This window comes from Amphiura filiformis, chromosome 2, assembly GCF_039555335.1.
Source record: "Amphiura filiformis chromosome 2, Afil_fr2py, whole genome shotgun sequence".
Lineage (NCBI taxonomy): Eukaryota > Metazoa > Echinodermata > Ophiuroidea > Amphilepidida > Amphiuridae > Amphiura > Amphiura filiformis.
The window spans coordinates 72,887,498-72,959,586 of NC_092629.1; the positions used below are offsets into that span (position 1 = coordinate 72,887,498).

The 72,089-nt window shown below is 37.5% G+C and overlaps 3 protein-coding genes across 3 annotated transcripts; 1 reads left to right on the forward strand and 2 right to left on the reverse strand.

The window, feature by feature from the left end:
- Positions 1-1,174: 1,174 nt before the first annotated feature.
- Positions 1,175-20,544, reverse strand: LOC140146588 (dihydroorotate dehydrogenase (quinone), mitochondrial-like). Its single transcript, XM_072168458.1, has 9 exons — positions 20,396-20,544; positions 12,529-12,738; positions 7,503-7,702; positions 6,416-6,516; positions 5,035-5,216; positions 3,896-4,015; positions 3,232-3,385; positions 2,426-2,585; positions 1,175-1,573 (listed from the first exon to the last, which is right to left on the reverse strand). Exons 1-9 carry the CDS (start codon positions 20,405-20,407, stop codon positions 1,510-1,512), a joined length of 1,203 nt encoding a protein of 400 aa, XP_072024559.1. The 5' UTR covers positions 20,408-20,544; the 3' UTR covers positions 1,175-1,509.
- A 3,198-nt stretch (positions 20,545-23,742) lies between these two features.
- LOC140146589 (ATP-dependent RNA helicase DDX1-like) lies at positions 23,743-57,309 on the forward strand. Its single transcript, XM_072168459.1, has 29 exons — positions 23,743-23,817; positions 31,458-31,509; positions 31,901-31,994; positions 32,979-33,066; positions 34,031-34,084; positions 35,284-35,370; positions 36,006-36,089; positions 38,442-38,518; positions 39,135-39,284; positions 40,375-40,428; positions 41,047-41,107; positions 41,938-41,999; positions 42,470-42,546; positions 42,990-43,050; positions 43,431-43,502; positions 44,201-44,227; positions 44,530-44,619; positions 46,048-46,098; positions 46,843-46,917; positions 48,333-48,392; positions 49,312-49,363; positions 50,291-50,437; positions 52,151-52,245; positions 52,662-52,734; positions 53,639-53,711; positions 54,103-54,145; positions 54,560-54,655; positions 55,372-55,492; positions 55,975-57,309. The coding sequence occupies exons 1-29, from the start codon at positions 23,802-23,804 to the stop codon at positions 56,100-56,102; spliced, it is 2,220 nt and encodes a 739-aa protein (XP_072024560.1). The 5' UTR covers positions 23,743-23,801; the 3' UTR covers positions 56,103-57,309.
- Positions 57,310-65,068: 7,759 nt separating this feature from the next.
- LOC140146592 (ADP,ATP carrier protein-like) lies at positions 65,069-72,067 on the reverse strand. Its single transcript, XM_072168460.1, is given in 3 exon segments — positions 65,069-65,650; positions 66,503-66,938; positions 71,903-72,067. Coding segments are annotated over 3 exon segments (909 nt in total). The 5' UTR covers positions 72,023-72,067; the 3' UTR covers positions 65,069-65,297.
- Positions 72,068-72,089: the final 22 nt, after the last annotated feature.

Below are 72,089 nucleotides of genomic sequence, written 5' to 3' on the forward strand. Positions count from 1 at the left end.
ATTACAGAAAACCTGACTGCTATGGGCTCAGGTGCAACTTTTAAAACGGCCTCTTTTCTTACATAATTAACCATTGTGACTGAACGCAATGATGCGTGACGCTATAAATTGGTCCACAGGGATCAAACAAACAAAGCTATACATATCTTTTATATTTTTACATTTCGTAAAATAATTTTCGACTTATTTTAAAAAGTATTAGGGGGGAACTTAGAAGTTGTGTTACCTGTATGTCACAACAGCCGTGTGAAATCAAGACAAACTTGAAAATCAAACTAGGCAAAAACAAAGTACATCTTAGAGCTGTGGCGAACGTTCAATTCATGGTGTGCATTTGGCTCAGAGATATTAGCCAAGTTATTTTTCCACATTGTTTATACAAAAATATAGGTAAAAAAATATGCTTTCAAAGGATTTGTTGCTGCAAAAAATGTGTTAAATTAGTGAAAATATTTCATTATGTGTATAACAATGTCAGTTTTAAAAGTTTTGAGCATCTCAAACTTACTTTGACTAAGTTGGGGAGGAGAGTGATAAAAACCACATTTTGCACTGATTTTAAGAATCACAATTATTCACTCTATAAAATTATGCTACAATCAGCAAAACCAACATAATAGTATGTGTAAAAAATAATTGGGCAACTCCAATTGAAATTCACTATGGATGACACAGCTTTAATCTTCCACACAGGGAGTGTGAATTTCAAATGGGGATATGGATGACTCCATTTGAAATCTACACTCCCTATGTGAGATGTTAAGGTCATGTCTTCTATAGGTGGTGTATGAATTTCAAATCGAATAGCCCATTTAGAGGTTGTCATTCCTTATGCCTTGGTGCTCATGTCTGCAGTCCGACTATTCAAAATCAGGTCACAGGTGAGCGTTATTTTGTCATGTTTTAAGTCAAGCATATCTAGGCATTTAAAAATATTTTTGTGTGTTAACATGTTACGTCAGCTGAAAGATACCCCTGACGAAACATCGGCCTGGCACAGGTGATCACCTGGTGAAGGGGTTGCCGTAGAGAGCAAGTTGGGGCATTTTTACAGGACAGGCAAGTGTAGCCAACAATTGGGTACATTAAACAATCAAGGTTTAAGCTGAAAATAGGCAGCAATAACTCATTCAACAAATCTTCCTATACTGGTTTGTAACCATGATTGGTAAAAGCACTGCAAAAGCTGAGTGGGGTAATGCTACATATACAGATAAAACAAGCTACTCCAGTTAAAATCTACATACCCCCATACGGAAAACATGACCTCAATCTCCCACACATGGGGTGTAGATTTCAAATGAAGTCACCCATTCAGGCAATCCAATTTGAAATTCACACTCCCTCGGAGGTTAAGGCCATCTCTTCGATAGGGGTGTATGAATTTCATCTGGAATAGCCCCATGTGACTGTCACAGCCCTGATATTAATCTTCATGATTTTTCATTGCATCTACTTTTTTGTACACTATAAATAATATTCGTTTTCCCTATATCCGCTGCACTGGTATCAGCTTGCATCACTTCTGTGGTCAGCACCAACAGCTTCTGACACAGACTTATAGCCATCAGCCCTGTTAAAAAGATTGAAATGAAAACTTATTAAAGGGAATACTTTTCATAGAATTCTACATAATTTTCATTTCAAATTACTAAGATGTTATGCCTCAGTTTTGTATTTTGACCACTGTATAACCTTAAACCTTGGAGTGCTTTAATTACCTAAGGGTGACAGTTTGATGTGACTTAATTTCTTCACTTTATGTCCACTTATTGACAAAAAGGTAGAAATCCAAACATGAAAAAACTGTTACTGATTTTTCCTTTAAACATGTCAATAATGAACACAGCACATAGGCTCTTTGGCATCATGCAGCAGCGAGCCCCCAAATTGCTTGGTGCACTTTCTCTCTCACCCAATTCACAGCAAAATTGACCTCTAACATGGGCCAAATTAGTGAAAAAATTACAAAATCCCAAATGTTCGCACCGTTGACGCATGCCTTTTATTTGAAGCAAAAAGATTTTATAGGCTCTCTAAAAAATATGCGGTACACGTATGTGCCACCAACGGATAATAGTGGGCCAAAATTATGCACACTGGGAACATTTTCATCTTTGCCTGCCCCTTACCAAAACCAAAAGAACTATCCCCCCTCCCAACGCCCCTGCTCTTTGTGCATCTTCTAATGTACATTGTACAGGCATGAAAAGTGTCAATATATTTTTTTAATGCTGAGAGCACCAAGCCCTTGCTCACAGCAATGGATACTTATGGGAACTTGTCCGGGAATAAGCTTGGGCAAAGGTTAAAAAGGTATCACCCCCAATAAAATATGCTGAAATACATCAATTCTGGATTTTTATTTTAAAAACATTTCTAGAATTCTTTTATGACAATTTTTATGTCTGAATGTAACGCTCACCTTAAAATTTCATCAAGTTCTCTCTTGATTCTTGTAACTAATGGTGACCCTTCATATGCTAATGAGGTGTATAACTGAACCAATGAGGCACCAGCTTTGATTTTATCATATGCACTCTGCCCAGAATTCACTCCGCCTACACCTATGATTGGCAGTTGACCTGAAAAATAAAAATTTTGTAGCTTAGTCATATGGTAATGATCAAACCCTTATCAGTCCTCTTAAACTAGTTTTGTGCTGGTGTCAATCAATAATTGGCCATGTGACTGCTAAATTTGTGTATAACCTAATCATCTTTTAGGTTAGCTAGGTAATAGTATTGACCACTAATCTGGTTTACCAGTCCATCACCACTATAGTTTCACAATGTCCCATTGTAGACCATATTATTCCACACGTTTTCTGCATCACATAACTTCCGTTGGCACATAGTCATGGTTTAATGGCGGGAACGCAGACATTTGTCATGCTGTGTTCATTTACCAGCCTTTCTGAGTATAATCTATATTATGTGACACGATCTGGTCCATGGAGGCCAATGGAGGCATTTTTGAAAATTACTTTAATTACAGTGGAAACTCGTTAACAAGCTCTGATAATACAAAAAACCTGATAAGACAAGCTTGATTTTCAGATCCCTGGCACTGAATCCATATGTAATATGTGATGGATAAGACAAAACTTTTGTGGCCCCACAAATTTCGTATCAAAGAGTTTCCACTGTATTACCTTATATGCAAGGTCTAGCATACTTGGTTCTAAAGTTAGGACGTTTTATGATGTCCATACACCTTTTTCGTACTTACCTTGAGTTAATCTATACATATCTCTAACTGTTTCTGTTGACATTTGTTGTAATGGTTGACCACTTAAACCACCTATCTCTGATTTGTGTTTGCTATTTAGACTGTCTGGCCTGGAAACAGTTGTATTGCTTATAATTAAACCATCTATAGAACTCTGCAATCAAAAAGAAATACAAAAATAAATAAAGTTATATGGGACCTAACTTAATCATGAAGGAAATATAAGATTTATCACCTGTGATTTTTCATCTCATGAGTTGTAAAGGTGCTGTTGTGGAATACAAATAAAAGTAGTTACAATTCAAGAGATTACAGTTAAAGAGACTGCCTCATAACAGCAGTGGCTATTAAATGCTTTGATTACTGTCATATTGTATTGTCATGGATGGGACCTAAATACTGTCCCTCTGGCATTTATCAGCAAAAGCCCGAAATTGAACAATAATTAGCATTAGCGCCTTTATGTTTTGAGAGCTTATACATGTTGTGTCTAGCTACAGTGTATATCATCAGCACAACAAATTACAAGCACACATTAAAAATCCAAGTTTATCAGGAGCTTGGCAAAATAATCTGGAGATACACTATCCATAGTGACCCCCTCTCCCTAACTAAAGGACTTTCACTTATAGGACATCATTGAACTTTTGGTTTGTTTCCTTACCTGTTTTCTTAGTACAACTGCTGCTATATCTTCTTTATCTTTCTCTGTTAGATCTGGAGCTATTTTAACTACTAATGGTGGCTTAGGTGTACATGGTAATGAGTCCCTGGCCTCTATAACCTGCAGAATAAACAAAAGGAAGTGATTTGTGTTCTTAATGATTAGATTCTTTCTTTTAAATCTGGTGGCATAGGTGTATTGTGTACATTCCAACCTCCCATATCCAGACCTCTTGTATATGAATCTCTCAGTTAATCACGACAAAGAACCTAAAAAGGGAAACCTGTTTCTTATGACAGCTTATGCTCCAAAATATTGGAAGGATAACTCTTTGCAGTGTATCGCAGTGCATCATTTTCAAATGTAATCTTTTCAGGTTGCTAGCCCATATACATATAGACTGGGAGTCCAGAGAGAATATTCAGCTGGCAGCCCAGAGAGAATATTCAGCTGAAAAGGTGCAAGAGGTTTGATGATCTGGTTATGTTAGTATAGGGCCAAGATTCCATATTGTTACCGGGTCACATCCTGTAGATTAAAAAAAAACATACCAATGTATTCCTCTAGTCTATAAACTATACATTTTCTGAATCCTTTTTTCTGAATAAGAGAAATACATTGATATGTGTTTAGCACAATTTGAGCAATTTGAAATTTGACCCTGTGCAAGTTTGATGACCTTTTCCAAGCTGAATGTACAGGATGTGACCTGGCAGCGATATGGAATATTGAACCTTGACCCTATGTGATGCAATCAAGCAAAATGAGTCAGATGATGGGATATTGATTTTGAGATATAACCAATAATAGTATTCAACTTCCTTTGTATTTTATTGTTCTGAGCAACACTAAAATGACCATAACTCTGGAACCATAAGTCTAATTATGATGGGAGTTTTCAGCAAAATAAAGCTCAGAGAATAGCTCATGTAGTGAGATTGAAAACTGAATTTTGATTTTGATCGACATCAGATTCATTTTGCTTGATCGCATCACATATTAACATAACCAGACCACCAAACCTTTTATTTCTTTTCAGCTGAATAAACCATTTCTAAGTCTAATAATTACACAAAATTGAAATATCCAGATTTTTCACTTATCTGGCCAATACTTATCCAGCCAATATTTTGATTTACCTTATCAATTAGTTGTGCTAGCTGTTCTCTGCCTTGCATCTCCCTCAATCCAGGTGTGTTTGGACTAGAAACATTGATGACCAAATAATCACCTAGACAGCCTAGACAATGGACGCCTTTCACATAATCACCCATTGGGTCTGGTGACGTCTTGTTTTTACCCAGGTTGATTCCTACAATACCTGTATAGAAATTGTGCATAATATACTTGCATTTTAATAACATATTGACAGCAATGTCACTACATTAATACAGTCCAGTTGACTTCCTTGAGAGAGTGACATCAGTACATTGATGCCTTATTCCATGCGTCTACATATGTACCGCCTTTTATCACATGTGTAAATGTGCCAGTTCTTTGAGTCAACACACACTATTTAATACTACACACATTGGAGCACGCATTGTCTTGAGGAAGCCAAATGAACTTTGGCTAAAAATTACAATCCACAAGTAGAAAGTACTAGTAGGTTAAAGTAAAGCCATGATTTCTCCATGTTACAAAATTTAAAATCCGTGTTCAATTACAAATTGGACGATTTCCATGATTTTCCGTTTTCCACTATAAAGTGCTGAAAAGTTAAAACAAACATGCTTTAAAGGCGTATTTTGGCTTACCTTTTAAACTGTAGTATGGCCAGATTCTTGCATCGTAGGCCTAGAATTAATGCTAGAATGGATTGTTTAATGGTTGATTACTGCTAAATAATCATTTTTCTTTGTTTTATTTTGCAAATCAACACAAAAGTTAAATATTTTACACAGTTTTTCACTATTTTGTGGTATTTTCAAATTTCCGTGAGCAAACCCCAAATTCTGTGAATTTTTCCGTATCACAGAGAAATCATGGCTTTAGGTTAAAGGTCATGTCAGAGCAATGCAAAGGTCAAAGCATCCATCTCTTTTCCTTGCTGGTGTCTTGCCCTGATTCCTCACTACACATTCAATGTTGCTGTTGATTTGAGGTTTTTCACTGATACCAATTGCAAAATATCTAGAGATCCCAGTCCATATCAGTGGCAGTACTACAGCACTAGGATTTTGTTTTTCGAGGGGTTAGAGAAACTTTTAGGGGGTGGGGAAGAATCTGAAAATTTGTCTAACATGTGGACATTCTCCTGCTTGTTTATTTTGACTGGGGCAAGGGGAGCAATACCCAATATTGGGAAGGGAGATATTCCCCAAGGTGCCACCGCTGGTCCATATTAACAACACTATAGATACTTCAAAAAGTGGAGCAAAGAAAATTTAGCTGAAGTGGGATTCGAACCTGAGACCTCTGGTTTGTAAGACCAGTGCCCTACCATCTGAGCTATCCAGCCCTATAATGGACAGCAATCCCAGCAACCAATATCTTTGCTTGAGTGCTTTAAGTACTTACCATTGCTGGAAGACTCCTTCTGTTCCTTTGATTTGAGCTTATCTGCCCTTTGTTTTAATCTTTGGTAAGCACACTCATGCCCTTCACTGTTAAACCCATATCTGAAGAGAGATCAAAATTAATATTTTATCAAATATTGTTAGGGTCATCACAAAGTGATGTATCATATAATTAAAGGTAAAATGTAAAGTGCATAAGAGCTTATGATTTGAACTGCTTTTTGATATGATAACCAAAAATGTGCATTTGAAGGCATAATAGAAGAAGCAGCTGTTCCAGTTGAAATCCATACACCCCCTATGGAAGATATGACCTTAATGTTCCACACAAGGAGTGTGACTTCAAATGGGATTACATGAATAGGCAAGTCCATTTGAAATCTGCCCCCCCCCTCTTGTGTTGGAAATTAATTACAGCTTGAAGCCTTGCATTTTTTAATAAAAAAAAGAATCCGAAAAAAAAAACTCTGACAGAAATACATTAAACAGAAAACTTACACCCCTCTTTAAAATGCAAACAAAACTGAACCCTATTATTTCACATTCATATACCGTACACTCTTAGATAGCGAGAACCAATCAGAGCAAATGTTAAAAAAATCCAAACCATGCATTGATTGTGTACAATGTGCACTCCGCGTACTACGCGCAGTGCTTCCGTACGCATTCGCGTCGCGTAGGCTTGATTCATTTTTTGGGTGGGTTGATGCATTTATATTTGGTTCAATTTTCCAATATTTTTAGTGATAATTTTGTTATAAAAACAGCAAAAATCATGTCTTTTTTCTTCTCGTGTATGAAATAGGTTAATGAACGCGTATTACTTGTTGCTCGAGAAATTAAACAAAATAATGCACTTGCGCTGATGTTGATGCGTGTAATGCACTCCCCCCTTCGGGGCTCATGCATTAGACGCATCAACATTAGCGCGCGTGCATTCTTTTTGTCTAATTTCTCTCACAACAAGTAATACGCATTCATTAACCTATAAATGTCAAAGAGGAATATGTGGACATTCCACTGATACCAAGAAGTGGGGATGAGGTTGGTTGATCAAACACCCTCCATTACAGTCACTTTACCCTTACCTATTAATGATGGCCTTATCTTCTTTCAACCTGAACACTCTTGGTTTGGGGTTCCCATCCTGTGGCTCTGGGGTGATGCTACCGACCTCCACAAAACCAAATCCCATCCTCAGCATCCCATCCATTGCTTCTGCATGCTTATCGAATCCTGCAGCAAGTCCTATAGGGTTGGAGAAATCACGGTTCCATACTTTGGTATGCTGAGGGGTGCAAATCAAACAAAGCTAACCAAAATTATATGAGGCCCATTCCTTGAAGTCAAACTACTTTTACAAGGTGTGATTTATAAGCTTGTGGCCTAAAGTATGGGTTATACTGTTTTAACTGATATTCTATATGCACTCAAGTTTGAAATAATTTTCTTTTCTTGCTTTTCTGTTTGAGATAAACAAGTTTTGACAGGCAGCTGTTCCTGAGAATTAAAATAACCAGGTATTTCTACACCAGTCTATTCCAGTTGAAATCCATACCCCCTCCTATGGAAGACATGACCTTAACCTTCCATACAGAGAGTGTAGATTTCAAATGGAGTCACCCAATCAGGTAACCCCATTTGAAATTTACACCCCATGTGTGGAAGGTTAAGGTCAAGTCTTTCATATATAGGGGTGCATGGATTTTAAGTGGGATAGCTCATTGAATAAAAATTGATTGTTCCAGGATACATGAATATAGGGCCAGAGCCAAAAATGGTCATCACTCAACCTAAAATTTAGAAATTGTCACAAGAGTGAATTTCTCCTCTGGTTTAATAGACTACTAACCAAAGATTATGAATCGGCAAAAAAACGTAAAATTGCCCGTCAATTTCGGACTGCAAGCATTTAAATACACATGTAGCGTCCTCTTGGTGTGGCGGGACGGAATTGCTAAATTTGATGTTACTACATATTTCAAAAAGATGGGATTTTTTGGTTTATGGTATTATAAAGGTCTTCTGTATAGACAATTTCAGCACTAAAAAAAATGTCAGTAGACTTTGCAAAAATAAAGAAATAAATTAAAATATGTGTAAAATTCCGTCCCGCCACATTTTGAGGTGATTTTTTAAGTTCGGAAGAAGGGACGAAAAAAAAATTTTAGTCAAAACTTTCCAAAATATCAACTATTATGGTAATAAACATTCCTGAGTACACAACAATTGAATTCATCAACTTTGCTAGACTCAGAGCCATTTTAACTTCTTCTTTTTCAGACCTTTTGTGGTAGGATGCCAGCAATAAGGCTATTTTCAGGGTCTGTGGTGTAAAACATGACCCTGCCACATTTTGAGATGATTTTTTTAAGTTCAGGAAGGGATGAAAATTTTCTTTCTCAGTTTATATTTTGCAATAATTTTTCATTGGAAGTGAAATAAAAGACAATTTTGTCAGTTTTTAAAGTGAATCAATTGCTTTTTTTCTTGATTTTGACATGGTGGACAAAATTCTGTCCAGCCACATTCCGTCCCGCCACAATGACATAATTTTTAACAAGGCGGTTCTCGAACCACGAGTCTCGCCTGCTTTTGCGACCGCCTGCATTTGCAATTACTTTTGGTAGAGGTAAATGAATTTGGCGATTATCGGCTGGGCACGATTATCTGGCTGATGGTGACTGTACCCACCAAGAGTCATGCTCATGCAACAGTTTTTACTAATTTGACCTCTGATGACCCCTGGTGACCCTGAAATGACCTTCCAAAAATTTGGCTCTAAATGTTGACTGTACCCACCAAGTTTCATGCCTATCCGACAGTTTTTACTAATTTGACCTCAGATGACCCCTGGTGGCCTCGAAATGACCTTCCGAAAATTTGGCTTTAAATGTTGACTGCAGGCACCAAGTTTCATGCCCATTTGGCAGTTTGTACTAATTTGACCTGAGATGACCCCTGGTGACCCCGAAATGACCTTCCAAGAATTTGGCTTCAAATGTTGACGGTACCCACCAAGTTTCATGCCCACCCGACAGTTGTTACTCATTTGACCTCAGATGACCCCTGGTGACCTCGAAATGACCTTCCAAAAATTTGGCTTAAAATGGTGACTGTACCCACCAAGTTTCCTGCCCATATGACTGTTTTTACTAATTTGACCTCAAATGACCCCTGGTGACCTCGAAATGACCTTGCAAAAATTTGGCTTTAAATGTTGACTGTACTCACCAAGTTTCATGCCCAACCGACAGTTTATACTAATTTGACCTCAGATGACCCCTGGAGACCTTGAACTGACCTTACAAAAATTTGGCTTTAAATGTTGTCTGTACCCACCACGTTTCATGCCCATCCAACAGTTTTTACTAATTTGACCTCAGATGACCCCTGGTGACCTTGAAATGACCTTCCAAAATTTGGCTTGAAATGTTGACTGGACCCACCAAGTTTCATGGCCATACGACAGTTTTTACTAATTTGACCTCAGATGACCCCTAGATGACCTCAGTGACCTTGACCCACTAACCAATACAAACCGGTTCTGTCTCGGGTCAAGATGCACCTACCCACCAAGTTTGAGGAACGTGCGACTCATAGTCTCCGAGAAAATAGGCGGAAAGCAAACTTTAACCAAAACTTTAACCAAATTTGTCACATACACACACACACACACACACACCCCCACATACGCACGGAAAAGTGATTATATAGTCTCCTGCCTTATCAGGCGAGACAAAAATTAATGAGCGTACTATAAAGAGGGGGTGAATTTTATAATTCCTTCCATAACAAAAGAAGGTAAGTTGAAGTTTTAACTAAAATATTAAAATACTAATGTTAGAAACAAATGTTTTATCCCAGTACTTTTGATAAAAATTAAACAAATGTACTGTGTTCACAAATACATGAAGTTTATCATTCCGTCCCGCCACATCGACGAATTTGTGTTACCGTGGCAACATGTTGATTCTTTGGACTATTTTTCTTGCGTGTGAATGAAGTCTGTAACTTACTTGTTTATATTAAGAACATGAAGAATCCATAAAATAAACAGTCACAGAGCTACAATTTAAAAGGTCTATCAAAATTCCGTCCTGCCACAAACAGGAATTTTGGCTCTGGCCCTATAGGGTAATAGCAATTTGCGTAGCTTAAGGGATCTAAAATGAGCGTTTATTGCGTTTCGACAGTATTGTTTGTGGGACATGAGAGCACCTCAGACCTATCGAATTGCATTCTGAATACGAAGCATGTCTTTCTGATATCAAATAATTTTCATTTTTTGAAAATCACAATATTTTTCAAATTTTTGATATATAAGAGTCCTCAAAGTAAATTATATAAATCTATTGATATATTCTTAAAGTGTATGTTGCAGGGAGGAAAAGCCGACGGTCAATTGAAAATTTTGACCTTTTATATTGAAGATATGGATTTTTTTTAAAAAAAAAAGACCTAATTTTTTTTTGAGTTTTGGGAAAAAAATCCATATCTTCAATACGAAAGGTCAAAATTTTAAATTGATCGTCGGCTTTTCATCCCACCTACATACACTTTAAGTATAAATATTCAGATTTATAAAGTTTACTTCAAGTACTGTTAAATATCAAAAATATCAATTTTTAATGATTTGCCATAAAATGTGTATTAAGGGGGTACTACACCCCTGCCCAATTTTGTGTACATTTTTGCATTTTTCTCAAAAATTATAGCACATTGGTGACAAGTAAGATATGTATATTATTGGGGCAAAGACTACGACTGCTGCACTGAAAATTCAGCAACTCAAGGCAAGTAGTTATTGATTTATTGATCAAATATTGGTTTTCCCTCATTTTTGACTGTAACTCCACAACTGTTGTCTGTGCTGAAATAAAATCTCCAGTGCAGTAGTTGTAGTCCTTGCCCCTATAATATACATATCTTACTTGTCACAAATGCGCTTATAATTTTGAGAAAAATGCAAAAATAGGCATTAAAATTGGGCAGGGGTGTAGTACTCTCTTAAATTGCGTAATTTCAAAAATCAAAATTATTTGATATCAGAATGACATTCTTCGTATTCAGAATGCAATTTGATATGTCTGATGTGCTCTAATGTCCCAAAATAAATACTGTCCAAACGCTCATACCCCACCCCTTAAGGTCATGCGCCATGAGTTGGGATACCTAATATGGCGGTGGAGTAACACTTTTCCACCTTAAGTGATGTTTATGATGTCATATTTTCCATAATACTTGTCATGATACAATAATAAATTTGGTGTCATTTTAAAGAGTAATCTATAGAGGCCGTCAGCCTTTCGCCATCTTGTGGGTACAAATGATGTGTGTGTTCAAGGCCGGACACTACTGCAGGGCTTATAGCTTGCCACGCAGCTGTTATCGCGCGATTAACGCGGTGATTTTGCTGTTCACGCATGGAGATCGAACGACCAACACAGCGTGTACCCACAAGATGGCGGCATATGACGTCACGCTGACGGCCTCTATACTCTTTCCATAGCAATAAATAAAATTGGTTCATATTGTTTCAGTTTTAATTAGGATTAAATAATTAATGAATTGGGGATTGCGGTGGTGGCTAGGGAGCCCGTGGCTAGGGAGCCATTTTCACACTTTTAAAAGTTAATTTTAAAGAAACGGGATGGTCCATGTGTCATGAAAACACAATTTCTGGATTAACAGACCCCAAATACATAAAAAGAAATGAAATGAAATAAAAAGCTTTAAAATAAGAAATTAACATCATTTTATTAAAAATATATATTTTTTTAGACCCCCCCCCCTAACTGAAAATGGTATTTTGGCCAGCACCAGCTCATTTCTTGGCCGATTTTCATTAAAAAGGTGTCAAAATGCTCAGGAAAACAAGCCTCATTAAGTAAGATGTTACTTAGCTGCAAGATGAAAGCCATTGTAATTTTCAAAATTTCCATGTGTTACTGAAAGGGGTCCCAACTCACGGCGCAAGACCTTAACTGTCTGCTGAACCTGGTACTGTATGGCAATACCTTTCTGTACGTTTGAATAAAAATGCAACAAAAGAGAATTTTGGAAAATTTAGTCTTGAGCAATAGCAAGAATTGCCTTTAAATTTCAACATACCAAAGTGGGTGGATCGTTAAATCGTTTCCTTGGTACTAATCCCCATGCAGCCATCTTGACGCCCAACACATGCGCCTTCTCTGCGCTCAGCATCTGCATTGGTGGCATGACAAACTGACGATGGAATTTCTCATTGCCTGATAAGAGATTGTAAGCAGCAAAGGCAGCTGTCCCACCAGTTACTATGATAGTGAATGAACGAAGTTTTACCTGAGTCATGAAAAATCAATTAAATAAAACTGTAAATCACAATGCCATCGACAATAGTACACAACTGACGAAATTGTAAACTTTGAACAATATTTTCATTAAATTGACACCAATTTTCACCAACTTACAACTCACTCATGCAATACCGGCAATCGCCGAATAGGGGGCTTTGTAAAATTGTATTCCCGACCCTGTTGCTCAACACATTAACATACATGTACGGACGCACACAAATTTTGTGGGACGCACATTTCCCGACCGATCGGACGCAGAGTTTTTGAAGGCTAGCGGGAGCCTTGGAATAAACGATAGGAATTTTTATTTTAACTATCCTCTACCTACGATGTATTGATAATGATACTTGATATAGACGACAGCGACAGGCAGGTCCAATTATAATTTATTAGGCAAAATAAAAAAATAAACATGTTTCACGTCCCCTCCCGCTTCCTTTTTTGAGGTTTCTTCAATTTTATTTTTATTTTTTGAAATTCAGTTATAACCTTTCACAAAATATGTCTAAGAAGTAGAGATGCTTTCTATAGCCTTGCTAATATACAAGAAACACTTTTATAAGGTTTTGTAATAGTAGAGGGGGCCCATCTCTCAGAACAACAAATAAAAAGAGGCCTCCTCCTTTTTCCTAGACCCTCCCTCGGGTCCGTGGAGAACGACTGGTAATGTAGATTACATAGCATTAAAAATCAACCCAATACACGGACCCTCCCAGTCTGTAGGCAATTTGACTTCCAGCTCCCACAAACTGCTGGAAGTTCACTTTTACGGATTTGGAGTCACGCAATCTTTCTATATGGTCATTTTCACGGTAAAGGGTGTAACTTTGGATTTTTAACATTTTAATCCGTAGTGTTCTAATAAAGCCACAGAATTCCATAATTTTTGGCCACATAAGTCATCTAGTTAGCAGCTACCTTGGGTAGCATAATCAGCTTTGGGAGTTACTGCGTTCAGTTTTAGCAGGCTTAAATGTACTTAATATTGCCATTTTGAAAAACTATAAAAAACAGTAACATTTTTGTAAAACCCTGTGTTTTCTTCAGTTAGTTCATGGATAATTTTTCTTATCCTGAAAGTACAGTCATATGTTCAGTAAACACTGCCACATTAGATTTAATTGTGAACGGCCCTGTATTTTTGAGAACCGGACTTGATATTTATCGTTTCGAGGCTTCATTTTCCGTTAACAATTGTTAACAAACTTTGTGGGTGTAGCTTTGGTTCATAATTCTTGGTTATTTCTTCACTTCTTCTTGATTCATAACAGTTGTTATCTTAACTTGAAATGGGTAACAAAAATTAGCCGATTTGCAAGCTTTTAAAATTTTTATAAAATCTTGACTTCAAATAGCTGTTTTTCCGTTAACTTTTTTGAAGCCTCCGAAACAAACTGTTCAGCAAGCTTGTGCAAATATAAATAAAAGAGCTCATCCAATCTATTTATTAAAATGTAGCAAACTAGATCCTCAAGTCACATGTTTTTAAATCGTGGAGATATATATCACCGTTTGAAAATGGGACCCAATACAAACTTTCCGTTAACAATTGAAGCCTCCGAAACAAATGAAGCCTCCGAAACAACAGTAAACTTAATTATCATCTATGCATATCTAAATTGGTGTGTTTCATACTGATATCTGCATTGTAATTATTACTTGATATGTGCAGAATGTCATAAATTAAAAAAAAAAATTGACATTATGGTTAATGTTTGAAAAATATACTGATACCTTAAAAAGCCTGTTTCGGAGGCTTCACATGCAAAAAACACCATACTTAACAAATGGGTGAAAAAATTAATGTGTGATAAATCTACAATATCTGCCGCATAGAATCATTGATTCAATACACACAAGAAAATAACAGCTTAGATGATCCCAACACTGTTGTTTTCAAAAAAACTACTTCTGCAATGTTTAACAATTGTTAACATGAAGCCTCCGAAACAAAAAAATGACTTGCTGTGATAATTTAATTTTGTCACAACTGAAATTCAATACTTAGAAGCAAAGCATGAAAATTGGTAATTGTGATATTTTTTACCTATTTTTTATGTCAACTTGTAGTAGTTAGCTAAATATTTTACTTTTATGATCACCTGTGTTGTTAACTGAAGCCTCCGAAACACAAATCGCTTGAATTGCCAATTCTAAAAAATAACTCCAATTTCTGTGAAACTTGGCTGGGAGGTTCCTTTCATCAAGTAGTATTTGTACATGAAGTTAGACATTCAAATTATTTTAGGAACCCAATTAAAACTTAAGAAATATGTTTAAGGTTTGGAAATTTCCATTGTAAATGACACTTGATGTTAAAATTTTCAAAACTGCAATTACAACATAGCAAAACATGGTATAAAATTTAACTTATATCTGTTGACTTACTTTGGAATGGAATTTCACATGTATTCCAGCTTTCATGTCAAAATTTTCTGAGGTTATGTAAAATACATTTTTCTTAGATTTTAACCAAAATGTTATGCAAATGTCAAATTTTTATTAGAAATCAAAAGGTTTAAGCCTTGAAACATTATTTTACTTGAAATTAAGTTGCTTCTATGCATGATTTCAGTAAACAGAAACATATTTAAGTGGTTTGAAATTTTGACCCTAAAAATCAAAAGTTACACCCTTTACCGTGAAAATGACCATATACCACGTCCATGTTTTCACTACATTAACGTTTGTGTAAGCGACTAAACAACGATATTGTATCCGACCAATCAACGCAGCTTGGCAGCAGCGGGGATATTTGAAAAGGCTTCCCTAGCTAAATAATGTGCAAACATTTGCAAACCGCACGCGATAATGTATGCAATATGGACAATAGGCCTAAGTCCGAGTCGAGTGGTTGCCTTTTATTATTGCGCGTACCATGGGTCTATCAGACGCGTGCCACTTGAGCTCAATACCTCTCAGTTGTTGACAAGTGTCCCATCCGATCTTAAGCGTCACATCCGCGGCATAGCTTTGTGCTACCATATTTGAATTGAAACTGGGGCGGGGCTTTCGTAATTGACATCGGAATCACCGTGCTTCGTTGAACGAATATTTGGAAGTGAAATCTCTAACAGATTGGACCAGTCTCGGAATCAGCGCTCAATGGACTTTCGCGTTCACTTATAATACTGAGTATATTTCTATATTGCTGCATGGTTGACTGTGGTGGGTGTAATTAGTGGCGTCGATTTGTGGATGAAGAGGAATGGGTTTTTGGCATTGAAGAAAATAAGGGGGGGGGGGGAGTTGGCATTTTTTTTCATAGGGCATTACGTAATTATTTATTGTTACATTATCCAGAGATGGAACCGAACCGAGACTGGGGGCCAGTCTACCTTTTTCCAGGCATTATTGTATGCTAAAACAGCTCTAATTATTACACTGATTTTGCGATAAAAATAAAAAATAAAAAGCCCCCTCTTCCTCCTTTTTTTCAAAAACCCGGACGTGAAACATGTTTTTTATTTTACTTGGCCTTATTTATATAATTTTTATCATTTTCATAGACGTAGACGTAGTAGTAGTGGATACAGGCTGCACCGGCACACAAGCAAACTTCTGTACAAATTCAACTTATGCAAATGAATCAACCACAGCTCATTATATCCCAATGACATCACCAGCTCAAATTACATCCCATTGAAATACATGTAACTGATGTAAGTGGAACCAACATTACTCAAATTTCAAGGCCTTTTTGTAAAAAATTACAAGTTTTTCAGAGATTTTCAAAGTTTTTCTACGGAAGTTTAAGGTTTATTCAAGGTCATGTGTCTTATGGTGGAACCCCAAAATACCTGGTGGCGTTACATTTTTCTCTCCTCTCTCTGATTTAACTTGTTGTCATAAAGCTATTCTTGGTCCAATTGCATCAAGTTTGGGCTCATTATACAGCTTGATTATTCTAATTTTCAAATATGTTTCACAATTTGGAATTCAAATTTGTTTAATTAGTGAAAAAAATTAAAATGTTAAGGATGATAAACCTGGTGGATAAGTGGTAGAGGATAAGTGGTAGAGGAGTATGTACAATCTCAATGGCAAATGCTTTGAAGACATGACATCTATTTGAATTTTAAATTATATCACTGTCAAATTGTGTGATATACATGTATGTACATACATGCAAATCATACAGTCTCAAATGATAGCTTGTTCATTCATTATTCATATTCAGGTATTAATTTTATCTAATTGTGTTTACAAGTATTCACTGAGAACCGCAAGTCACAAGAACCGCAATTTTTTCCTATTCACTTACACACAAATGCCAAAATTTTCAGTCACAACATGCGTTTTGGCTTTCAATTGTTGTATCTTGAGAACTATACACCCTAAGATAGGAAAAGTATACATTTTTGGAATGCTTTTTACCCCAGGAATCCAAATATGCAGTTAAAATAAATGTAGGATACACTCTAAAGAAAATATTTTCGAAAATGTAATCAACATTTGGTGCATGAAGTTACGTATATTTTCGCACCCTGTATCACTACTTTGGTCAATCATAAATAGCAAAAGTATACATTTTATTAAAGCTCATAGTGTGGCCTGTCACAAAATTAAGATTTCATTTGAGGTATTCCATATCAGTAGCAAATGCAATAAATTATGAATTTTCTAGCAAAATTAAAAATTTTCATGATATCACCCTATATATTTCCTTACACACCCTGTATACCAACTTCAATTTTGCATAGTTGGATTCCTTGAAACTTAAGCTTTCCAAAAATGTATAGTTTGGCTAGTGTGAGATGTATAGTTTTAGATATAAATCAATTTTAAGTGAAAAGGAAGACAAATGATCAAAATTAGTGCTTGTAACGCAAATGTGCCCCACCATATGACACACGACCTCAAGCTACTTGTGTAGGAAGTACAAGTGGAGAGAGTCAAATGTTGATGGACAAACATAATATAGGTATCCCAGGCAAACCTTAGTTAACACATTTGCTAGTCAGCGAAATTCGCCGAGACCGGGGCCCAAACACAATGCATATTTACATAGAAATTTGAATTTTTTTCGAGAATAGGTCGGTGAAGGAAACCTACATAAATATGTTTTCTATACTTCACTTGACCCAAATATATGATTTTTTATGGTGATAATCATGCAAGTCGCACATGGAATTATAGAGGGATTTTGATAGTCCTGCCAGCAAGACTTCAGTCTTTATCATTTAACATAATGACATCTACTGACCTGAAGTCTTGCAGCGGTACATACGGATGCACTGTACGTTTAAGAAATCCAAACTTCAAGCATCAAGAAATATACCTTGTATTTGTCAGTTTTACCTCAGAGATGCTGTAGACCCTCTCTACACAGTGTAGAAACATCACAAGTAGAATGCTGCTCAATATGATAAATCCAAATCATGAAAATCAAGACATTTTGCAGAGCAATATTTTGACCACTTTTGCACTAAGTAAATTACTCCCATGAAGATTGCAGGTTTTGCCAACCCTGGGAATTTTGAACCCACCCAAAAGATGAGATCAATGTTGATCAATTACCTCAACTTTGGGAGTATAGACTAGTACAGTGGGATTAAAATCATCCAAGCACGCCCAAACCCTGGTACAATGGGATTAAAATCGTCAGTGCATGCCCAAACTGTCCTTGAGAGAGTTCCTCAGCTGCATCCTTAGAGCCCAAAATGAGCCCACATATTGTGATGTTTCTTATTTGTGGAAAAGATAATAATAGAGTGAACTGTACATGTAACTCTAGGTACGACGAGTTACAGTTACTGGAACTAGGATTTTGATAGCAGTTCCATTAAAAAAAGCTGCTATCGCCATGAGACTAAGATCTAGAAACACCCCGAAATGCCGTTTTGGGGAATTTTGCTAGCTGAATCTTTTTGATGAAAGTCAGTCTTTGACAAGATGTAACTTTGCCACGGAAAGTGCTATGAAAAAAAGGTTTTCAGTTTTGGCTTTGTTTACTCAAGGGCTTTAATTTGATATATAAAATGATGCAGTTTGATGGGAAATTTGAATTCATCTAGCATACCTACATAATATTCATGAGCATTTTTCATAGTCCAGAACAAATTTTCTTGAAAATCCATGCACCTGATTGGTCAGTTCAGTGCATGGGGTTGTAATGTGAGCAGCTGTGTGTGTACTGTTGGTTGGTGGTTTCCCAACTGTGCAATTGATCATCATGGTGGTGTAGTACGAGGAACCCATACCGTACTTAGCTCTGCTAGTACGGTATGGGTTGATCTGTATGCAGAAAGCGAGTGCAACGTAATTTCAATGGAGCAATTAATAAACAGTACAAGGCTCCAGAAGCTTAAATATCTGCATGTTTGTCATAATATTAATTACGGTACACGGGTTGTTGTACTTCTTACCTAAACATTCATGTTTGAAATTGTAATTAATACGTCCATTATGAATCCAGAAAAAAATAAGTTTCCAGAGCACACAATTCCAATGCAAGTTAAACTTTTATTCCCGTAAATATGAAATATCACATGATCAGGTGTCACGTGGTACATGTCAGCGCCACGTCATTGGCTCTGACTGGCAAAGCGATGGCGTCACTCTGTTTACGCTGTTTTTATGACTTTGATTTTAGGGCCGTAAGCTTGCACGTGCGAATTTTTTAGATGCGTTTTCATCTTTTTTGGTGATTGTACATGCAATGCAGCATATGGTTCTTTTCATAAGGAACACAGGATTAGTTTGATGAACAATTTAGAGTGAGTATATGTGTAATTTACTGACAATCGATGCACTCAAACTGGGATGCCTCTTCTGTGCAAACTTAAAATAGGGCAGCACCAATAACGAAAATGTCATACCGATAAATGACACGTCTGTTTTGCCCGGTTTTTTTAAGTTTGCCTTGCGAACTACATGGTGTAGGTAACCTAGGCAAACCTTAGTTAACACATTTACTAGTCAGCGAATTCGCCGAGACCGGGGCCCCAACACAATGCATATTTACATAGAAATTTGAATTTTTTTCGAGAATAGGTGGGTGAAGGAAACCTACATAAATATGTTTTCTATACTTCACTTGACCCAAATATATGATTTTTATGGTGATAATCAAGTCGCTTATGGAATTTTAGAGGATTTTGATAGCAGTTCCATTAAAAAAGCTGCTATCGCCATGAGACTAAGATCTAGAAACACCCCGAAATGCCGTTTTAGGGAATTTTGCTAGCTGAATCTTTTTGATGAAAGTCAATCTTTGACAAGATGTAACTTTGCTACGGAAAGTGCTATGAAAAAAAGGTTTTCAGTTTTGGCTTAGTTTACTCAAGGGCTTTAATTTGATATATAAAACGATGCAATTTGATGTCAAATTTGAATTCACCTAGTATACCTACATGGTGGTGGTACCTGGTGTGTTCTCTTAATTATTTGTACAGTGCCAATGGTGCAAGTTTGATTGTGCGGCATCCACTACTCAAAATATTGGACCTGCCTGTCGTCTATCGCACGGTAGAGGATGGTCAAAATAAAAATTCCTATCGTTTATTCTCTAAATATTCACACCGGGGTACCAAATTCGTCACCCCTAAACATCTGAAAGGTGCAAAATTCGTCACCCTAAACATGTGAAAGCTGGTCGCAACTTATGTACTATACCATCTCATGCGGGATTCTGGACTCACCCTGTTAGACATACTGTTAGATAAACTTGAGATAATCTTTCGTCTCTTTCAAAATTACGTCAGGAAATCTTTTATTTTATTAATCAACTAAAACATGAACCCAAAACTGGTGTCATTTCACGTTTGTTTTCTTTTCGCCGATCGCGGGATTGATGGGTTGCCAGTCTACTGTCATATACATAACAATTATGTCCCTATATTGAGCTTGATAAATCCCTAAATTTCAGATTAAGTTGTGCTCCACAAGTTTTCTGTAGGCAGGTAGTACTGCGGGCAGTGGGTAGCCAAGGGGGCAAAGGGGGAAGCTGCCTCACCCCTTCCGTGAGAAGTCTCACCATTTTAGCTTTTTTTGTACTTTTAAGCCCATTTTTGACTATTTTTGTCAAAGTTTTCCCCATTTTAGTTTGCTTGCCCCCATTTGCCCCTCTTTCTCCAAGAAGAAGAAGAAGAAGAAGAAGAAGAAGAAGAAGAAGAAGAAGAAGAAGAAGAAGGAGGAGGAGGAGGAGGTAATAGAAGAAGAAGGGGAAAAACTGAACTACTTCGTCGCGAAAAACATTCATTTCTACTTTCAAAATAATCTGGTGAAAATATGAAACAATCTTCCTACTTTTTGACAACTTTGTAATGAAGAAAGTACCGGTAGATTTATAGATGGTAAAACCAAATATTTATTTGTTTGTTTGTTTATTGGTTGATTGATTGATTTATTGATTGATTGATTGATTGATTGATTGATTGATTGATTGATTGATTGATTTGTAATGTATTTAGGCCAAAATATCACAATTGATATTGATTTGAATATGTTATCTTCATATTACATGCAAAAAAAATTAAAACTATTGAAAAACAGACACAGGTACCTGATGTAATTTCAACCAAGCATTTCACTGTTTCGTATAGTGAATGTGGACGTGGATGACGGGTCGACGGTGTGCTGCCATTCATACTACAGTTCATTCATAAACATATCTAACTCACTCCATAGTACCGAGGCAGGCTCAGCCAAATTTATACAAAATCCCGCTTTTTTCCTATAAGTACCTTGAAATATTCATAAATATTGGTCCAAAAAAACATTTGCCCCCCCCCCCTCCGCCTTTTTTTGTCTTTATCATAATGCGAGCGCAGCGACAGACATTTTGCTGACAAATTTACACGTGTTTCTAACCCCAGCAAAACACAAATATTTTATATAACAATATGTTAGAATAGTAACTTAAATAACGATATGTTACAATATTTGCAGTATTAAAGTTATCAAAAAAATACCCTAGTTATAAAATTTAAACGTTTTCTGGCAATTCCTAACTTTTTGCGAATGATGTCGAAAACATTATGTGTTTGCTGAGACGTTTTCCTATATACAGCTTTTTAACAGTGCCTAAAACATCTGTGCCAAACACATGCCAAAATTGCTTGCCCTGCCCCCACCAGGGGGTCAAAGTGCCTACCTGACAACAAGAAAAACGTGCCCCTCTGACAAAAAATGAAAGAGAAAATCTCAGGGCAAAGGAAAAGGAAATGGGCAAGGAGCCCGTTTCACCAAAATTCACTCCGATAATGGGCCAAAATAGTGTAAAATAAAAAAATTGTCACAATAATGCCCTTTTCATCCCGATCATGGGCGAAAAGTACACAATTAATTGGTGCGCGCTACAGGCGCACATCTTTCCAATTAGCCTTTTTGGAAGCTCGATGAAAACATTGTAGGCCTACAATTTCTCTAAAAAACAAAACCGCTATCATATATTAACGGTTCCACAAAAGTATAGTGTTATCCAAAAACGGCTCGATCAATTTTCTTGTTTTAAAGTTTTGAACAAAGACTGATTAGTTATGCGTCAAGTGAACGGGTTTGTGTTGCTACTTTTTATCATCTTCATTGCAAAATGCAGCTATTTATGAAAAATTTCGGCCAAAAAAAGTTGCATTTTTCTACATGGCTTTTTATGCTTCAATTTGTGCTTGGCAATTTTTCCCCTTTAAGTGAGTGATTTAATAAAAAAAAAAGAAGCATAATTTAATTTAATTAAATTTACGCTTTTCCTGATTTAGGTGTCACACATTCAAAAACAGTTTTTATGGATCAGTGAATAAATTAAAATGAATGCTGCAGCTTGTCTTTCAATAATGAATAGGCCTTCCTTCATGTGAGATGGCTTCCAAGCGTTCTTCTCTGCTGTTGGTCAAACTGGTTCCCCGCATGCTGCGTCCTTTGAGGTGGTGTTGTCCCTCACTTGTTGTAACAAATTGAGTCTTGATAACGGCCACCCATATAAATGTTTTTTGAACCATTCAAGGAATGACAAATGGAACAAGTGTATAGGAATCCAGCATAAAAGATCTAACCAGGAATCTGTTGGTCCATTGGCCGGGTCCATTGGATAATGAACACAAGATTTATCATTGAAGTTACAGTTGTTCCTTCCTAATAAATCTAATTAGAATGAACGCATTTTAATGCATTTAGAAAAGTGCAACTTTTGTTGATGAATAAAATTTCATAAATGGCTATATGATTACTCACTGAACCATGAAACATGTTTGAAATGTGTAAAAATTAATTCATGAACATCTTAACGTAAGTTATTTTAATTAAAAAAATATATAGAAGCATTTCTTTTTGATTAATTTTCTTCAAGTGAAAGCGGTCTGAAACCAAAGGTCATGCATAAAAAGCCTATGTAAAAAAGTGCAACCTTTTTTGGGCCATTTTTTTAATGGCTGTATTTCTCAGTGAAGATGATAAAAGATAACAACAAACCCCCGTTCACTTGATGCATAACTAATCAGCCCTAGATGTTCCAAACTTTAAACAAGAGAATTGATCAAGCCGTTTTTGGATGATACCAAAAATTCTTATGATGGGGGTAGGCATATTTTTTGGAACCGTTTAGGCCTATATTGTAGGCCTACATGATACAACTGCTTTTTTTTGTGCCCAATTGCATTGTTTGCTTCAGGATTAACTAAAACTTTTTGACCCCCCCTTTCATACACCCAAAACTTTTTATACCCGCCCCCATCCAGAACTTTATATTATGACCCCCCTACATATTTTTCCAGCCACCCCATGAATATTTCTGAACACTCCCTAATATTTTTGGTTTCTTCATTAGGACATAAGGGGTAGATAAAAAAAAGACCATAAAAAGGGGGATAATAATAATCGACCCTTCTTTTATAGGGGGATGGGAGGGGCAAATTTGTTTGATGTCCGAGGTTCCAACTTTTCCACCCCCCCCGAACACTCCCTTAAAAATGTCTATGGTCTCATTTCCTCAATCTGGCAACAGTATTCTAGGGCTGGGCGGACTGTGGAAATTAGACAATAGTGTACACCGCCCACGAAAACAACACATTGCACCACAAATCGACAGCTTTTACTGTCAGAAACATCAAAATGACGGCGTTTGCAGGTAATTCTAAGATATTTTGATATTGCATATTGTAGAATAGATATGTAGATGTGTGTTCCAAGAAATGATATATTGTAAAAACTTATGAACAACAATTTTTGAAGTTTTAACAATAAGCTTACGTGCACAGACCCCCACAGTCATGACAGTACAGGCAGTGCCACAGACATTGCAAGAAGCGAAACTGCTGAATTTGGCACCGTAATTTTTTTAACAGTATATAAATAAACTCTATAAGTCAATATTTTCGCGAGAAGAAATTTCCGCGATTTTAGTGATTTTGCACATTGTGCGAGAATTTAATTTCGCGGCATCAACACTCACTAATTAGCTAAGACAGTCTGTAGTCAGTCATGGTATTCGTTGAAAAGCTATACTTTATTCGAGAGTTCATTTTAAAGGGGCACTTCGTGATCCACAGCCTCATCCCCCCACTTGGTACTTGGTAGTGTAATCCTTTTACAGCTTCATCTTGAGCTAAACTAGGATGTAACGGTGCAGAGTGACGTCAACAGCCATGGTGCGGTGCGTAGTGAAGAAGGTGAAGAAAAACAAAGCTACGGCAAAAAACCATCCAACGATGAACTGAGGGTGCACTATATACAGGAACTGGAGACTGGTTTACAGGAGTTTGCTGCCTGGTGGCGGAAGCATCCCCCTGATTGACACAAGGGCAGCTTCTTTGAAGGCAGCTGGGGTTGCTTGGATCACAACTGATGGAGGAAGATGATTCCAAACACGTATGGAGCGTGGATAAAGGAAAACCTGAAACCCTCGGTAGATGGAGTTGGTACCTGGTACTTCAATTGATGATCATTGCGAGACAGGTAGCATGCAGGGGTAACACATGGAGGGAACTGGATATTGACAAACTGGTTGTGGATTTTGTAGAACATCACACTCTGGTCTACCAGGCGTCTTACGTGTAGGGAGTCCCAACCAAGACTGGTAATCATAGGTGTAACTGAGGTCGTCCGGACTAAAATCAGCATAAACAAAGCGTGCAGCAGCTCTCTGAACTTGCTCTAGCTTGTTCACCAGGGATATTGTATATGGATTCCAAGCTGCTGCAGCATACTCTAAGCGTGGGACGAACCAGGGCCTCATAAGCTTTCTTCTTAACATCTCTGGAACAGGGTGATAATGTCCTCCATAACAGGCCCAGGGTCTTGTTAGACTTCTTGATGATGTTGTTACAGTGGGAGTTCCATCGAAGATCATTGGAGATGGAGATACCTAGGTAATCATGTTGCTCTACACTGGTGAGTGGCTGCCCAAGAATGGAATATTGGAAATGACTGGGTTTTTTTTGCGAGATATAGCAAGAACCGCACACTTCTTGACGTTAAAGTCCATCAGCCAATCAGTAGCCCAATCAGCAAGAACCTGCAGGTCTTCTTGGAGGATTTGATGATCTTCTTGGTTGTGGATCTCACGATAAAGGATGGAATCGTCCGCAAATAGCCTGATGTTTGATTTTATGTTGTCTTGGATGTCGTTTATATATAATAGGAAAAGGGCTGCCCCAACACAGATCCCTGGGGTACTCCGGATGTGACGTTACCCCATGTTGAGTGAGTACCGTTGACTGATACAGCTTGTTTGCGATCAGCTAGGAATGCACAGATCCATCGGAGCGTAGATCCCCTGATCCCATAGAAGTCCAACTTAGCGGATAGATGTGGGTGTGAAACTCTATCGAACGCTTTGCTGAAATCAAGCAATATTACGTCTGTCTGGCCATGGTTGTCAAGAGTGTTAGCCCAGTCATGTACAGATGTGAGAAGTTGAGTAACGGTTGACAGGCGTTCTCTAAAGCCATGTTGTGAGTCCAAGAGGATATTGTGGGAACTCAAATGTTTGGCCATATGGCTCAGTACTATGTGCTCTAACATCTTACAACATAGGCATGTCAAAGATATGGGTCTGTAGTTAGCTGCATCACATTTGTCACCTTTTTTGTAGATAGCTGTAACCAGTGCCTGGCGCCACTGGACTGGTACGTCCCCAGTATCAATGGATTGTTGGTAGAGTACAGTCAGGGCTGGGGCTAACTCTTCAGCAACAGATTTCAATAACTTCGGTGGCACTTCATCTGGACCACTGGCCTTGGCTGGATTCAGTTGTTGCATCTGTTTAAGAACTCCTGCTGGTGGATGACCAGTGGTGAGTTGCTCGAGTGAGGTGAGGGGCCTTTATCAGGTATATCTCTGGCAGGCGATGATGAGAAAACAGATTGGAACTGCTCATTTAAGGCTTGGGCTTTCTCCTCATCAGTGGTGCACAGTTTATTTTCTGTGCGTAGAACTGGGATGCCAAGATTTTCGGTTTTCATGAGCTTGACATACGACCAAAAGGTCTTGGGATTTTCAGACAAACTACCACCGATGATGTTGTTGGTGTAGTTTATATGTGACTGGTGTATAGTTTTAGCAAGAGCATTTCTGTACTCTCTGTAACTTCTCCATTTGGAGGAGGAATTTGATTTTCTGGCAACACTATACAGACGATCCCACTTTTCTCAAAAAAAAGTTGAGATTTTTATATCACTGGAAACCTCTGGCTACATAATGTTTATGTACAAAATATTTCTTGCAGATTAATTCGTTTAGCAAAGATATCGTGAAATTTGAATTTCGTTCTGGTGCACCAGAATTGGTGCACCAGAATTGTCTATGGAGCAGTGTAATACACGTAATCATGCATACCTCGCAAACGCAAAATCGGAATCAACTGAAATTTTGGGAATATGCTTTTTTCGTGGATATGTACTGAAAAATGTCATAAAAGAGGATGCTACATGTAGGATCACGAAATACTCCTTTAACATTTTCGCATTTATATCTTTACTCGCAAATTTCGCGAAAGTAAAATTTCTACTTGCACAGTAATGTAGCCCTAGAATTTTAGCCATTTACTTGCCGGTTTTCTTGTCGAAACTGCTGAAGCATGATACCGCGGACCGGGCATGCGTGTAAAAGCTGGAAGTTCAAAATGGGCAACCTTTTATACTCAAGAGCTAGCCTACAGTCATGACAGTTGACTCATCAAAATGACTTTCAATCCTAATTTCAACATTAACAGTTCTGAATAACATCCGTTGCAAAAAATGTCAACGCTGATGGACCAAAAAACGAAAGCATTGGCAATGGTCATTGGTTTGGATTCTTATCATCGAATGCGTAATGTGTGCAAATTCGAAGCTAGAGTTCTGAAGCTAGAAATGACCAACGGTTAACACAGTTGTGTGCTCCTGACTCCAATAACTTTTTTTTTTAATTTGTAGTTTTGTACGGTACTCTAAATTTTTTTTTTTTTCAGGACACCTACACTGAAAATGAACTTGTAGACTAGTGGTGTTTTGCTTGGGATTTTTTGGTGTGCATACATGTAGAATCAGCTTTTTATTCCCAAAAGTTGTCTATTAATTTTGTTTGAGAGTGAAGTGAGTGAAAAATATTATTTTAAAATTTTACAGATTTTTTTGATTAACATGATTTTATTCTATGAATGGACAGCCCTTTTATTAATTTAAATTAGGATTGGTCGTTTGGTCGTTTTTTTGTGTTACCCGGTATTAATTTTATTGTATTTTTGTTTTTGCAAAGAATGACCTATAATAAGCACAAAAAATGACCAACCAGGTGACCAACCAACCCTGATTAGAACTATTTTTTGGGACGCGGAAGTGTGCAGTACCGCATGCGGTACTGCACACTTCGTTACAGTCCCGCATGCTTGAACTGCACCTTCCGTCACACGCACTTCGCATGCGGGACTGCACATCCGACCTGCATTCCGCATGCGGTGATGCAGGTCGGGATGTGCACTACCGCATCGGTACTGCAACATTTTGGTGCATTTCGCTGGGGATATGCAATATTTTTGGTGTATTTCCGCGTGGGGAACTGCAACATTTTTGGTGTATTTCCGCCAGGGGATGTGCAATATTTTCGGTGTTTTTCCGCATGGGGATGTGCAATATTTTTGGTGTATTTCCGCCAGAGATTTGCAATATTTTGGTGTTTTCCGCATGGGGATATGCAATATTTTGGTGTATTTCCGCCTGGGAACTGCAACATTTTTGGTGTATTTCCGCCAGGGGATGTGCAATATTTTTGATATTTTCCCGCATGGGGATGTGCAATATTTTTGGTGTATTTCCACCAGGGGATGTGCAATATTTTTGGTGTTTTCCCGCATGGGGATTGCAATATTTTTGGTGTATTTCCGCATGGGGATATGCAATATTTTTGGTGTATTTCCGCGTGGGGAACTGCAACATTTTTGGTGTATTTCCGCCAGGGGATGGAACTTCCGTTTACAGTCCCGCATGCGGAACTGCACCTTCCGTCAAGCACTTCCGCATGCGGTACTGCACATCCCGACCTGCATTCCCGCATGCGCAACATCTTTGGTGCATTTCCGCTGGGGATATGCAATATTTTTGGTGTATTTCCGCGAGGGGATGTGCAATATTTTTGGTGCATTTCCGCCAGAGGATGTGCAATATTTTTGGTGTATTTCCGCCAGAAGATTTGCAATATTTTGGTGTTTTCCGCATGGGGATATGCAATATTTTGGTGTATTTCGCGTGGGGAACTGCAACATTTTGGTGTATTTCCGCCAGAGATGTGCAATATTTTGATATTTTCCGCATGGGGATGTGCAATATTTTTGGTGTATTTCCACCAGGGGATGTGCAATATTTTTGGTGTTTTCCCGCATGGGGATATGCAATATTTTTGGTGTATTTCCGCATGGGGATATGCAATATTTTTGGTGTATTTCCGCGTGGGGAACTGCAACATTTTTGGTGTATTTCCGCCAGGGGATGTGCAATATTTTTGGTGTTTTCCCGCATGGGGATATGCAATATTTTTGGTGTATTTCCGCATGGGGATATGCAATATTTTTGGTGTATTTCAGCGTGGGGAACTGCAACATTTTGGTGTATTTCCGCCAGAGATGTGCAATATTTTGGTGTTTTTCCGCATGGGGATGTGCAATATTTTTGGTGTATTTCCGCCAGGGGATGTGCAATATTGTTGGTGTTTTCCCGCAATATTTTTTGTGCATTTCCGCGGGGGGGCGTGCAATAGTTTTGGTGTATTTCCGCGGGGGATGTGGCATGTTGTTGGTGTTTTCCGCATGGGGATGTGCAATATTTTTGGTGTAGGCCTATTTCCACCAGGGGATGTGCAATATTTTTGGTGTTTTCCCGCATGGGGATATGCAATATTTTTGGTGTATTTTTCGCGTGGGGAACTGCAACATTTTTGGTGTATTTCCGCCAGGGGATGTGCAATATTTTTGGTGTTTTTCCGCATGGGGATGTGCAATATTTTTGGTGTATTTCCGCCTGGGGCTGTGCAATATTTTTGGTGTTTTCCGGGGGTGCAATATATTTGGTGTATTTCGGCGTGGGGAACTGCAACATTTTGGTGTATTTCCGCCAGGAGATGTGCAATATTTTTGGTGTTTTTCGCATGGGGATGTGCAATATTATTGGTGCATTTCCGGCAGGGGATGTGCAATATTTTTGGTGTTTTTCCGCATGGGGATGTGCAATATTTTTGGTGTTTTTTCCGCTTGGTTTACGTGGGGATATACTTTTTGTGTCGAACTTTGTAATAATATAAGTTAAAAAGGTAATTATTTAGGCCTACTTAGATCTACTTATAGCTACAGCTAGTCGTCTATTTAATTTGTTTCTTAGTTTACGTGAGATGGCTACGTGTTTTGACATGCAGTAAATATATATATTTCATTATTCATTATGCTAAATTAAATTACTATCCTCCGTAAATTGATTGATAATCGATCCACTTGAGAAATTCTCCGTTGGAACTTTAATAGAAAGTGGTCACAATGTCAAGTTGAATAGTCATCATTAAAGAGGCGTGTGAAATTGATTTCAATCAAATTAATTTCATACAATAACTATTAGCTAGGTTTCTATACTATGCCGACCTTTCGGACAAGACTTTCCAAGACTCTCTTTTAAATACAAAATGCGACATTAATTACATGCGACGATCATTGATTGTCTAAAACTAATTACTAAAAAAGTAAAAACACCTAAGAGCCTGGCGTATTTTCACCACGAATGTAGGCCTACTAAATTTTTGTCATACCTATTTTGTTGCATGTCCGCATGCGGAACTGCAAAATATTTGGTGCAGTTCCGAATGCGGTAATGAACATATCTTTTCGCATGCCCGCATGCGGAACTGTCAAATATTTGGTGTACATGTAGTTCCGCATGCATTTAATGTGAATGTCCGCGTGCGGGAATGTAATATATTTGGTGCAGGCCCGCATGCGGGATGTACATGTTTTTTCGCATGTCCGCATGATGAGGGAATGCAAGGCGAGATGCACAGTTCGGATAATGTAGGCATACAGTATGTTGTACATGCTTCATTTATTGAAATTTTTAAAGAAGAAAGTCTTGTTCGAAATTTCTGCATAGTTTCATTGTTGTAATTTATTTATTTATTCACTTTTTTCATCAATTCAACACCCAACAGGTATATTAAAATAAAATGAATAAATAAAGATAAAAAATAAAAATCATAATTATAGTAAAATAATGAATTAATAATAATAAATTCGGGGATTTATAGTGCACGATGACAACCTTTTTTACATTACATTACATTACATTACATTACATACGCACGGGAAATTTGTTGTTTGGGGTATATTTGAAGAGAAGCACAAGCCTTGAAATAAAAGTAACTTCTCCTCCCGATCCCGGTGACTATTTGAAATGTGACTTCATATATATATTGCACATCCCCTAGCGGAAATACACCAAAAATATTGCAAATCCCCTGGCGGAAATACACGTATAGCACATCCTCTAGTGGAAATACACCAAAAATATTGCACATCCCCTAGCGGAAATGCACCAGAAATGTTGCAGTCCCGCATGCGGTAGTGCACATCCCGACCTGCATCACCGCATGCGGGAATGCAGGTCGGGATGTGCAGTCCCGCACGCGGAAGGGCGTGACGGAAGGTGCAGTGCCGCATGCGGGACTGTGAGCGAGAGTGTGCAGTACCGCACGCGGTACTGCACATATAACAGTCGCTTTCAATACCTGCTGATTAATTGAAGGGTCTGTCCACCCATAGAACATAATTTTTAGCTCGGTAATTTTGTACAGAGTTACTAGGGCTAATTATGTAATGCTAAGGCCCTTCGCACTTGATTATTAGTTTCCTGTTTACCGCCCGCGTCCAAAATTGAAAATCTCAAAATAATTAATTATTTTATTTTTATTTCTAATTTTCTCCTTTAAAATAACTTTCAACGACTTCTACTTGCCATTTTCTGACTTTAATATTATCAACAACAATGATGAATGAACAAAGAGTACAACTCCACCTTCACTTATTTATAAAATCAAATATTGTTGTGAAATAATTAAATGCCCGCTCTAGTCAAAACAAGTCAATAGTTGCTTGTAATAGTTCAAACTAAATAAAGAAAATAAAAGATAATTAATAATTAATATTTAAAAGTGACCTCGTCCCTTTTTCAAAATCTTAAACAGGAAACTAATAATCAAGTGCGAAGGGCCTAATATCCAATACTGTGTTTGTGTAATCAATTTCCCTTTGTTTCACAGAGTTTGGTGTGATAGAAGAGATCACAAAAGCTGTGGATGAAATGGATTGGTTGTAAGTATCTAATGTCAAATATTAATAAACTCTGAATAAACAATAAGTTGTGTGTATCGGTTTAAAATTCTATGATATTTATACACACATCCAGGGCTTTCTTGCCCTAAACCCAGGGGAGCCCCCAAAATGAAAAAAATAATAATAATAATTTGAGGCCTGGTCTAGTGTATGAGTGTGAAGAGTCACTTGGGTATCTATGGGACCTTTCTTGTACACAGGATCAGGCTTGGACAATGGACCACACACCTGTGCTTTGTTCCAAGATTGGAATATAAACCACATTCTTATAGATTGGAGGAGCTTTGAGACAAACTGTTTTTTTTTCAAATGGCCTCATTAGTGTTCAGTAGTAATTATCATCTCCTAATATTGTCCATTTATCCCTCAGGTTACCAACTGATGTCCAAGCTGAAGCGATACCTCTTATTCTTGGTGGCGGTGATGTTCTGATGGCTGCAGAAACAGGGAGCGGCAAAACAGGGGTAGGTTGTCTGTCCTCCAATGTTAAATTGTAGTACCTATCTGCTGCATTTATTACTGATGAACACTGCCTTTTACTTTGGGAGTAAACTGATTCAAACAAGAGCAGGGCTTGAAAAAATGTTTATTTCCCGGGAAGCAAGCTAAATTTCCCTCAATGTATAGCTTGATTTTATATACAAAAAAGACCCAATTTCCCTCCAAATACCCATTTCCTTGGAAGAAGCTTCCCAAATTCCCCACTTCTTCGAGCTATGAACAAGAGTCCAAATATTGACTTCTTGGAGCACAAACATGCAAATTACGGAATAGGGTGCAACTTGCTAGACTTCGAGTCCAGCCCTCGTTTACGGAGTTTAGGGTTAGGGTAGGGCAGTCTTGTAATAAGACTAATAGAGTTGCACCCTATTTGGTAATCGTTCCCTGCATGGATATTTCTCTATATTATTCCTATATTTTTGCAATGGCTGGCTTGAAGCCCTGGGGTCCATTTCACTAAACGTTACAAAGCTTCGGAAGTCTTGAAAATTGTTTGTAACCATAAACTTGTTTCATTTTACTGAACTCATTTTACGAATGTTACCCTTCGTAAGTAATAGGGATTTTCTTCAGGGACCTTTCCTAAAGTTACATCTAGTATTGGCTATTCGTAACTTTACCCTGGGCCTCAAGGAAGAACAGATGATTAATTGTGTTTTCACCTGATTGAGTGTCCCAGGTTAAAGAAGAAATAAAACAAACAAACAAAAAACGAACGGTTACCTGAGTTACGAAGGGTTAAAAGTTGAGTGAAATGGACACCTGATATACTGGTACATGAAATAACAATAATCAACAGGGCTATTTTTTCTAACATATAGGTCTAAACACTATCTTGATTGCTTACCCAGATCATGTAATTAACCACTCAGAGCCAATGTAAAAATGCAGTAGTGCAGACACCCAGGGTTTAATATTTAACTAATTGTGTTTTCTGCTTTTTCTAGGCTTTCTGCTTGCCTGTAATCCAGATAGTCCACGAGACATTACGCGACAAAGACACAAAGAAATCTTCAGGTTCCACTGTTAGAGCTGGTAGGTAGTCATGTAGTCATCAGTTGGGGTATTCCAGTTGAAATTCATACACCCCTATGAAAGACATTACCTTATAATCTCCCACACACAGGGTATAGATTTCAAATGGGAGGCACCCATTCAGGTAACACCATTTGAAATTCACACTCCGTATGTGGAAGATTAAGGTTGTGTATTCCATAGGGGTGTTTGCAGTGTTCGAATTTAGGAAAAATAAATGGTTGTCCCACGGACAACCAGATTACAATTTCTGGTTGTCAGTCTAAGTTTTTGGTTGTCCGTAGGCCTACAAATGTGACTTTTGGCTAGATTTATGGTTGTCCGGCGGACAACCGAATCAGTATTTTTGGTTGTCCGGCGACTTTTTTTAGTTTTCCCGGGCAACCGGACAACCAAAATTTCGAACGCTGGGTGTATGGATTCCAACTCGGATAGCTCATTGGACTGTCATTATTATGGAATTATGAGATGACGCTCTGATCGTTAGAATGGGTCACACAATGTTATCCCGGAGTCACAAACATGTTAGAGAACACTGATTGCTGACATTTTATGATCCCATATGATAATTAGATATTTCACAAAATTTTTGCACAGTGTTATTCAGCATAAGCCATGGTTGGCATTTAGATATGGAATGCTGCGGATCAGATGTAATTTATTATATCATCTTGAGGCTGTGTGTGTATAATCAGTAATCTTAAGTCAGATTTATCAAAAATGTCATTGGTCATACAAGAAAACTTTCGTATGAGGAGCAAAGATAATCACTGAACTGGAATTGACTCCGTATAAAAAGTGGGTGGGTGAAATTGTCAGATAGACTTGTACATGTAAACTAATTTCAGACGGGTTAAATTTATGTGATAGCCATCAGTCTCTGTCTCTGATTCTTATATTCTTTTCATGAAAGGAGTTCATAATTATACCTTGTTTTGTTTGCTTTTCTGATGCTAAATTACAGAAAGTGCTTCTACCCAGTGGAAAATGAATGTGTATGACCGTGGAGATGCCATGGGTAAGTGTTTAATATATATATGACAAATATATTTCATTCACAAAGGACATACTACTGGCATACAGAATGCCCCATTCGCAAACACATACATGTACATCTGGCATGTACAGGTGCATGTCAAACAACATCAATTCAGTACGTAGCTAGGGTCTCGAAACTACCAACTTGTGACTTCATGCTCATTTTGTGGGAGCAGGTCACATGGTGCATCCACTACACCTTTGCATTGAAACTTGTTACTTTGTGCTACAGGTGTTTATAATTGGCATTGTATTAAGGAAAGTCAATTCAAATTGGTCAGTATTGAATTTCTACCTTTAACCATTCTTTATTAACTTGATGGAATGAAGTTGGATTATGCTAGGCACCGGAGTTTTGCGCGGTTCGCGCAAAAGCGCACATTTTCGCGCATTTGGGTGTCCAAAGCACATTTTGGGTTCCATCGAGAATGTTCACGATTTTGACCCATCGATAAGCTTAAAGTTAAAACTTACGATTTTATGCCCCAAATCGGCAGCATTTACAAGAAAATTCACGCAATATTGGTTCTAACTTCACTTATGTACATCAAAATACAAATAACGATCATTAAACCAAGCATAATGTGGGGAAATTTACCCTTGCTTTCGACATTTCGATCGACGATTTGTGATGGTCGCCATCTTTATTTTTATTTTTCCAGAAACTGAAATGAACCCGAAATGAACCGAAGTCGGTCGTAATTGATTGACGTGCCATCGTTTTACCGATGTTTTTTTGTGTTTTGCATTGATAACAGGGGATCACGCATTTTAGCGCATTTTGACCTATTTTTTGGCGCATTTTCGCGCATTTTGAAAAGTGGCCATCACATTTTGCTGTTTTAAATCGCGCAAAACTCCGGTGCCTAGATTATGCCATGTGAGGCATCAAAAAATGTGCAGAACAAATTGTTTGAAAGAACTTACTTAAAGGTGTGATTGTCAAAGAAAATAGTCAAAGAAAATAGTTTGAAGCTTGTGATAATATAAACTGAGAATACAATTTAAGCCTTGTGGCTTAGAATACAAAATTATACCTTTCGTATAATACTCTCAGCAAAGCAGGTTTCACAAGAACAATGATGACTATTCATCTTCTCAGTTACATATTTTTGAAATCTTAAAAAAAGATCTTTAAATATCTTTTGAAGTCACCACACATAATTCAATCTTTTACAGCAATCGATAGCGATGGATTGTTATGTCAGACTCGTGAACACAACTCATGGCATGGGACTCGTTCAAACAAAGCTGTGATTGGAAAAGGTGAGTACATGTATGCATTGTCTTGTCACATGAACACCATGTGTACATCACATGAACACCATGTTGGCATCACATGAACACCATGTGTACATCACATGAACACCATGTTGGCATCGCATGAACACCATGTGGACATCACACTGGTTGCTATGTCAGTACATAAATATATATGAGGACTTGTATAAATAGTTCATTGCAATGAATAAGACCCAGGCCTATGTGTAGAAAACATATTTATTTCCTGACAAGATAAGTAGGAATATTTCCCCAAAATACCAACTTTTTGCTGGAAAGAACTTCATGAATTCCTTATCTTATGAGCAGACACCTCTCAATAACTAGAGTTTAATTTTGTTGTCTTAATTGTCATAAGTGGTTGCAAACCCAACATCTCGTTGTATAACTCATCTCCTTCAATCCATTCATTTCTGTTGTCCAAGGTCATGATGACCTATAGGCAACCATTTCAGATTTTGCCTTTGGTATCAGGAACTGTGTTCCTCATTTGGACATATTTGTGGTAATTATGCGTTGGCTGAGGCCAATATGTTTTTTCTAGGCATGGTAATACCCTCTTTAATTCCTATAGTCTTGTAAATTTCCATTATGCATATTTGCATATTTGTGTTTCACAGGCAAGTACTACTATGAAGCCACAGTGACAGATGAAGGATTGTGTCGTGTGGGTTGGGCAACCTCTAAAGCTGACCTCAATCTTGGTAAGCATATATTTAAACTGTGTGCTATCTGTTATGAGGTCATTGTGTGAAATAGGGGGGGGAGGTTGTTTTGGGCCAAGGTAAATACAGAGGCCCAACACAAACCCTGACAATTTCACACAATGACCGTAAAACAAGATTCCTTAGGCAATTGAAACAAATTAGTTTGAAGTTATTATTGAGATAACATACAGGGGTGTGAGAGACCAGATTTTAATCTGTTTCCAGGTGTGTTTTTTTTTTCAACTTCCAGATTTTTTTCTACACTTGTTGTGTACAAAAGTATGTATGGTTTAAATAATTCCAGATTTTTTTCTACACTTGTTGTGTACAAAAGTATGTATTGTTTAAATAATTTCAGATGTTTTTAGCTGTTCCAGACCCTCCGTTCGCCAAAAACAGATATTTTTTCAAAGACACACTCTTAGGCCTGAACATATGAATCTTTGTTTTTATTCATATTGACCAACATAACTTTAGCATTAATTCTGATTAATTAGTCATTATTTCATTTAATTACAAGCATTGAAGCAGCATCAATGGTTGATCTAGAGATCAAACAAATTTGTGTCTGGTGCCTTACATAAATCAATTTTATTTGTCACCATTCTCTTCTACTGTGTATGATGTTACCAACTTGTAGCTGAAAAAGGCAGTATTAACTCATTCAAACATTTGTGATGCGATCAAGCAAAATGAGTCGGATGTCGGGAATATTGATTTTGAGATAATTATAATCAATAATAGTATTCAGCTTCCTTTGCATTTTATTGTTCTGAGCAACACTGAAATGGTTATATCTCTGGAACCATAAGTCTAATTATAATGGGGTTTTCAGCAAAATAAAGCTCTGAGAATGGCTCATATAATGAGATTGAAAACTGAAATTTGATTTTGATCGACATCAGACTCATTTTGCTTGATCGCATCACATTTATGGCCAAAAATGTTTCCAGCCTGATGCCAGTTACCAACTGTCAACATATAAACTCAACCCAGAAAGTATCGAAACGATTATAGATGGTTAGATATATCGGGAACTGAAATATATAGCAAAAACGTATTTAATGTATATAAAGCTCAGCATTCTCCTGCGCATTTTGATACCTCTTTTGTTGCTCTACGATATCATTTGGTCGAGTTATGGGCGCTTAAGTGGCTTCGGATTTTGAAAGTTGCATTTAACTCCTACTCAAGCCAAATGCGTTCGTCGTGTACACACACCCCCACACACACAAAATGTGCTCTGTTTACTTAACCATGAACTTACTTTATTTTACTCCTTCGACTTCCAACTTCAATACTTGCTACCCTTTACTTATCTCTGACTTATCTCATGAACTCTTTCTGCTGACATCTCAATACTTGGTGTCAATTACTGCCTGGATTTGAATTTGGCAGACAAAAGCAATGGTCATTTATTGGTCACAGTACAACGCATTTGGCTTGATATAGGAGCTATGTGCATTTTTCAAAATCCGACTTGGAGCCACTTAAGCGCCCATAACTCGACCAAATGATATCGTAGAGCAACAAAAGAAGTATCAAAATGCGCAGGAGTAAGCTGCACTTTATATACAGTAAATAAGTTTTTGCTGTATATTTCAGTTCCCAATATATCTGACCATATATAATCGTTTCGATACTTTCTGGGTTGAGTTTATATGACAACCAATGAGGTAGAATCAAAGAGTACCTACTCTGTCATGTTTGCGTGTCATTCATGGAGACAACTAAATGTAACTCGATTTTTTCGCTATGCGCCTGACTAACTTAAATTCAAATGTGTTTGGTGGTTTGCGTCCTGTGTGATGATGCATTGTGCCAAAAATGCACTTGCCAAGTACAGCATGCATAAACCTTTGAAACTCTTAAGATAAAAGATGCAAATTATCTTTTGAATTCAGGCTCTTGCCAACAAATGCCAAAGGTACATTATCTGCCCTCTATGCACAACAAACCAAGATGGCTCAAAACCCACCTCTTCTCCAATTTCTAGTCTCTGTGGTTCCTTTTGTCCCGTTTCTCCTCTGCTTTTCTTTCTTCTTTGGCCTAAAAAATTGTTTGATTGGTGTAACATAAAAAAAATAGGGTAGGTCGGTCTGCAATTTTTTTACACACATTTTAAGTTGTAAATTGCGTATGATAAAGGCTTTGAAACTTTTTTTTTAAATTTAAATTTAAATTAAAAAAAAAATTTTTGCAACAAAAAAATTCTAGGGTCTGGCCTATTTTTAGGGCCAGTCGGGTTATGTCAATCAGGCAAATTTTTTTAGGCCTTGCGCCTTGCATCATTTGGTAATAATGTTTTTTTATAAATCCATGTTTTATTTTTTATTTTGTTTACTCCAGGCACAGACAAACAAGGCTATGGGTTTGGTGGAACTGGAAAGAAATCCTTTGGACGACAGTTTGACGATTATGGAGAGGTAAGTATCCAATTGAAATTGAAATGTTTTTTTTTTTCCCTTTCAAAATTGTACATGTTGGGAATGACACTCATAATTAGTGGCAAGTAACATGTACATACATGTATATATAAGCTATTGCAAATTTACTATTTGACTCTGGCAGGCGACTGTTAGTGTTACTTCAGCAGCACCTGGTTGAAAAAAATGAAAGTATAAGTCCTGCAAAAAGCAATCCTTGATTAAAAAAAAACCTTTGTGATGTTGTTAACGTAGTGTAAGGTACTAGAACATGGAGATTAAACCAGGAGAGTAGGTTTGATGAGTTAATACCACAGTAAAAAAATAATACAGACCAACCACCAACAGGTTAAGTCCCAGCATCATCCATTGCTGAGGACCAATTGTTCCATGAAGTGCAAGAGAAGAAACTGCTACTCGCATACCGCGAAGACACACAATGCTCTATCGCTTAATACAAATTGCCTCTCATTATTTAAGAAAAAAGTGTTCCCAACTGAGCAGGTTTGGGGTTCACTTGAGGGAAACGCTACAATTTGTTTCTTGGTCTAATAAGCTCCATTATAATATACAGTACTTTAAAATTAACATATTTTATTTATTTTCATTTTTCTAGCCTTTCGGCAAGGATGATGTCATCGGGTGCTACTTAGATTTGGATAGTGGCTCTATCTACTATTCTAAAAATGGTGCAGACCTTGGCCATGCGTTTGACATCCCTGGGCATCTATTACAGCAAGGATTCTTTGTCGCTGTTGTACTCAAGGTAAGCTTGGGCACGGTCAGTCTTTTCCATGATGCGCTTTGTGTGGAAAAATATTGCACTAATCTCCATATAGCAATATTTCCATTAAAGCTTCTGTTCAAGTTCAAGACGGCAACATGTAAAAGGTTGTTCTCAGAAGGTTGTCCAAATTCCCTTAATAATGGGGAAATTGCAACTCTGGGCTAAATATGGTTGTTTTTGGGCACGGTGGCTCAGTGGTTACAGCCTTGGACTCGTAATCTGAGAGCTTGCTTGATGTGCATGGGTTCAAGTCCCGGTCCCACCACTGTGTTGCGCCCTTGGGCATGGCGCTTTGCCTCGCTTGCCTCACCCCACCCAGGTGCAATGGGAAGCTGTTAGGGGTTGTCACAGTCGTTGTACTGATGAACCCTGCGCCAATTGTAGGCTGCAAACGTGGTTCCGACATATTCTAATGACGGCGGAATAAATGTAAAGCACTTTGAGGCTGTTTAAGGCATAAAGCGCTGTATAAATATCTACATTTTTAAAACTTTTTTTTGTGAAAGAATATTTTCTAAGACTTCAAACTTCAAAATTACTAGGATGTACTGTATATAATAGTGAATTGATTGCCAATAGAAAGACATTGTTACCAAAAGTCGCCATTTTTGGATTGGTGACCAGTACCATGATGAATTAACTATTTCCACTGAACTGCATATAGCACTATGTGCTGAAGACTTTTTTTGTAATTTCAGATAAATATTGAGAGAGTTGCTATATTGTAGGCACATTGTTGCTGCTTTGGCGAAATATCGCCATTGTGATATGAAAATTGTATTGCAATATTATCGTAGGTAGCAATATTGCACATTCCTAACTCAAGGTAAAGTTCCCTATTAGCAGGGTTTTCTTTATACCTTGTGTATAAAATATACATAAATGCCATATTGTATTTCATAGAAAAAATGTGGCAATCAAAAGATATCAGAATAGGTATACCGACCAAATCATTGTTTATAGTTATATTACTTATTGTCATTCATTCCTGAGTTGAATTCTAAATTCATTGGAATAATAAATTGAATTACCTAGACTCACTTTTATTATGTTTTTGTGTACTCCACAGAATGCAGAAATGAAGTTCAACTTTGGCCAGACGGAATTGAAATATAAACCAGGGGTAAGTGATCAAAGGTTCCTAAATTCCCCGCTTTGTGGAACTTGACATATTAAGCAATAATAGGCCTACAGTTCTATACAGTGGAAATGAAGTCAAAATCATCATAATTTTATTTAGAATTAAGTTTTACAGACTAAAGGTGCATCGTAAAGAGGATGCTTATGCTGGTTTCATACTTTCTGCCGCTTGCCGCTGAGCGGCATGACACTTCATCATGCCGCTTGTACTTTTCTGCAAGCGGAGCGGCACACCGCTGAGCGGCACCGCAGCACCGCTCCAAAATCGTATTTTGTTCTCATACGTCAGAGCGGCACCGCTCCGAGTTGACTTGAATTCAACTCCCAGCGGTGCTGCCGCCGCGGCAAAGCGGTGGAGTGATCGATATCGGCTTGCCGCTGGTCACCGCTAGTGTTTTGGTGTGACTGCGCAGTGAAGTAAAATCATCTTCAGAGCGGCAAAGCGACAGGAAAGTATGAAACCAGCATTAGACCGTTTTTGCTGGAACAAATCTGTAGGAGGAGCTAATTATTAGGAGAGGTGCTAATTAGCTCAAATATAGTTGATGTTACAAATCTGAGTGCTATATTTACAGTGAATAATACTGTTTTTATTTTTCAGCATGGCTTCAAATCTCTGTGTACAGCCCCAAAAGATTGTGTTATAAAATCTCCTAATTCAGGTAATTATTATTATTTATTGTTCTTTCCTTTTCTTCTTTTTTTTTTTTTCTTTCTTGGTGTCTTATAGTAATAGTGCCTACCTCCTTCCATTTACATCATAATATGTTTATCCATTTTATTTCTTTTCTTCTTTAGGTTGTGTTTCACTTCCATTTTTCTATGTTTTCTAATGTGGCCTTCCAGTTTAGAAAAAAATGTAAAGGCCTGGAAACTTATTCTATGGAAATTTAAGGGAAATGTTATTTTGAATTCCCATATAGAAATATATATATAATTATGGGAAATTTTGATATCTTAGAGTGAAAGATAAGTTAGCTCTATATTATCAAGAAAAGCCTCTGCAAATATAGCTGTGTTTGCTAAGTTGCTGAGAGCTGCATTGATTGGTCGGGGAAATCTGGCTAAGTGGTCACTTTAAAATGGCAAGGCAGTTACAGTGCAGACGTGATATGATTAATAGAAAACTTGACTCAGGATTGGTAAAAGAGAACATCCCATGAATTTATGGAAAGTGGAATTGAAACTCTTTACAGATTCAGGGGGCTGGGTTTTGGGTTGATTAATAATGGTATAGTCTACATTACCAGTCGTTATCCACGGATCCGAGGGAGGGTCTACTTGTTAGTGACAAATAAAAAACATAGTTTTCAAAGAGTGGTGGACTGAAGAAAATATCCACACCACATTGATCGCTAACCACAGCATGGATTCCAATTTGCCTGTGTGCTGGCGCCATTGTGACGGGATCACATGCTGAATGGTATAAAAATATGTGATCAAAAACAAACATGGTCAATAGGTTATGTTTTATCATTATTTCCATATGCAGGTGGAGGCAGAGCTGCAGCGACAAAAGACATGCCAAATGCACCACAAGCTATCATTATTGAGGTACGTTTTGATTAGCCAGAATTATCGTCATAATTAGAGAAAAAAAAGGTAGTGATTTTTGTTTTTAGTATCCATATATATCGAGTTATTTAGAAGATCGACAGGTCCAATATTTTAAATCCTGGTTGTGATGGTTATGTAAGTTGATTAGAGTTCTGAACCTTTATAGAGGTACATCCCTTATGATGCTAAATGGCGTGTCTTGGGTGACAGTGGTCAGCGAATCCCTGTAAAGTGTGCTGAGACTTGTGGGGTTTATACCTGTGCATAGCGCACTAAAATCACTGCTTTTTTTTCTACGACATAGTAAAATATACTAAAAACAAAATTCAAATCTTTTATTCAATTATCTTCCTACATGTATATTCTGTGGGAAAAAATAATTAATAAATATGCACTTCCCAAACAATCATATAAAACAAGCTTAGAATAAAAAATATGATGCCTATATTTTCTTGTTTACTTCTCAGCCCTCACGAGAGCTTGCAGAGCAGACATTAAATCAAATCAAATTATTTAAGAAAAATATGAAGGAATACTGCCCAAGGTGAGTTATTTGTTTCTTCTTCCTCTTATATTTTTAATGTAGATATGTATGTGTTGTTAGCCGACGATTTCCCTTCGTCCAAAATGTCCATTACAAGGTTACTCTACACAGATAGTTCATCTCTGTAATCTCTGTATGAATAAGAAATTAATTGTTTGTGTTAAAATAACAGATATTTGAAATCCATGCAAATAAGGTTGTTAAATTCAGAGACAGTCCGCTGCAACACTGCGATTGACAGATATATATCAAGAAAGAAACACAAGTGCGAGCTTTAATGGTCAAAATGACCCATTAATGCTTATTGCTTAATTCCCAAGCTTAGTTCATGAAGCATTTGGGCAAACACTTTTGTACTGAATGTTTTTGATTCATTGTCACTTTAAAATCAGCATAAGTAAAATGTTTGTCGCCTTCACATTTCTGTCTTTTCCTCTCTACAGGGAGTTGCTTATCATTGGTGGTGGTGGTGCCAGAGAACAAATTGATGCACTCAACAGAGGGGTATGTAAGATTTGGAGTATCGTTGGAGTAAGATGTTCATGAGTTAGACTAGTGTAAAAACTCCCAAGATATTGTGTTGCACGATACAACTTGACCCTCCCTGAGGAACATGTTTCTAATATGGGAGTCAATAATAGTGCAGTCTATATAGTGCAGCACTATTATTGATAACTTTCTTGTGCTATGCAACTTGCAAGGGATGATTTAAACCTACACAAGCAATTTTGACCAATAAACCCTTCCCATGTTGCTTCTTTAATGTGGACTTTTTGAATTCCATTGGTGAATTAAAAATTGGTTCATTATAATAATGCAAATGGAGTTATTTGCTTGTCTGTGTATATTGTCGCTATATTGAATAACTGTGTTCCTTGTTGCAGGTTGATATAGTTGTAGCAACACCAGGAAGAATAGATGACTTAATGGGCACTGGCAAACTCTCCCTATCACAGGTAGGTTGAAAGCAATACATGTACACTACAAGATTCCTATTGTTGCCGCCTGCACAGTACACCATCACCAAGGTACCTGACTGGTACACACAAAAGTACCTAAACAGTACCAATGCTGCTACTGCACAGGTACTCCTCCTGTCACTGTACAGTACCATGGTGACTGTGTACCTGTGTAGGCAACCCAATAGGAATCTTGCAGTGCAAGTCCTTGTATAGCAAGAATTGTTTTGTTATAGTGCTGTGGTCGACATAAATTTCGTCAATATAACAAAAAATAATGCGGTGGGGCACTCACTTTAAGCTTAAATCCCAGACTGGGTCTGCTGTGGATGGGTAGTTTTTGGGTCCTGGCTAACACCCTGTGTGAGAGATATGTGTATTGGGTACTGCAGGAGATTCTGCACTGTGGTGCGCATTCATGATTGCACCCCATTCTAGAGCTCTGTAGAACTAAGCCCACTGTTGATCGATTCTGAGATCTCCAATTTGTCAAGACTTTCTAAAGATATTGAACTTGAGTTACTACTCTTATTAAAAAGGATGGCCTCGTGGAAATATCATATGTATGTCGTATTCATATGATATCCTTTATCCAAAAATTAGCAATCTTGAACAAATTCATGTAACCAAGAATCAATAGTTAGGTTCAGGTAACTAATATTCTTTTTTCTTTTTTTTTTTTTAAATTCCCACAGGTCCGGTTCTTTATTCTTGATGAAGCGGTAAGTTAACAAATTTACAGCTTTTGTTACACAACAAGCGAGCTAATATACTCAACAGATTTGGATAACACTCATATGAAAGTTATCAGTTTATTTTACATGGAAAAAAGTTCAGCCATTTCCTGTTTTTAGAGAGCATGGTAGCATAACGCACCGAGGTAGGTTGTGGCCCTGGATTTGAATCCGTACAGCGCCGTTGTGCACTTGCCTTGCATGTCTCACTCCATCCATGCCAGGTGTAATGGGGAGCTGTTAGGGCATAAGTATGATATGCCTTACATTTGTATTATGATCTCTTTCAGGATGGTTTATTAAAAGCCGGCTATGGAGAGCAGATCAACCGTATGTGGCAACAAATCCCTAAAGTAACAGCAGATGGAAAGAGGTTACAGGTAGGTATTAACCCTATACTATGGTTCACCTCAAGTTCTGTAGTGATGTCAATGCTTCTGTGCGGTTATGCTGCAAGCATGCCGACAAGCATATGCTATACTTTGGTTCACCTCTAGTTCTATAGTGATGTCAATGTTTCTTTGAGGTTGTGCCTCAAGTGTACCGACAAACAAACTATACTTTGGTTCATCTCAAGTGCGGCAGTGACATCAGTGCCTTTTTAGCTGAAAATAAACTTGCCCATTCTAACCATATGGGCACTACTGCCTTTCTGACAGCACTCTTGATTGGTTAATTACATGATATAATCATCTGAGTAACCAATCAAAAAAGTCCAATAATTTACTCACATTTTTTTAGACATTTCATCTTCCGATCGGAAGATTTCATCAGTAATGCAATGAACTAGCAACACTCCTACTCTCATCTCCAGAGTGTACAGTTCTTTGCAGTAGTTGGTCATATACATGATTGAGAGAGTATGTCCCTTCATCCATGTTATTGATTGGGATAGAACGAAAGTAATTGACAAAGACTCGTGCAAGCAAACTAGATGGATCAGAGAAGCCATGTGGATCAGGAAACGGGGGGCCAACATTATCAACTACGATGAAGGGACATACTCTCTCAATCATGTATACGAACAACTACTGCAAAGAATTTACCAATAGTATATCTCTAATTGGTTCAATACATGATATAGTGTACTTTGAAATAAATCAAAATAGTTCTTAAGGGATCTGGTAATGAGCGTTTCGACAGTAGTTTTGTGGGACATTAGAGCACATCAGACATATCGAATTGCATTCTGAATACTGAAGAATGTCTTTCTGATATCAAATAATTTTCATTTTTGAAATTCACAATATAATACAAATTTTATGACAAATTATAAAAATTTGGGAAAAAAATTCCATATCTTCAATATGAAAGGTCAAAATTTTCAATTGATCGTCTGCTTTTCATCCAGCCTACATACCCTTTAAGTATAAATCATCAGATTTATAAAGTTTACTTCAAGTACTGTTAAATATCAAAATTATCAATTTTTAATCATTTGCCATAAAATGTGTATTACATTTAATTTCAAAAATCAAAATTATTTGATATCAGAAGGACATTCTTCGTATTCAGAATGCAATTCGATATGTCTGATGTGCTCTAATGTCCCACAATAAATACCGTACTGTCCAAACGTTCATACCCCATCCCCTAAGAGGCCAATAATTGGGCCAGTAATGTCCACTGTGTCATAAAAAAACATTTGCCATGTTCTTGAATAGTCATGTTGGACCATGACACAGCTAATTAGGTGTGATTTCATTCTTACAGAATTATGGTATCTTATTAGAACTTCAATCCTGTCCAATATATTTTTTCATTTAAATTTTTGTTACAACTCTTTAAATGTGTATTTTTGTCCACAGATGGTGGTATGTTCAGCTACTTTACACAACTTTGATGTCAAGAAATTAGCTGTAAGTTCATAATGGACTATTCTAGTTGAAATTGCACACACCCCCTGTGGAAGACATGAGTTTAATTACCTTAATCTCCCACACAGATCGTAGATTTCAAATGGAGTCACCATTTAGGTAACGCCATTTGAAATTCACACGCCCTGTGTGGATTAAGATTAAGGTCATGTTATCTTCAACTGGACTAGCCCAATGTTCTTCCTCTGTAGGGATGATGATCATCAAATACTGTAAAATTTGACATTTTCTTGCTACAAGTATTTTTGTGTCTTGCCCATTCATGTCCACTAGCGTATTAGACCAAAATAGGATGTCCCTTTAAAGTCTATAACACTAACACACTTATAACTCTGTGACAAATAGAGCTCCCACTTTCTCACAATGCACATCATTGTGCTTAATTAAGTGCTGGACAGCCTGCTGGTCCTTGATACAAGGCATACCCAGGAATTTTATCATTTCCCAACTATTTTCTTCTCATGCTTGTTATTGCAATAGGATGTCATAATATTGGATATCTGGGGTGCAGTTGGGTGGGATATAGATTATTTCTAGTCAAGGAATGCATACATTATGAGACCATTATAGGCCCAATAGTGGCCAAGAATAACTTTGTGGAGTTACTGCATTTGCCCATTAACTGTTTGTTATAGGGTCCAAATTGGTCAATAATGATATTGAAAAGGAAAGGAAGTTCTTTCAATTAAGAATGATTAAAAACTTATATGTTTGTTTGATTGACAGGAGAAAATTATGTATTTCCCAATGTGGGTGGATCTCAAAGGACAGGACAGTGTACCTGAGACTGTGCACCATGTGGTGAGTATGAGAGCAAAATTTGGGTGGCAAAATGATTTGAATACCTGAGTGGAAGAAGGGCCCAACTCCATCAAAACTGTTTTTGAGATATTAAGAAAAAACTTAATATTTGGAAAAGTTTTATAGACAGAATGTTTTCATCTTCAGGGGACCTGTAATATACATGAACAAACAATATTACATACATTCAAAATTATATATGATGTTTCCATGGCAATGGTACAGGTCTTAATATGAGCTGAAGTTGGGCCCTTCTTCCACTAATATATTATAAGCATGCGCATTGGGGGCGCCAGCCCCCCGGGGTAAAATGAAATGAAGGGGCGGCAAAAAGAAGGGGCGGCAAAAAGAAGGGGCGGCAAAAACTGGGGCGGCAAAAACGAAGGGGGCGGCAAAAAGAATTAGTAAATAAAAAAGGGTGGAAAATTTGATAAAGCATAAAACTTTTTTTTTAAATGGTACTCTACATCAAAATATGCTTTTTTTTTATGGAAGGGGCGGCAAATTGAATTTTCTTCAGCCCCCCCGGGGTTGGGGCGGCCACGGCACGCCACTGATAAGTGCCAGTTCCGTAAGCAGATGTGTTATAAATAGCTACAGAAATTTGATAATTATCCATTAATTGCACAAGTAGAAGCATGAAAATATGTTAGCAAGAAAGTTTATTGTAGTGAAAAGCAGATTTCATGGATGAAAAGAAATTCCTCTTTAACCCAATATTAGTGGAAGAGGGGCCCAACTCCATGGAGTTGGCCTTTCTTCCATGAAAACCATGATTACGTGTATGTGGAAGACTATTTAGAGAGTGGATTTTGGCTAATCTTTCACACACACAGAAGAACAGTCTGCAGGCAATAAAATGCTGGGTCTAACTCATTTTTGTATAAAAATGGAGTTGGGGCGCCCTTCTTCAACTCGGGTATTCATTTGCATTATCAACAAATTTGTTATATGTTAAGTATATGCGCAGTTTAGAAGGTTGCCATCGGAATAACAAACATGCTGCAAGTAAGTCCTGATATCTCAAATCGAGAAAAATTGATATATCCCTTCATCTGACGTAGTCAATTATTATGTTTCCTGGTTGTCCCATCATTCCTTCTGTCTGTCTGAGGTTGTGAGTGAAATTTCTCGAAATAGGTGTCAAGTGACTTCACTCGGAGAAGGGTCTGTAATTGGCAGGCTTCAAAACCCAGTAGTTTTTTTGCATAATATGCTAATTTGGTTGCAAATTTGCATAAATATGCATATTTTTTATTATTTTTTTTTATTTGATTCTTTTTAAATAAAAAAAAATGTATAATTGGTTCAAAAATTCCCAAATTAGGATTTTTATCAAATTTGAGGTGTTTTGGTGCAGCAAATCACTGATTATAAATCCTTTCTAATACATTATATTTTCATGATTGTAATAGGTTGTTAGAGTGGATCCACGTAAGGACACGTCTTGGCAGCGTAAAGGAAACAAAGTGCAAGTAAGTGTTCTATCCAGTCTAAATCTAAATCTGTCGAATATTCAGAGTCAACGTCTGTATGGCCCTTAGTGCAGACTTCCAAGTAGAAGATAAATGCATTGCAAGTGTACTGTGCTTGCTACATCCAAAATGTTGCAGTGAATAAATATCAGTGCAAATTGCAGAATATGTGATGAAGTATACATTGGGTTATTACAGTTTATCAGAATAGGTGATTCCATTTGACATCTACACCCCTGTGTGGAAGATTAAGGTTGTGTCTTGATTTCAACTGGAATATCCCATTATCCCATTTGTTGACTGCTGGATAACTGAAATCACCCTATGCTTAATACCAGCCTGAAGGCATCAAGAGATTTTGAAATCTGCAGGAACTTTAAAACTTTACAGCAGTGAAATCTTTCAACAACATACAGTATTGTCTGTAATAGATGCCCGGGCGTTGCATTTTTCAAAGGGGGGGCGTTTATAGAAGTGAATTGTCAATGAAAAAACTTAAAAATCTGGTTCAATATCCTGATGGTGCTCCTGTAGAAAGGAGGGATTTATACTACTACTGATGACGGCACTCACGGAAAATGACATTTTCCTGGTAAACACAAAATTACACCCTAAGTGTATCATCAAGCAAGAATCTGATGAAATTAATGAATAATTAGGCAATGAAATGGATGGAAGTTTGAGTCATAATAGGTTTTGTCCATGCAATTTAGCGATCGTCACTGACATGACTGACAACTGATGCATGTTTTAAGTTAACTCACACGATATGGCATGGAAATGTTTTAATTTTTGTCAATTTTTCATAGAAAATTGGAGGGCATTTATTAGAGGGGGGGCGTTTATTACAGACAATACGGTATACTTTCAAAAGGTTAAGATTTTGTTGTAATTTGTCACTCTTTTTCATATATTTCAGACAGATGCTGTCCATGCTGAAGATAGGATCACATGGGGAAGCCAATCAAGAGGTAAGCGAGTTCAGAAGATAAGATCCATAACTTGAAATAAATCAAAAAATGTTTTTTTTTAATGAAATGTAAATTGTTTTACACATCTGGACCAATTTTTAGCGTCACACATCATTGCATTCGGTCACAATGTTCATTATGTAAAAAAAAAAGAAGCTATTTTAAAAATTGCATCTCGCAAAAAAGACAGTAGACCAGGCCTAGTCATGTGTATGTTAACGAAAGTTGACTCCTATGCACTAGATTTATTTGAAAAAGCATTAGGGGGAATTAAAAAATTGTAGATCCTATATTTGCCTTGCTTCCAGTTTTCTGATGTAACAAAACCCCTACCTCTCGCACCCGATGATTTTGAAGGTGCTTGATGTAACATGATTTCAAGACTGACTGCAGTTATTCAGACCCCAATTCGACAAGGTTAAGGGCTCTGCATGATTCAATTGGTGGGTTATCATCACAAGGTGAAATATGTATTGTTCCATTCCCCAAGCTGGAACCAGTACATATTTCAGTCTAGTAAGTATATTTCTACCATTACACACATTTAAGATGGTTCATATTTGTTTTTTATCACTCGTATGTAAAGTCATTAATAGAGAACTAGTATACCCTAAAAACTTGATAGTTAGCATAATGTGCTTACTATCGAGCGCTTTTGAAAACATGAAATTGTACCAAAGTCTGTCGCTTTACCAACTAAGCTAATGGGATTGAGACACACATTTGGAGGTTTACTTGTTCGTATATAACTATGTGTATCAATGATTTGCTCCAAACCTTTTACACTTTTGTGGATGGGGCTCTTCATGTTTGCATGTTTTAAAAGCGCTCAGTAGTAAGCACATATGCTAACTATCGAGTTTTTACGGTATTATGCCAGTTCTCCCGAGCTTGTTTACCCTATATTGACTTGGTTTACTTTAACAGAGACTCTCTCTGAAGGCACCAAGATTCTGAAGATTGACTATCTAGTGAAGGCCATACAAGAACACAAAATGGACAAAGCGATTATTTTCTGTAGGACCAAGATAGATTGCGACAACTGTGAACGATTCCTCATGACATTGGGAGGAGGTAAATACTGGTCAAATGTTTACAGCAATCAATTACAAGTTAGTTCATTGCAGGCGTTAGACTCTGTTGCATTGGGGTTTGGCAATGCAAGTTTGAACCCCGGCGTAGTTCCTGTTGGTTCTCATGAAATAATTGAGCTAATTTGAACTTCCCCTAACTTGTCTTGGTTAGGCGTACGTGAACTTAAAGAGCTGATCCTGGCTGCGATGACGTATTGTAGGATGGATAGGGTGTGCGCTTAGCTGCAGTTCCCTATTGTTACTGAATGGTTTATATGGAGTGTCTTGGACCACAGTGGATTCCTGTAAATTGTCCAGAGGCTTGTGGGCTTGTGCCTGTATGTAGCGCACTATAAAGTACTACGCTTTTCCCCCTAAATTTAATGGTTTTATACACAATAGATTTACTATTAAAAATTCAAACATAAAATAATTTTCTTGATTTGTGAGTTTCTAAATATTTCAAAACTATCATTAACTTGGGAGTACAAGGTCATGTTGAGTTATTGCCTATTCCAGTTGAAATCCATACACACCCTGTGGAAGACATTACCTTAATCTCCCACACAGGGGGTGTATATCTCAAATGGAGTAACCCATAGGTAACCCCATTTGAAATACACACTCCCTGTGTGGGAGATAAAGGTCATATCTTCCATAGGGGGTGTATGGATTTCAACTGGAATAGCCCAATCCATTGTGGAGATAATATAAGGAGTCCAGCTATATCTGTCCAGAAAATGGCCAGTTTGATGGTGATTTGATGTTTGCTAGAAAAGTGTATTTTGATAGATCTGATGTTAATTATAAACTGAGCTCAAAAAGAAACTTATAATTTTTCACAAGGTCATATCTTGAAATCCTGTCCATCAAATTGAACTAAAATTACACACAGGTTTACATCAATACTCTACTCTAAACACATGTCAGTAACCAAGCAGTTATCCAACTGACACAACAGCAAAATGCACTGGCATGGAACAGCTTCGTGGACCACATTCACAGCCCAGCCCTGTTTCATGAAAAAAGTGTATGAAAAGCAGAAAGCAGCACCGTTTTATCATCTGTGCAAGGATCTTGTGTGCATTCTCACAGATTGTTTGTGCTGTGTGTCAAATGTTAGGCTGTGAAAGTGGAGGAAGTCCAGGAAGCTGTCCCATGACAGTGCATTATGTTGACCATGAAATTAGGAATTTACAAGAAAAAGTTGCACATGATGTTGTTCATGAAAATGAGTATATGCAATTGCAAAATGGTAGTGTTCCTAATTTTTCATCCAAGGGAATAAAATTTGGTCACATTAATACACACAGTTTGATCGGTAAAATCGATGAGTTTCGACATATGTGTGGTAATGTATTCGATATTATTTGCGTTAACGAAACTCTCTGTGACCAAAGTATTGTTGACAGTGAGTTACATCTACCTGGTTTTAACATCTTAAGAAAAGACAGAAAAAGAGATGGAGGCGGCGTTGCTCTCTACATTAGAAATACTTATAATTATAAGAAAAGAGATGATTTATCTGATGGTTGATCAGTTGGACAACTGCTTGGTTACTGACATGTGTTTTGAGTAGAGTATTAAAGTAATCCTGTGTGTAATTTTGGTTCATTTTGATTGGCAGTATTTTAAGATAATGACCTTGTGATTCACAAGTTGTAAAAAATATAAGTTTCTTTTTGAGCTCAGTTTATATTGTGTTCATTTGTAGGTCCAAGAGCTCGTCCAGATCACCAATTCTCATGTGTATGTTTACATAGTGACAGGAAACCACCAGAACGTAGAGAAAATCTACTCAAATTCAAGGTAATTGAAAACAGTTTTGTTTGTATGATTTTTTGTTTGTTTGTAAACCAACAACTTGATGGATTAAGGTATCTGGGGGTGAGGATGGAGCATAAAACCTAATAGATTAAAATGTGACTGTCCGCTTTTAGAGGCATTATTCTCCTTAAGACAACAAAAACAACCACCCTGTTCTGTTTTACGGGCAGACAGACTTTTCAAGTTCAAGGTTGGTCATTGGGATTTTTTTTTAAAACTTTTCAGCCCGATTAAGCTTTTCTAACTGAAATTTGCTTCTAATAAACACCCCGTTCAAAAAATTGCGCGCCCAGGAGCATTTATTACAGACAACACAGTATTATGTTATGTTTTCTTTGAAAGATAAATAAATCATTAATAGTTTGATAACCCTTTGTTTTCTGTTGTTTGATTTGTAGGAGAGTAGAGTGCGTTTCATGATATGCACTGATGTAGCAGCCCGAGGTATCGATGTCAAAGGAATTCCATATGGTAAGATTGAGAAATGGGAGAGTATCTAATTGGATTTTTACTGAATTTCTTCCTACACTTTACTGTTGTTTATCTTGACCAAGTTGTCCAAATACATGTATATTACATTTTGCAAATTGAATTGCATAGAAAGTTGTGTTTCTGTCTCTACTTGTTATCAGTTGTCTATGCAATCATTTACAATGTATATGTTAATATGTAATGTATGATATAACTATACAATATATCATTGCATCAGCTGCTGCTGTTCCATTGTTCAGTAGGAACTAGTGACAAGTATGTTATAGTGGCAAAATTACAGGGCATCCGTAGGACGAGCTAGTTAGGAAAGTAGCACGTGCAATGACAAAGTAGCCTGTCGCAGACACCATTTTACACACTGCACTGGAGCTATGTTCAGATAAAACATGGGATGGACCTTATGAATAATATTTATTCCGAGTATTAATTTGGGTGTAAAATTTCTGGCTTTCCATTTTTCATTCATTTTCCTACAAATATCTGTATTCAGATTGTATATATGCCACCCTCTCTCCATCTCACCAGTAATTAAATACCGTATGCATTCCAATAAGCCCCCAGGGCGCTTTACAAAGTCATTTTGGGTGGGCTCTTATTTTTTACCTGGTTTACCTTATTTTTTCGTTTATTAGAGACAAATGTACCTACATTATAATAGGATCCTGAGACGTTCTATTAGTCTTTCTGATGCTGAATCAATGTCTATCAGTCACTTCAACATTGACGGTACCCTTTAGCAAATTGGAAATACCCTGGGTGGGCGCTTATTGGGGTATGGGCGCTTATTGGAACGAATATGGTAAATGGTGTGTGGGGAAAATTGTTTTCTCTAAATTCTCCCAACCCTGATGAACTGTCTGAAAATTGCTTATTTTTACTGCAGTTGTGAATGTAACCCTACCAGATGAGAAGGAGAACTATGTCCATCGTATCGGTCGTGTGGGCCGAGCAGAAAGGTGAGGTTTTACTTACACAGGCTTACAAACATGATGTTATCATTGTTAAAAGATGTAAACAAATCTACTTTAAATGGTTAGATGTAGCCTACCTCATATTGAGGCCCATCACCCAAACATTCTTATTTCAAATTTTTAGTGAAATTGCTTCAGCAGTTTGGATCACAGTGGCCCATAGAACAGTACATGACTTCCAGGTGGTATACCCCCAAACTATCATGTTTTTGTTCATACTGCCTAAACTTTCACTTATGAGAAAATAATAGGCTTTCACCTGATAACAACATCTGCATTTTTATGTGTAAAGTAGACGGACGAGGCTGTCAGTCGGATTATACACCTTTCATCATTGTACATGTTTTTAATATTGATGTCTCTCTTTTGATTCCAGGATGGGTCTAGCCATATCGTTAGCATCTGAAGTCCCTGAGAAGGTGAGGTGCTGCAAAACCTGGATGATATGTTTTCATAAAATACGATCAATGGCACTATTATCAGGCCTATCTTCCTGATTTATAAGAACAAAATCATCTGGTGTATCACATATACTGATGGAAGAATTGGGTGAATCCATAGTGACGTATGTTGAGATTTCACAAAAAATGGTTATCACATAGTGATGTACAACACACATGTATAACTTTGGCAAAAAAAGTACGATTTGCAACATTTTAATATTTTGGTCTACATGTACTTTAAATTAGACACACAAATTGCTGAACATAATTGGCAAGTTTATCAACTTTTCCCAATCTTAATTTTTTGATAAATTTGCGATCAACATCTACCAATAAGACATGACAACAAATTTGTGAGATTAACAAGTGATATAATTTCTTCTGTTGTAGGTTTGGTACCATTCTTGTCCCAGCAGGGGTAAAAGCTGTTATAACACCTATCTAAAGCAGGAAGGTGGATGCTGTATATGGTATAATGAAATGCAGGTAAGCTATTTTTGAGGCCTTGAGGTAAAGCCAGGAGTGTAGCAAGAGCCTCGGGGGCCCATGGACAAGGAGCAGTGCGGGGCCCTTTTAACATCTTCTTTTCAGCCCTATCCCCAACAAACTTCATTTTTGCTTTTACTCTGGCCCCTGAACACTCGGGCTCATGGACTTCGTCCACCCTGTCCACCCGCTTGCTACACCCCTGGGTAAAGCAGTTTGGCGATTTAGTTTAATGGTATGAGGGAGGGTGATTGCTGACCATGACATCACAACAGTGGCATAGCCAGGGGGCTGCACTTCCCTTGCCTCACCCAGTGAGATACTGGCCACCCTGATATTTAAGATTTTTAGGCCAATTGTGCTACTTTTTAGCCCATTTTTGATGATTTTTATCAAAATATTCCCATTGCAACTTGCCTTGCACCTTCTGTGAAAATGTCCTGGCTACGCCACTGCATCTCAAACACAAAGGCACAAAATAATAGTAGTTTCCTATATTTTGTCTGCATGTTATTTATGAGAGGAGTGCGTCTTGCTTGCCACACCCTGGTTTGTATGCCTAAAACAAAATGCTTATTTTAGGAGCTCTTTGGGGCCATTCTTGCTGTTGCGCACAGTAGGGTGTAAGGTTCCTGGGTACGCTCCTGTGGGTGTTCAGATTTTGGACTTGGTTGGAACTGATGTTATTATTATAATTCTATCCTTTTTTAATGCAGTACTTGGCGGATATAGAAGAGCATCTTGGTGTAACCATTGATGAGGCAAAATCAGATATGAAGGTACAAGCTAATGAATTTGATGGCAAAGTGGAATATGGACAAAAGAGAAAATACATGGGTAAGTAAAGAAATTTTGATGCCATTGGTCTAATCCATTTCAAATCCACACCACCCCTGTGGAAGATTTGGTTAAAGTCTTCCACAGAGGGAGTATGAGTTTCAAAGAAAATAGACAATTGGGTAACTTCCGTTTGAAATACTCACTCCAGTTGTGAAAGATATAGGTAAAGCCATAATACAGAGGCGTATAGGTTTCAAAATGATTAACCCTGTCCAATTACATTTGAAAATATACTCCCCTGTGGAAGACATTTCCAAAATCTTCCACAGGGGTAGTGTGGATTTCAACTGAAATAGCCCATTCTTGTCCATACTCACCGGACATTGATGGGTGCCGATCATTTTGATACATCCTGTATGAATTACGCAGTGTTTCAAGACCCTAAGCCTGCTACTTAACACTGTTCTACAGAACTTGTTTTGTTTCTACTGTTTTGTATTATTGACACTATATTTCCCTTTTACTCTATTCCCATGCAGGTTCTGGTTATAAAGGACATGTAGACATCTTAGCACCAGCCGTGTCAGAGTTGGCCCAGCTAGAGAAGAGAGCGCAGTCTTCTTTCTTAGGATTCTCCGGCGTGCAAGATAAACTGTTTGCTTCTTGAATGACGTTTACAAGTTAACCCACTGGACACTACTGGTCATCTAACAGCATTTCTGATTGGTTGATAACTTGAAATGCTCATTTCAATTGCCAATTATGACTAGGCTTTAAACTATTTATGGCCAAACTTGCATTTGCAGATGATCTTATTAATACCCTCCTTGATTGGTTCAAAAATGGACACAATATTCATTTTGGCCAATCGGCAGGTAGTTTTCATGGAGTTAAAGGAGGATGGTCGTATTTCATCACATGCTATTTCTGCCTTGGTGGAATGACTCTGATCTGCATGCCCTCACTACCTGTGAAGTTTCATGCCGGTATTCTATTTTGAAAGAAAGTATTGTGTCAAGGCTAAAGCTGAGGAGAGCTTTTATTGCTCGCCTATACCTTTGGTGTAACAATAATAACCACATATATATAGTACAGTAAAAATGCTCTCCTAGTGCTCTCCTGTAGCACTCATGGAAAGCAAAGTCTGAGGTGTTTTGGAGCCTTGAGGTCATATAGTTTTGGGAACTTTGCTTAAATAATACAGATATTCTGCAGGGTAATACATTGATCTTATAGGGGTTGATAGTCATGAAATAAACATAACTTGCAAGCTCTTGATGTACCCTGATCATTGTGATACCTTTCATCACTATCGACCCATGTTGCACGCTGTATTCGCAAATCAGTACAGAAAATTGAAATGGAAGAAATGCATTGTGGGAAGTGTAAGATATCTTTTTCGTGGGTTAATAGTCCAATGTAAATTTAAGCCATGTTGTTGAGAAATAGCTGTCTGTAGCATAAACTATGTACCCAACTGCAAAATGCATGCCAACTGTACTTTTGAAATGTATATAAAAAAACATAAAAGGAGATATGCAGATACAGGATTAACCCTCAGTGTACTACAAAATATTACTGTACAAAGCAAAGTCTGCAACACCAAGCATCCTGTGTGATTCAGTTGCGTAATCATGCAAAATCACATGTACACACAGACTTGCTGGCCAGACAATGTTCACACTTGTGGCTTGCTATCCCTGGTCTCCTGCTATGCACCTGTGGGTTTAGTTGTGTGAGGGTTAAGGTACTGGTGACTTTTGTCAAACATTTAGGGGCTGTGCAATAATTATGTGTACCCCTGGGGTGGTGAATTTTCAAAATGGTCTTCCAAAATGGCTTGCCTGCCCCCTTTGGCCATGCCAAAATCTTTGCCCCCCTTTTGATGTGCCATAAAACCTTTGCCCCCCCTTTAACGTACCAAAAAATCTTTGCCCCCCCCCTTACACATGCAAGATTTTGGAGAACCCAAATTTAAAACCTTAAATTGTCTTATATAATGCGAGTGCAGGAAATTTTGCATATTTGAATGTGTTCCTAACGTTTTCCTACACATTTTAGGGTGTAATATAGAAATGGTGCCCAAAATATCTGCGCTAAAAATCGCTTGCCCCCCCCTTTCGACCTGCCAAAAATCGCTTGACCCCCCCTTTCACCCTGCCAAAAATGCTTGCCCCCTTTTTTGGCCTGCCAAAAAATCTTTGCCCCCCCTATAATTCACCAGACCGGGGGTACACATAATTATTGCACCACCCCTTATCAAACTCAAAACAAATGTACGCAGAACATATGGGTTGTTCAGTTGTTATTCAAAATTCCAAAATGTAATTTCATTTTCAAACTCAACTTTTAGGAAAATGTATTGTTTATCTTATGTCATTTAACAGTCTTGTCCATGTCTGTTTTCAGTGACCAGTTTTGGTCATGGTATTCAGCGACTATCTTAGAGCGCTATCTATAATACTAGATTCCACCCATGGAATGTAAAATTTGCATATTTTGACACCTCTTGGGTAAGAAATAACCCAAAATGCAATGCAATTTTATACAGTTAACAACTTCAGGTACACATTTGACATCATATTTGTGCAATATATGTCCAGTAGCCTCAAATTGACAAAAACTGGCAATTTTGGGTCAATGAAGCTGTTGTTTCAGGCATTGAAAATCAAGGAAGATGTTCAATTTTCAATAAGATTTAATATGTTTGTGTATAGAATAGGTCTTGAACTTCACATTTCAGCGTAATGTTTTTCAGACCAGTTTTTTTACCGTTGATCCTTGTTTTTGAAGCTAGGGTTTATCAAGGAATCGGTCACTGTAAACCGTGACCAAAGACCAGTCACTGAATAAAGTGACCAGAAATTCCAACATGGCTTCCATTTATAACTTGTTTGCTGTGTATGGACAACTGCAGGTGGGGGTGGCGATCTCAGATAGTCATGGAATACCGCGACAAAGTGGTCACTGAAAACTGTACCCGGACTAGACTGTTTAAGTCTCAGTACTATTATATTATTTATGTGATTATATCCAATGTATAATACAAGATACTTACGTAAAATGACAAATTCTTTTTAAGTGTGGTTCTCGCATAGTATGCATGCAGAAGATGTACTGATTTGCTATTCAGTGCACCATGGTTTGATAGTGACAAGAAATACCTCAGTTGCAGGACAGGATGAGCTAATAATTGAGGTATTTTGTGTCACAATCGGCCCATATTGCACGTGAGTTGAATATCCGGCCATGTTTGCGGCTAACCACGTCACATGCAGGACCTCTATACCTTCAATCAGGGAGAATCCCTGGGATGTGATTAACACTTACACGGATGATGTGGTCTTATGGTCTTTACCATGAGGCCTTTATGCAGCATAGCTTTATTGGAACAACTCATTCATAAAAAACACATTTTTGTAACTATATATTATAGTGAAGAGGTCAACTTTTCAGTTCTTGTGGAAGGGGACATCTTGGTAAAGATTATCAGAGGTAATTTTCAGAGATGATGTATCGTTCGAGTCCGGACTCGGACTCAAGTCCACTTTTTGTCGGACTCGGAGACGAAAAGACTCGGCTCGGACTCAGACACAAAAGGACTCGGACTCGAAGCCGAGTCCGGTCCGAGTCCAATTTTGATAGTACTGGAATTTGTTATGCTTCATGGAATGGAGAAATAATAAATAGCACTCTGAAAGAAATATTGACTCTTGTTACCTGTTTTCATGACAGTCAAATATCACCCATCAAGCTGAGCTATACAAGGCAAACCCTATACCCAACTATACCCAAATGTTTAGCTCTTTAAATTTCATTACCATTATCTGCACTTGCTTACTTGACTTACTTTTTCAGCCATCAATCCACTGCAGGCCGCAGCATGTCTCCATGTCCGTTTTGTGCTTGTTGGCACCAGTTAAGGTGGCTGTGTACTCTCAGACATGCATGTAGTAAAAGTGCAATAACTTTGTAATTATTCGCGCAAAACATATAAAAGTATACATTTTTATGAAGGCAAGACGTCAATAAATCTTAATATAAATACAGATTTGGGGTAAAAACAACAATTTTGAAGAAAATCACAAAAAAGTGAGTTTTTGGCAATATTTGTTAGGTACATCATAACAAAAAAACACTCTTTCCAAAATATTTTATTTTGTTTTTAGCTCAATCTTGAGGCTCCATTCCAAAAACGGTTTTTTATTTTTTGATATTGGCCTTATTTTTTGAGATATTGACCATATAAGGCATCAAAATGAACTTTTTAAAATTCAAAAACGCCTATTTGCACAAAATGATGCCCAAAATCGGAAATAGACCAAAATATAAAAAAATGAGAAAACCGTTTCTTGAGTCGATCATGCTTTTTACGATGATCATATTTTCTTACCTATAGATGCTGTATTTATTGAGTTATCGTGTACCTAATTCGTCATTTTACCGAGAAAATGAACATTGAAATAATGGCCGTTGAAGTTTAAAGTGGTCACATTTTGCACTTTCATCGAATCTCACAGAAGAATGCGACAGTTTTCGTTTTTGTAACTTATATTACGTGAACATCGGGTAAATCCACAGCCTCTTGAGAAGTTTGAGCGAAATCCATTCATAACTTGATATTTAAATCGGGGGAAAGCACTTGAAAAAACCCACATTTTATCAGCTAAAACGGAGCCATTTGACCACTAGGTTTTTGTGAAATCAGTGCTTCCGTGGTGTTTCCATAAGATGCGCCACAAGATGCAGATAAGCGTCAGCGTATTTGTGCGTTAACAAATTGCGCGACACGCAACGCGATGAATTGTTTCTGTGGCGTGTACCTTGCTGGTACAACAAAGATTTTCTTTCCTTTTCAATTTCAAACACGAGTGGAATAGTGAAATAAAATCCTTAAAATATTGCAGTTGGAGTTTACAAATCTGGATTTTCATTCCTTGTATTTATAAAAAACATAACAAGGTACAAACATATCAAAAAAACTCAATTTTGAGAAAGAAACAATGGCTAGAGTACACAGCCGCGTTAACTTCTCCCCAGTAATGAGTAATATTGCAGTTTGTTCCTCCATTGCTTCGTTGGCGTCCTCTAAATCGCTTCCTTCCACAAGGTGTCTAATGTGTTGAAAAACAACAATTTTTTTCTCAATGACAATTAGTCGCCTAAACAGCCAGTTTGTGTCGGTCCTAACACTCGTCGTTCCTAAGCCACATGCAGCCCAAGACTAGGGCAACTGCTACCAATTCCAACAGTGCCCGAGTGCTTTGTCTAGGCAGGGAACTTACTATATCCGGGAATTGCAACTGAAAAAGGTTAAGATTCACACAAAGTGGTATACACTGTTCCCCCTAATACTTTTTAAAATAAGTCGAAAAATATTTTACGAAATGTAAAAATGTGAAAAGATATGTATAGCCCTATTTGCTTGACCCCCGTGGAACAATTTGTAGCGTCACACATTATTGCGTTCAGTCACAATGGTTAATTATGTAAGAAAAGAGGCTGTTTAAAAAGTTACACCAGAGCCCATAGCAATCAGGTTTTCTTTTAAGGGGGTACTACACCCCTGTGTTAAATTAGTAACTATTTTGCATTTTTCTTAAAAAATAACAACACACTGGTAACAAAAGTTACGTATATTATTGGGGCAAGGAATCCAATTACTACAAATTTCAGTGACTCAAGACAAGCGGTTCAGTATATGATAGGTTAAAATGTAGTACATCCTAGCGGTACCTTATTTATTATCATAAATAATGAACCACTTGTCTTGAGTCACTGAAATTTCAGTGTAGTAATTGGATTCCTTGCCCTATAAGATACATAACATAATAGGCCTGGCCGCCAGAAATGCGTTTGTTCATCATACTTATTGATTACGGAATAAATCGCAAACACCACGATATATATATATTACTTGTCTATTACTAATAAATACGTATATAATCTCCAATCAATAATGAACCTTGCCTCCGACTATGCGGTTCCTATGCAAATGTTGACTAGTAAATTAATATAGGCGGCCTGGCCCGCTGTATTGTTTGAGAGTGGACTCCTATGGACTCGAATGCAACTTTTAACAGTTTAAAACGGTCTCTTTTTTACATAATGAACCATTGTGATTGAACGCAATGACGTGTGATGCTATAATTTGTTCCATAAGCGTAAAATAAATAAGGCTACACGTCTTTTTACATTTGTGACAAGATCAAGGGGAATGAGTCGCATGTCGACCCTGGTCGAAAATGAGTTTTACACATGTTTCTAAAGAGGACATTTTGAGCTTTCAGAAATTGAAACCCTCGTGTTGATACAACTTTTCTTCGTGAAGTTACGTTAATTTATCAATCCCTGAAAACAATATAAAACAAAAGAATTTTAACTTTCTTTGTCAATATCTCAAAATCAATATTAGCGACATCCGACTCATTTCCCTTGATCGTGTCACATTTTTGCATTTCGTCAAATATTTTTCGATTTATTTTGAAAAGTATTTCAGGGGGGGGACTTCTAAGTTGTATAATCTCCGACTTGAATTAACTTCACATCCGTTTCACCATAGACCCTGGAAGATATTTAATAAACATTTGGTCACACAGTAAACATGGTATAAGAACTACTATTCTATACACCAATCGGAGAAGTGTTTTACTCTATTTGGCCCTCTATTGATAGCAACACATGTACGAGAGTGGGAGATTTAATTCGTAATATCACTGTTGTGTACAATTCTGTATAGCACACAATAAATAATGGATGGAACCCCCAACCTCGGGACACCACAGTTGTACATCGGGGACACAGTAGTAATGGCGAAGTCGGATAGATATAGTAATTCGGTTACTGTAAAAGTCTTTTGACCTGGCTTGTTCAGAATAGAATAGAATGGGTTAAACTGCCACAGCACAGATGGTTCATGGTTGGGTTTTTGAAGCCATCCCGAAGTAATTTTTGTAGTTTGCATTCTGCCAATGACTTTTAGATTGGCAATGAGAGTATTCCAATTGAAATCCATACACCCCGTATCATACGGCGTATGGAAGACATGACAATAGTTGTCCACACAGGGAGTGTGAATTTCAAATGGGGTTACCTGAATTTAAAAATCTACACTCCCTGTGTGGGAGATAAAGGTCATGTCTTCCATACAGGGTGTATGGCTTTCAACTAGAATAGCCCAATGGTGTGTGTGAAAAACTCTTGTGCCAGTTTAATGTAATAAAGCCATGGCTGCAATAGCTGCCCTATAGATAAATGCCAATTTCTGCACTCTTTATTTTACATGACTATTTCTGCAATCTGCATTTCCGCAACAAAAATGACAGCTGGCAGCTATTGCGGATAAAGCTTTGCACAACCCTCATTCAGGGACTGACTTTTGGAATTTGCAGGAGAGCATTAAATAGCTCTCCTGGGGCCTTCAAGCAGAGCCGTTTAGAGCATTTACAATAGAATGTAAGGAGAGAATGATCGACAAAGGAACGCTAAAAATCACTCCTGTATCAGATTTAAGGAGAGCAGAGGGCGATTGCTCTCGCTCTCCTCAAAAGGCAGCCCCTGCTCATTTCTATTCACTCTTTGAAAAATAGAATGTCCACCTGGTAACAAAATTGGTCTTCAGCTGAGTTTATACTCCATCGCTGAGCAACAAGTAATTGGTTTCTAGCCAATGAGGCTTTTTGTTGCATTGGGATATCACTTGTCGCTCAGCGATAGAGTATAAATTCAGCTTTACTCTCCTCATTAGAATGGTCAACTGCAGATCCGTCGGATAATGCTTTTTCAATGAGAAATTAACTTTGCTGCTGGATGATGTCACGATGAGGTTAGCATTTATTCCGTATTGAAAAGCGTGTTCCGACGGATCTGCACTCGACCGGCCTCTTAGATTCCCTCCATGCTTAGGACTGTTCTTGCATTCTATGATACCAACTTATTAACCACAGAAGTTTGTACATATCTTGACATGGTATAATATAATACACACAGCACTGCATTGAAATATGTTCCATTTTTTAAATATATTTTATTTCTTCTCACTGATATTGAGGTACATCCAAGCTGAAATCATAATAAGTTAAACAACAACAAAAAACCCACTTCATCACTACACACAATTTTAAGACTGGGAATAATGTATGATTGGCCAGAAGATGTCAAAAACACACAATTTTATTGCATTTGCACCTATTATAAGGGAATATTTTTACATATGGAATAATAAGTAAACAAGATGAATGCTAACACAGGTTTCACATCAATTGGGTTAAAATTCATCTTGTGTATATATTTGAAAACCTATTTCAGGTGTAATAGTACATTAACAGGCACCACATAATGACCTGTATGCACATGGGACACATGATAGAGTTCTGAAATTGTTTAAATAGGCCTATGACTGAGATCTTCATCAACAAAATCAAGCCGAATTGAGTCATTATGAATGAATGTATACCTATTTGTAAATTATTGCCAATATAAATAAAACAATACTGGTAAGTTTGTTGAACACGGTTGACGACCATGTACTTGGCATGATTGCATAATCTTATGTTTTATATGTGGAACAAGCCATTAAATTACATGTACAACTTGATAAAAGTCACATCATATCACAAAATTTACTCTTGATTCTTGTAATGCAGACACAAAACCCATGACACTTGGCAATTACGCCTTTCCAGTTTACTTGATTAAAAACTGAAAAACGCAATTGCCTACCTTGCTAATATTGTATATTTCACAAAGGATGCACAACTGTTTATATACCTATTTAATCTGGGTTGAAATTGTTAACTACAAACAGGCCACCAAATCTTTGCACATCCCAAACATGAGTAACAACTACGAGTTTTCATTTCATGACGGAATATGTATAGTCACACATCCTACTTTCAATTAAAATAAGTGTACATTCTATGATTTTTGGCAACCATGATATGATTTTCTTCTCCCCGACCCCCGACAGATAATCTCTCCCAAGTGCACTCGACACTTATTTAGACAGAGTTCCAGGCAATTGTGAAGCTACTATTGCTGCTACAGTACTCATTATAGAAGGGTGCTTACCGTACTGTGTTCATTCCAATATTACATCGATGGGAAAATGCATTTAATTTGGTTGGGTTACTTGTGTGCAGCCACATCAAAACCATGCAGTTGGGCTGCTCTCAACAACAACAAGTTGAGATACTTATTGGCTCCAGAAGAAATTTGTAATCTCTTCAAAGATAGACCTTAAACCGTCTCAAATTTGTAATAATTGGATCTGGCATTTCATGTTTTACATGAAAACAGTTGTCCAATTTCTTTTTATTTTCCATAATACTTTGATGTGGCTGAAAGTACACAATTGCACTCAACAATGAATGCTAGCATGGGGTGAGGAATTTAATAACTGGATACACGGAAATCAACATATACAGCCTCTTACTACAAAAAATTGCAGTTTCACAAATCCCAATACTCTAAAATCACTCATTGCAGAAACAACTGAGCATCATGGCTCAATCTACAGTGTCTCCATTAAGGCTGCAAAATATATATTTTGGTTCCGGCCAAACGATGTAAGCTTATCGCATATTATATGAAGTCAGACAGTAATACTTTTGCAAAATAAAATAGTTCTTCAAATGACTAACTACCTCGGTTGAAACCGGAACCAGAAATATGTAATTTTGTTACACTCAGCCCTTAACAGACTAAATCCAAAGGTCTATTTATATGGGTTCGAACAGTTCAAAGTTCATGTTGAATGAGCTACCAATGATACATAGGATGGAAATTGCCTGGAAAAGTGTCAAATATACTAGATATGATGCCTAATTCTTTCCTTTTCTTGCTATTTTATAACTTGTGGTCATTAAAAAAGGAACTTCTTCAATTCATCATAGAGAACCAGGACAAGGGCACCACCTGTGCCACGCAAGATATTTGAGAAAGCGCCCTTGAAGAAAGCTCTGGGCCCTTCCGCTGCTGCAATCTTTCTCCAGCAGTGCAGTGTGTTTTTGTACTGGATTTCCTTTCCTTTCAGACCACTCTGCATCATCATACGCCTTCGGACGGTATCAAATGGATAGGACAAGATACCAGAGCCTGTGAGTTACCGTCTGCTAATCATCCAAGAGATCAAGATGTTGCGCTGGTATTGCTGTGGGAGCATGCCTTTAGCGGTATCGTAGAAACCGAAATAGGCTGCACGGTAGATGATGATACCTGCAGGACATGAAAAGGATTGGGATAAAAAGGAACAAAATCATTAGTTTGAACACAACTCTCAGAGAACATGACAATCATAATGTCAGTGTTAAATAACGGATCAGACATTTGCTTGATCACATTTATTTGCGCCAAAAATTGCGCTTTTTGATGTAGATATTTTCGATGACCCTCTGAAACCGAAATGTTTTTTTTTTTGTGTTGCAATCCCTAGATTATAATGTCCTACCCAAGCCTGCATTCACTGAACGGGCTACCGTAACCCGAGGGTCATTATGTTTACAAAGCTATAAATACAAGCCTTGCCAGCTTGCATGAGAAGTTCCAATGGCATCAACGAGTTGGTCTCCCTGCCACAAAATGTAATTGCAAGAGGCCGCAGCTCAATTCCTGGGATAACTATTTGAAGTCATACGATTATGTACAATCTTTTAAATAACTTTTTTCAAACCAGATTTGTTGGCATATTTGTAATGACAACAATACACCTAATTCGATTTAGCCAAATTCATTGTTTTCAGGACAACAGAGCAAGTTTGACAAGTTCAAAACTGCACAACTTGAGAACAAACTGAGATATGGTTGCGGTCAATGAACTGTGTCAGAAGAAATGAGGCTGCTACAGTGCTTTTTTATTACTTCAGTGGTCTGTGCTGTGCGCCGAGCGTACATGAGCGTAAACACATTTATAAGTGATAAATAATCACGCTGATTGGCTGATCAACAGTCTTGACAACAAGCCGGTTGGCACATAGAAGGGGAGGAAACCTCGCCACTTCTACGTGATCGCCAGCACGTACCCGGACCACAGAAGTACTAAAAAATTTACTTTATCTTTGCTCAACTTACCTTGAACAGACACGACGAAACCTCTGTAAAGACCCAAGGGTCCATCAGACTTGAAGACCTTGGTCAAACAGTTGACAAGGCCAGTGAACTCTCTTTGCCCTGCGCCCTTTCCTACATCAGCAGCTAGACGGGTACGGGCAAAATCAAGTGGGTATACAAAGCAGAGTGAGGTTGCACCGGCAGCGCCACCAGAGGCCAGGTTACCAGCAAAGAATCTCCAGAACTGTGTCTTCTTGTCGACGCCACCAATGAACATGCGCTTGTATTTATCCTTGAAAGCAAAGTTGAGGGCCTGAGTCGGGAAATACCTGATGACATTGGCCAAGTTGCCACGCCATAGTGAGAAGAACCCTTGCTCCTTTGTGACGCGGACAAAACAGTCTACGATACCTTTGTAATGTTGGTCTGGTGTCAGCTGCTTGGAGACATGTTGTACCTAAAATGCAATGAGATGGAGGGAAATCATATAAAGCATGTCATTTTTAAAGGGCTTGTTTCTATATCCAAGAGCTTTTCTACCAGGACTCTGTTTGGGGAAAAAGTGTTAAGTCACTACTGGGACCCACATTTAAAAAATCTTTGTTTTAATAACAGCCATAATTTAATCCAAATTGCCTATTTATCCATGAAGGCACAGTTCAATAGCCCCTCCCCCTAGGGTGCATCTCATGCCCCTCAAGTCACACAAATTTCTTGTCCCTACAATGTACATGTAGTCTCAAAACATGCCATTGCCCATTGGTCAAAATATACCCCCCACCCCCATGCCAAATTTAAAATTATTCCGAAGCTGTTTAGGGGAGCCTCCGTGACGTTGAAATTGATGGTCAATGGCCATACGGCCCATACCATATAAGGCACCTATTTGTCATGCATGGTTAACATTAAAAAATAAAAATTATTGCTGCCTTATGCATTTTGTTCATGTAGTTCAGGACGTTTGTCCTACCTAGATCTCAAGAATGGAGAGGGGTACTGATTACTGAACTAGTTTTGGTCTTATTTTGTTGCTTCTAGCTCAAATTGTGGAAAGAAAGAACTTCACACTTAATTTACTTCTTGAGATATTGCAATTCAAACGATATGAAGTCAGAGGTGGAGGATCGTACGGTTGAGGCATATGTCTTAATCAGGGTTCCCGTTAAGGATTTAAAAATGTGCGTCATGTGTGACGCAAGTTTGCTGACAAGGTTGAAAAAACTTGCGTCCAGACAGATTTTTGTGCGTCCATCTGAAATTCACAATCAATCATACTGGGAAACGCCACGGAATTTCATGGTCAGAACGGCAGCCCCTTATTGCTAACACATGTACCCGTACCCCGGGTCTACACTTCATCAAATGTTGATTGTTAAAATAAAATAAAAGTGCATTTTTGCCATGATATTCCATCTCCAGTCGCTATGTAAGCAGGTGGGTCAAAATTTTGGGGCTTTTATTATCTTAAAAATATAAAAGAATAAAAATGTCTTATTTTTATCATCAATTAATGATTAAATTTGAAGTTTTGTCTCGTCCACATGGACATAAAATACTTGATTACTATAATGATTAGCCATGTGAATTTGCGTCCAAATTTGTAAAATACGCGTCTGGACGCAATGACGCACACTAACGGGAAGCCTGGTCTTAATAAAGTATGGGGAATGTTGATTTTTACCACCTCACAAATATATTTTTTACTGTAACTTCAGACGAGTGATCGGGCACATGCACATTTATAGACCTTGCTAAATTGCCAGATAATTTTCTAATTATCCATGAATTATGCAAAGTTTTTAGAGACGCCTAAAAGTAAAAGAGCTATGCGTGTATGGTACTGAGGCAAGTGAGGCTGCCATGATACATGGGATGGGTACTGGTAGTAAACCGTAGTATGCACAAGATGCTACAAAATTATGGCTGCGTTTGGCAAATTTCAATTTGCATAATTTGGGTCACCAATTAGAAAAGTTGATTTAGGGCCCTAATTAACGCAACCACATGTTTGTTGTATTTCATGTGTAGGGGAGATTGGGGTTAGTTGGAACGCGGGGTAAGTTGAAACATTGTATTTTTTCTGACACAAAAATTAATTTGGTAAAATACTGGCACCTAGTAATAGGTATTTATAGTAAGGGTCATCCACCAAATTAGCAACAGCACTTATGCCCCACCAGTGTTGGCTTGGGAAAGGAATATTTGTTTTTTGACTTACTGACTAATTTTTATACCCCTCAGAAAAGATGCGTTATCTCCATGTTGTTTGAAGATTCGGGGGATTATTTTTTGAGTATCATAAGCACTAGTAGTAAGTCCCAGAATAATGTTAAATAAAAGTTTTATTGTATTTCTTATTTTGTGTAATGAACTTTGAAATGTAAAAATAGGCATCGGGGTTAGTTGAAACTTTTGAGGTGGGGTTAGTTGACACGTGAAAATCGCATAGAAAAATATGGTTAAAAATTTGACTTTTTAAAAATTTGTAACATGTTTACCATTTCTTCAATATTGCTTTAATATGGTTTTAAAAGCAATAATACAAGCAAAAAGTGCACACTGAAAGTACATTTTATAATATTTTAGGCTTCTCATATTTTGGTCCATGGTGACACTCATCACCTTGTGTCCAAAGTATTGACCCGCACTCCCACATATTTATTTATTCATTTTTTCACACTGATTGTATGTTAAAGGGTGCCTTCAAGGGGAAGTATAACCCTAACAACACAATAATAATTATTTTGAAATTTTTACAAGCCGTGTTTCAACTAAAACCACCCTATGTTTCAACTTACCCCAGGGGTGGGGTTAGTTGAAACACTTTTTTTCGAATTTTCAAATTGGATTATATGAATAATCATAAGCAGGTCCAATAAAGTTTAAGGCTGTATTTGTAGCATGTATGTATATGTTTATACTGATATGGTTAGTGTTTCTTGAAAGTAATCGGTTTGCGTTAAAAAGATGATTTTGTGAAAAATGTTTCAACTAACCCCAATCTCCCCTACTACTACTGTACTAACCATGACCATGTACCAAGTCACTTTCAGTACCATCTAATTGTATCTGAAAACTTTGCATATAAATTCATGCATAATAAATGAGAAAATTACCTAGCAAAACTGCATGCAGCATGCCAAAAATAAAGAAAATTGTTGCCAACCTCTTGGTTTCGCGCAATTTTGACAGGCCAAATTTTTGTAACCGAATGTCCGATTATGTCTTGTAATCACATGATCAGGAGAGCATGGACTTTCAATTTGAATTAGAAAATAATATATATCACAAATACAAATAGCCTACTGAAATAGCACTACCCGCTACCGGTATATCACCTTTGTTCCATAACCATTTTAAGGTATAGGACACTTTTTGTTTTTACTATAGCCCCCGAATGAAATGTATTTAATTATATGTGGCCATGCGTTTTGAGTTGGACCAGTAAATAGGTGGAGATGTTACATGCGCGCCACATTTTAGAGTTCATCTTTTTAATTTTCTCAGTTAATATGCAGCCTATGTAGTTAAATTTGGTGTCAAATTAAAGCTTGTGATGAGACCAATACAGCAAACCTTTAACAAGTTGTAAAAAGTGATTAACATTTGAATAATTTGCATCTAATTAGCATAATGTGCGGGGTGGAGGAGGATCAGGGGGAGGAGGATCAGGAGGAGCAAATTTAATAAAAGTGACCCCCAGGGGTCATATGATGCTAGAGGTCCATTTCTTTTTCCACATTTTTACAATTCACTGTAAACTGCATACTATAACACCATACAATCATATTCCAGGTAATTTAATTTGCTTTGAGAAGTAATTTTGCATTTTTATTTTCCGTTTGGGTTACACATTGGAAGTCAATGGGAAAATATGCCTTGAAAGAGGCTGGCGCAAAATCATTTTAATTTTATTGAACCCCATGATGTTATATATGTATTTAAAGCTCTGACTGAGAGGAATTCAAATATGGAACTTTTAAATATGTGGGGTGAAGCCAACTTTTTTTTTAATTTGTCAAATTTTACATTTTTTCCCTAAAATATTTGGTATTTTCAGTTTCATAACTCCTTAGTGTTACACCCTGTGCCATTTTAAAGGGCATTTTTGGATTCCTTGGTTCATTTGCAGCAAGAAAATGTATACCTTTATATATGTTTGTATAATATGTGAAAGATATGCATATCTGAACGAAACAACATGCAATTTTCATCTCGCAAAAACATGTAACACATTACCGGCCCAACTCAAAACGCATGGCCATGTGTGTACTCACTCAGGTAGCATTGTGTGTGAATTTTACATTCAAACTAAGTGCTATTCTTTTTTTATTGTCATTTTAGTGTCCAAAATGGCCCAAAATGAGTGTTTTCAATATTGCCATCCATTTCTAATCGTCACCCCCCCCCCCATAGACTTTACATGTATATTTCAAAATAAAAAGGCCCATATAAATTGAATAGCCTCTAGTTCGGATGTAAAATTCACACAAAATGTTTTTTGAGTGATTACAAAGAAAGATAATTAAATACTTTTCATTCGGGGGCTATGTGGAATTTTTTTTATTGTATTGGCTTGTACTACAATGAGGTCCTTTCACAATGTCAATGAATGTCCATCTGAAACAAAGCAGGTGGGTACATGTACCTTTTCCATTTGGATTATTTTCATACCCATGTACCAAATATTTTTTTCACACAGTATCAATCATGCCCATGTGCCCATAGTCATACGCCATCAAGGAAATAAAAAAGTCAGACCTTCATGACCTTGATTTCTGCCTAAACTCGATTTTAATCAATAATCACCTGTCTGGATAAATCAATTAAGCATTTCTAGAGTGAGAACAAATTTACAATTTCCCTGAAATTTAGTTTCGATTGAATGAAATGGACTAATAACACTTAAACAATCACTAAATTAGTGAATGTGCTTTCTTTCTTGCCTTAAATTTAATATTTCCTGTGACAATTTCAATACGAATGAACTTCACACACAACCAAACACTACAAAATCCCAAGTACATTTTTTTCTTATTATCAAACACTTTTGAACGATTGCTCGTGTACAAAAGGGAACCCCCGATCGATCCAATGATCCAGCCGGCGGGAGTGAAATTACGTAATCAGAACCCGCCTAGAATGAGACTTTCGATCGAAGTAGTAATCAAATTAATAACTGCTTAAAATTCTTTAGAAATTCCGTCTTAATGTAGCCGATTTAATGTGTTTCCTACGATCTACAAAATCATGGGTTAACACAATCGGAAGTGATCGCAGTGTCATGTACCACGTGTGTCAGTCGTGCAGCAGTTCACGTGTGTAAAATGGATTCCAGACAGCACTGACATGACTGATAAATTACCAACTTGTAACGTCGTTTTTTGACATGAAAACCTACATGAATCGTACAACTCTTACCTGTAATAGCAACTTTACTCTTTCAATAGGTGCTACACATGTTTTAGAAATAGCAGCGGCAATACCACCGGCTGCAAGATCTTTTGAAAAAGAGACCCAAAATTCTTTTGATCCTGCCATGGTTTCTGTGTCTGCGTGAGAGAATGAGAATCAGAAAAGGTCGATAGCAAGCCGGCCGGCGCACACA

Coding starts and splice junctions, on each gene's coding strand:
- LOC140146588 (XM_072168458.1), bottom strand. Junction 7,703..12,528: donor TTAACGATCCACCCACTTTG/GTATGTTGAAAT, acceptor TGCACCCCTCAG/CATACCAAAGTATGGAACCG. Junction 3,386..3,895: donor CAGTTGTACTAAGAAAACAG/GTAAGGAAACAA, acceptor TTTTGATTGCAG/AGTTCTATAGATGGTTTAAT.
- LOC140146589 (XM_072168459.1), top strand. Junction 35,371..36,005: donor CAAAGCTGTGATTGGAAAAG/GTGAGTACATGT, acceptor TGTGTTTCACAG/GCAAGTACTACTATGAAGCC. Junction 41,108..41,937: donor TATAAAATCTCCTAATTCAG/GTAATTATTATT, acceptor TTCCATATGCAG/GTGGAGGCAGAGCTGCAGCG.